The 72,089-nt window shown below is 38.4% G+C and overlaps 3 protein-coding genes and 1 pseudogene across 3 annotated transcripts; 1 reads left to right on the plus strand and 3 right to left on the minus strand.

Annotated features, from left to right (window-relative positions):
- Positions 1-8,913: 8,913 nt before the first annotated feature.
- Positions 8,914-20,262, minus strand: LOC128219137 (neuronal acetylcholine receptor subunit alpha-2-like). The gene is made up of 3 exons (XM_052926957.1): positions 19,414-20,262; positions 10,211-10,308; positions 8,914-9,712 (listed from the first exon to the last, which is right to left on the minus strand). The coding sequence occupies exons 1-3, from the start codon at positions 20,260-20,262 to the stop codon at positions 8,914-8,916; spliced, it is 1,746 nt and encodes a 581-aa protein (XP_052782917.1).
- Positions 20,263-20,672: 410 nt separating this feature from the next.
- LOC128219138 (bromodomain-containing protein DDB_G0280777-like) lies at positions 20,673-21,311 on the minus strand (annotated as a pseudogene).
- Positions 21,312-21,321: 10 nt separating this feature from the next.
- On the minus strand, positions 21,322-22,284 carry LOC128219139 (mucin-2-like; the record flags this gene model as incomplete). Its single annotated transcript, XM_052926958.1, has 1 exon — positions 21,322-22,284. A coding segment is annotated over exon 1 (963 nt), but the record flags the coding sequence as incomplete, so codon positions are not given.
- A 10,570-nt stretch (positions 22,285-32,854) lies between these two features.
- On the plus strand, positions 32,855-34,714 carry LOC128219140 (uncharacterized protein MCAP_0864-like). Its single transcript, XM_052926960.1, has one exon. It carries the CDS (start codon positions 32,855-32,857, stop codon positions 34,712-34,714), a length of 1,860 nt encoding a protein of 619 aa, XP_052782920.1.
- Positions 34,715-72,089: the final 37,375 nt, after the last annotated feature.

The following is a 72,089-nucleotide window of genomic DNA, read 5'->3' on the forward strand; positions in this document are numbered from 1 at the left end:
GAGGTAAATCTAAAGACATATTGCGTACATGACCGACGAGGTAAATCTAGAGATATATTGCGAACATGACCAAGGTAAATCTAGAGACATATTGAGTACATGACCGAGGTAAATCTAGAGACATATTGAGTTCATGACCGAGGTAAATCTAGAGACATATTGCGTACATGACCAAGGTAAATCTAGAGACATATTGCGAACATGACCAAGGTAAATCTAGAGACATATTGCGTACATGACCAATGTAAATCTAGAGACATATTGCGTACATGACAGTGGTAAATCTAGAGACATATTGCGTACATGACCGTGGTAAATCTAGAGACATATTGCGAACATGACCGAGGTAATTCTAGAGACATATTGCGTACATGACCGAGGCAAATCTAGAGACATATTGCGTACATGACAGAGGTAAATCTAGAGACATATTGCGTACATGACCAATGTAAATCTAGAGACATATTGCGTACATGACAGAGGTAAATCTAGAGACACATTGCGAACATGACCGTGGTAAATCTAGAGACATATTGCGTACATGACCGATGTAAATCTAGAGACATATTGCGTACATGACCGAGGTAAATCTAGAGAGGTATTGCGTACATGACCAATGTAAATCTAGAGACATATTGCGTACATGACCAATGTCTATCTAGAGACATATTGCGTACATGGCCAATGTAAATCTAGAGACATATTGCGTACATGACCAATGTAAATCTAGAGACATATTGCGTACATGACAGAGGTAATTCTAGAGACACATTGCGATCATGACCGTGGTAAATCTAGAGACATATTGCGTACATGAAAGAGGTAAATCTAGAGACATATTGAGTACATGACCGAGGTAAATCTAGAGACTTATTGCGTACATGACCAAGGTAAATCTAGAGACATATTGCGTACATGACCAAGGTTAATCTAGATAAATATTGCGTACATGACCAATGTAAATCTAGAGACATATTGCGTACATGACCGTGGTAAATCTAGAGACATATTGTGTACATGACCGTGGTAAATCTAGAGACATATTGCGAACATGACCGAGGTAATTCTAGAGACATATTGCGTACATGACCGAGGCAAATCTAGAGACATATTGCGTACATGACGGAGGTAAATCTAGAGACATATTGCGTACATGACCAAATTAAATCTAGAGACATTTTGCGTACATGACCGAGGTACACATATTGCGTACATGACCGAGGTAATTCTAGAGACATATTGCGTACATGGCCGAAGTAAATCTAGAGACATATTGCGCACATGACCGAGGTAAATCTAGAGACATATTGCGTACATGACCGACGAGGTAAATCTAGAGACATATTGCGAACATGACCAAGGTAAATCCAGAGACATATTGCGTACATGACCGAGGTAAATCTAGAGACATATTGAGTACATGACCGAGGTAAATCTAGAGACATATTGCGTACATGACCAAGGTAAATCTAGAGACATATTGCGTACATGACCAAGGTTAATCTAGAGACATATTGCGTACATGACCAATGTAAATCTAGAGACATATTGCGTACATGACCAATGTTTATCTAGAGACATATTGCGTACATGACCGTGGTAATTCTAGAGACATATTGCGAACATGACCGAGGTAATTCTAGAGACATATTGCGTACATGACCGAGGCAAATCTAGAGACATATTGCGTACATGACGGAGGTAAATCTAGAGACATATTGCGTACATGACCAATGTAAATCTAGAGACATATTGCGTACATGACAGAGGTAAATCTAGAGACATATTGCGAACATGACCGTGGTAAATCTAGAGCCATATTGTGTACATGACCGATGTAAGTCTAGAGACATATTGCGTACATGACAGAGGTAATTCTAGAGACATATTGCGTACATGACCGAGGTAAATCTAGAGACATATTGCGTACATGACCGATGTACATCTAGAGACATATTGCGTACATGACCGATGTAAATCTAGAGACATATTGCGTACATGACCGATGTAAATCTAGAGACATATTGCGTACATGACCGAAGTAAATCTAGAGACATATTGCGTACATGACCGATGTACATCTAGAGACATATTGCGAACATGACCAAGGTAAATCTAGAGACATATTGCGTACATGACCAAGGTAAATCTAGAGAATATTGCGAACATGACCGAGGTAAATCTAGAGAATATTGCGAACATGACCGAGGTAAATCTAGAGAATATTGCGAACATGACCGAGGTAAATCTAGAGACATATTGCGTACATGACCAAGGTAAATCTAGAGACATATTGCGTACATGACCGAGGTAAATCTAGAGACATATTGCGAACATGACCGAGGTAAATCTAGAGACATATTGCGTACATGACCAAGATAAACCTAGAGACATATTGCGTACATGACTGAGGTTAATCTAGAGACATATTGCGTACATGACCAAGGTAAATCTAGAGAATATTGCGAACATGACCGAGGTAAATCTAGAGAATATTGCGAACATGACCGAGGTAAATCTAGAGAATATTGCGAACATGACCGAGGTAAATCTTATGACATATTGCGTACATGACCAAGGTAAACCTAGAGACATATTGCGTACATGACCGAGGTAAATCTAGAGACATATTGCGAACATGACCGAGGTAAATCTAGAGACATATTGCGTACATGACCAAGGTAAACCTAGAGACATATTGCGTACATGACTGAGGGTTATCTAGAGACATATTGCGTACATGACCGAGGTAAATCTAGAGACATATTGCGAACATGACCAATGAAAATCTAGAGACATATTGCGTACATGACCAATGTAAATCTAGAGACATATTGCGTACATGACCAATGTCTATCTAGAGACATATTGCGAACATGACCAAATTAAATCTAGAGACATATTGCGAACATGACCGAATTAAATATAGAGACATATTGCGTACATGACCGAGGTACACATATTGCGTACATGACCGAGGTAATGCTAGAGACATATTGCGTACATTGCCGAGGTAAATCTAGAGACATATTGCGCACATGACCGAAGTAAATCTAAAGACATATTGCGTACATGACCGACGAGGTAAATCTAGAGATATATTGCGAACATTACCAAGGTAAATCTAGAGACATATTGAGTACATGACCGAGGTAAATCTAGAGACATATTGAGTTCATGACCGAGGTAAATCTAGAGACATATTGCGTACATGACCAAGGTAAATCTAGAGACATATTGAGTTCATGACCGAGGTAAATCTAGAGACATATTGCGTACATGACCAAGGTAAATCTAGAGACATATTGCGTACATGACCAAGGTAAATCTAGAGACATATTGCGTACATGACCAAGGTAAATCTAGAGACATATTGCGTACATGACCAATGTAAATCTAGAGACATATTGCGTACATGACCGTGGTAAATCTAGAGACATATTGCGTACATGACCGTGATAAATCTAGAGACATATTGCGAACATGACCGAGGTAATTCTAGAGACATATTGCGTACATGACCGAGACAAATCTAGAGATATATTGCGTACATGACAGAGGTAAATCTAGAGACATATTGCGTGCATGACCAATGTAAATCTAGAGACATATTGCGTACATGACAGAGGTAAATCTAGAGACACATTGCGAACATGACCGTGGTAAATCTAGAGACATATTGCGTACATGACCGATGTAAATCTAGAGACATATTGCGTACATGACCGAGGTAAATCTAGAGAGGTATTGCGTACATGACCAATGTAAATCTAGAGACATATTGCGTACATGACCAATGTCTATCTAGAGACATATTGCGTACATGACCAATGTAAATCTAGAGACATATTGCGTACATGACCAATGTAAATCTAGAGACATATTGCGTACATGACCAAGGTAAATCTAGAGACACATTGCGAACATGACCGTGGTAAATCTAGAGACATATTGCGTACATGACAGAGGTAAATCTAGAGACATATTGCCTACATGACCAATGTAAATCTAGAGACATATTGCGTACATGACAGAGGTAAATCTAGAGACACATTGCGAACATGACCAAGGTAAATCTAGAAACATATTGCGAACATGACCAATGTAAATCTAGAGACATATTGCGAACATGACCAAGTAAAATCTAGAGACATATTGCGTACATGGCCAATGTAAATCTAGCGACATATTGCGTACATGACCAATGTAAATCTATAGACATATTGCGTGCATGACCAATTGAAATATAGAGACATATTGCGTACATGACCAAGGTAAATCTAGAGACATACTGCGTACATGACCAAGTGGAATCTAGAGACATATTGCGTACATGACCAATGTAAATCTAGAGACATATTGCGTACATGACCAATTGAAACCTAGAGAGATATTGCGTACATGACCAAGGCAAATCTAGAGACGTATTTCAAACATGACCGAGGTAAATCTAGAGACATATTGCGTACATGACCAAGTAAAATCTAGAGACATATTGCGTACATGACCAATGTAAATCTAGAGACATATTGCGTACATGACCAATTGAAATCTAGAGACATATTGCGTACATGACCAAGGTAAATCTAGAGACATATTGCGTACATGACCAAGTGAAATCAAGAGGCATATTGCGTACATGACCAAGTGAAATCTAGAGATATATTGTGTACATGACCAATTGAAACCTAGAGACATATTGCGTACATGACCAATGCCTATCTAGAGACATATTGCGAACATGACCAAGGTAAATCTAGAGATACATTGCGTTCATGACCAATGCCTATCTAGAGACATTTTGCGTACATGACCAATGTCTATCTAGAGACATATTGCGTACATGACCAATGTAAATGTAGAGACATATTGCGAACATGACCAATGTCTATCTTGAGACATATTGCGTACATGGCCAATGTAAATCTAGAGACATATTGCGTACATCACCAATTGAAATCTAGAGACATATTGCGTACATGACCAAGGTAAATCTAGAGACATATTGCGTACATGACCAAGGTAAATCTAGAGACATACTGCGTACATGACCAAGTGGAATCTAGAGACATATTGCGTACATGACCAATGTCAATCTAGAGACATATTGCGTACATGACCAATTGAAACCTAGAGAGATATTGCGTACATGACCAAGGCAAATCTAGAGACATATTGCAAACATGACCGAGGTAAATCTAGAGACATATTGCGTACATGACCAAGTAAAATCTAGAGACATATTGCGTACATGACCAATGTAAATCTAGAGACATATTGCGTACATGACCAATGTAAATCTAGAGACATATTGCTTTCATGACCAATTGAAATCTAGAGACATATTGCGTACATGACCAAGGTAAATCTAGAGACATATTGCGTACATGACTAAGTGAAATCAAGAGACATATTGCGTACATGACCAAGTGAAATCTAGAGATATATTGTGTACATGACCAATTGAAACCTAGAGACATATTGCGTACATGACCAATGCCTATCTAGAGACATATTGCGTACATGACCAAGGTAAATCTAGAGATACATTGCGTTCATGACCAATGCCTATCTAGAGACATTTTTCGTACATGACCAATGTCTATCTAGAGACATATTGCGTACATGACCAATGTAAATGTAGAGACATATTGCGAACATGACCAATGTAAATGTAGAGACATATTGCGTACATGACCAATGTAAATGTAGAGACATATTGCGTACATGACCAATGTAAATGTAGAGACATATTGCGTACATGGCCAATGCCTATCTAGAGACATATTGCGTACATGGCCAATGTAAATCTAGAGACATATTGCGTACATGACCAATTGAAATCTAGAGACATATTGCATACATGACCAAGGTAAATCTAGAGACATATTGCGTACATGACCAAGTGAAATCAAGAGACATATTGCGTACATGACCAAGTGAAATCTAGAGATATATTGCGTACATGACCAATTGAAACCTAGAGACATATTGCGTACATGACCAATGCCTATCTAGAGACATATTGCGTACATGACCAAGGTAAATCTAGAGATACATTGCGTTCATGACCAATTGAAATCTAGAGACATATTGCGTACATGACCAATGCCTATCTAGAGACATATTGCGAACATGACCAATGTAAATCTAGAGACATATTGCGTTCATGACCAATGCCTATCTAGAGACATATTGCGTACATGACCGATGTAAATGTAGAGACATATTGTGAACATGACCAATGTCTATCTAGAGACATATTGTGAACATGACCAATGTCTATCTAGAGACATATTGTGAACATGACCAATGTCTATCTAGAGACATATTGCGTACATGGCCAATGTGAATCTAGAGATATATTGCGTACATGACCGAGGTAAATCTAGAGACATATTGCGTACATGACCAATGTAAATCTAGAGACATATTGCGTACATGACCAATGTCTATCTAGAGACATATTGCGTACATGGCCAATGTAAATCTAGAGACATATTGCGTACATGGCCGAGGTAAATCTAGAGACATATTGCGTACATGACCAACTGAAATCTAGAGACATATTGCGAACATGACCAAGGTAAATCTAGAGACATATTGCGTACATGGCCGAGGTAAATCTAGAGACATATTGCGTACATGACCAATTGAAGTCTAGAGACATATTGCGTACATGGCCGAGGTAAATCTAGAGACAAATTGCGTACATGGCAGAGGTAAATCTAGAGATATATTGCGTACATGGCCAATGTAAATCTAGAGACATATTGCGAACATGACCAAGGTAAATCTAGAGACATATTGCGTACATGACCAAGGTAAATCTAGAGACATATTGCGTACATGACCAATGTCTATCTAGAGACATATTGCGTACATGACCAATGTCTATCTAAAGAGTATGGTATGCGCATTGTATACATAAACGCAGTTATACTTATTATCTTAAACTTTCTTGTTGAATGCTGGTTATGCACGTGCCTGATGGCTATCAAAAGGCTTCCTTGTAGAAATTGTACAACAGCATTACTTACCATAGGTTATAATATTAGACAGCCATATGGTGGCATTATACTACCATGTGTCTACATATAGTGTTGGTTGGCATTAATAATTATATGTTCCGATGTTAGTCTTTAAATCTTTATGAGAAAAACACTGGTGCACTGAATTCCATACTTATTGACCTCGTGTATGGTTATGAGGACCGCATTGTGCAAAAATCAATTATCTCAGTGATAAAGCTTTAGAAAATCCCTCGATGAACTAGAACATCTAGCTCCGCCGCAAAGCTTTGAAAAATCCTCGACGTTATCGATTTTGGTAATCGGGCTCTTCTGCCTCAGTGGTCTGGCCCTGCCGCCAAGCTTCGGAAAATCCACTACGTCAATGATCTCAGTGAACCGGCCCTCCCGCCAAGCTTCGGAAAATCCACTTCGTCAATGATCTCAGTGAACCGGCCCTGCCGCCAAGCTTCGGAAAATCGACTTCGTCAAAGATCTCGGTGGTCCGGCCCTGCCGCCAAGCTTCGGAAAATCTACTTCGGTAATGATCTCAGTGAACCGGCCCTGCCGCCAAGCTTCGGAAAATCGACTTCGTCAAAGATCTCAGTGGTCCGGCCCTGCCGCCATGTTTCGGTAAATCCACTTCGTCAAAGATCTCGGTGGTCCGGCCCTGCCGCCAAGCTTCGGAAAATCTACTACGTCAATGATCTCAGTAGTCTGACCCTGCCGCCAAGCTTCGGAAAATCCACTACCGTAACGTCAATGATCACAATGGTCCGGCTCTGCCGCAAAGTTTTGGAACATCTACTTGTGATCTCAATGATCGAACTCTGCTGCAAAGCTTTGGAAACGGACACGGTTTCCTATGCAGTCATTTCTAAAACTCAAACTTAAGAGACTTTTCTGTATACCGATCGATGTAAGACGGTGTTTTTGGTCATGGTGTACGAGGCAATAACTTTTATTTAAGTTTTTCGCCAGTCATGCTAGAACACCCTAATGGACTTATGGGAATAATAACAAATGAATCGTTCCAAAGTCAACGGAAAGATTTATTGCTAAAATATCGCAAAACAGGCAAAGGTAGAGAATTACTACTGTGTCAACACAGGAAACTTAAGTTTAAATGTTATCTTTAAGTAGAATGACAAATTTGATATTCGAATATTCGGTAATTCTTTCCAACGAATATTGGAATATTCGATTACCAAAACAAATCTTTTCGAAGTTGTAGTAAACTATTTTTATCCTGAAAAGTATAAATGAATCAAAGTATAAATGAACCTAGTTTGATTTTAATAAAATACTACTTACATGTATACTAAAAAAAGCAATAAAGTGAGAGTGGTAAATATGTCCTTCTTACAAGTGGTCGTACTAGGAGGGTTATCTTTGCGTCTAAAGGACACCAGGACTAGTTTCTACACAGGAAGCAGACTCGAAAGTGATTCATATCAGCTAACACCTGTCTTCACAATCGACCTATACATAAGTTAGTAGCAACTGAACGTCAGTTATGTATATATATGTGCGTGAAGTTATCAGCACGGCGGCATAGGAGCTAGCTGCCAGTAGCAACAACTACAAGAGCAGCTTTTAAATGTTTTAAATGTCATTTTTTACTCATACAGATAAATTCTATAAAAATAACGGGAAAGCATACATGAATAAACTATTGATGTATTTAGTAAAAATATATAATCATATTCAAAGTTAAATAATCTAGCAGTTAGCTGCTCTTGCTGTTGTTCCTGCTGGCAGCAATCCGCTATGTTGCCATGCTGCACATTGTATATTTACTGTTATTGTTTTGTTAAAGGCGAGGCATAATTCTGCATAAAGGTTGAAACTACATAAAACAGCAAGTACATGTTGTCAGTGTAGATGGCAATTTTCGGTCGGTTTATGCAGCAGCCGTTGTGACAAAAGGCATGGACCTTGTCGTACCTTCCGGTTCCAGATTGAGGTCGGGGTCGTTAAAATTTAAGTTCCTTAGAAGAATCCCGAAGAAGATGCCGGTAACCACGGTGATCGTCACGAGGAAAGATCCGAACAGGAAGGTGTCCAGCTGCTCAAAGAATTTTTCCCACGTGTACATACACGTGTTCTCGGGGTTTCCAGCAGGATCCACTGGAACTACTTTGTTTCGATCAGCTGCACACCGGAACCAGTTGAGAGGACACTCTTTGTTACCGAAGGCGCTCGCCAGCTTCGCCTGAATGATCGTGTAGAAAACGGAAACGACACTGAGACAAAGCAGGACGATGATAAACACGACAAAGAGGGAAACTTCAACGGAATTGTGCGGTAACGTTTCGCTCATCATGGAAATATAGACGGAGTAGGCTAAGAATATCGTGATGGAGAACGAGCCCTTTTCACCAGAGTTGGATGGAATCAGGAACACACAAATGTTGAGGAACGCTAACATCATAAGAGGAGCTACTAACGTAAAGGTGGTGAAGTCAGCCCTTCGCCGCATCCGGAACTCGATGTCGATGTTGTAGTTGTTGTCACGGATATAGCGGGTCCTGCTGACGCCAACGATGATCCAGGAGGGATTTTCCGCGTATTCGCTCATGTCGACGTTCTGGTAATGGTCCAGATCTAATGTGTCCATCGTCTCGCCGGGAACGGAGTACGTCAACGTGCACGTCTGCTCGTCGAACGGATATAATCTGACGTTCACATTACACACAACTCTGAAATAAATATACATAAAAATCTATTTCAAAGCAAAATAAGGATGCATGCAATAAGGCCATTACAAAGTGATTCTGTGTTTAGCATTAGTTTCAATAGCCAAAACGAACTATCAAGTACATGTGTAAAAAACACCAAAAAAATACAATCATATTTATACCCTAAATTTGATTTTTGAGATGTACACAACAGGCGCTCAGAATAGCAATTTGGCAAAGTAAAACTTTAAAAGAAAGACATGATTTTAAGCAGGTTCATAACTTTCTAAAGTTAACCATACTGTGGTTAGTGTAATAATTCTAAGCTTGTGTCCTGATTATAAAATCTTTGTTTTCTTAACTTTAGTGTGTTGTTTTAAAAGCTGGCCCTTAACATAGAATATATATAAATAGATAATTTTGACTTCACAGCCATTAACATTTGTTCGACATAGTAAGCTTATATGCGACACAAAATAATGATCCAAATCTTGTTTTAGGAAATTATAAGCGCCATACGAGTATGTGGCCTCGGGAACCCACTGCACGTGACCTCTAAACGAGACGTAGATCCGGTCTGTCTCCGCCGCTCCAATCACGCCCTGTCCATCCACTGACTGAAACAAAACACACAAGGATAGGACTGATTTTAGCTCGACTATTCGAAGAATAGATGGGCTATACTACTCGCCCCAGCGTCGGCGTCGGTGTCGGCGTCGGCGTCCGGTTAAAGTTTTAGGGCAAGTTGGGAATTTCACTTATAAGTCCAATACCCTACATTCAATTGACTTAATACTTCACCCAGTTGTTCAGGACCATCACATGATGAGGTTAGATAACTCCATATTATTCTTTACACAGATTATGGCCCCTGATTGACTATGGAACTTAGGTTAAAGTTTTAGGGCAAGTTGGAATATATATTAAGAACTTCTATATCCTTTGTTTAATTGACTTAATACTTCACACAGTTGTTCAAGACCATCACATAATGAGGTTACATAACTCCATATTATCCTAAATACAAGTTATGGCTCCTGATTGACTTAGGTTAAAGTTTTAGGGCAGGTTAAAGTTTTAGGGCAAGTTGGGATTTTCACTTACTCCAATACCATTCATTCAATTGACTTAATACTTCACACAGATGTTCAGAGCCATCACATAATGAGGTTAGTTAAATATTATCTTTTATACAAATTATGGCCCCTGATTGACTATGGAACATAGGTTAAAGTTTTAGGGCAGGTTGGGATATTGTTTAATAACTTCTATACCCTTCATTCAATTGACTTAATACTTCACACTTCACAGGACCATCACTCAATGAGGTTACATAACTCCATATCCTTAATACAAGTTACGGCCCCTGATTGACTTAGGTTAAAGTTTTAGGCAAGTAAAAGTGAAGGGCAAGTTGGGATTTTAATAAAAACTTCTATACCGTTCATTAAATGCACTTAATAAAATTCAAAATTATTTATGACCATCTTACAACAAGAAACATAACTCGGTGTTAAGTCTAAATATAAATTATGGCCCTTGATTTTTTTTTTTAAATTTCCTTTTAAAAAAAAGGCATATTTGTATATTCTTAACCACATTTTCATCATGGGAAATCAAGTTATTTGAATGACTTGCGTCATTGTTTGGGCGGGCTGGTGGGAGGGCAGCATCAAAGGCACCTTATGTATCGATTAATTGTAGTTAGGTTTGACATAAAGAGACCAAACTTGGTATTATTACATCGTTATTGTATTCTATGTAAGTCAAAGCGGCGTAGTCGAGCGCGCTGTCTTACGACGGCTCTTGTTTTAAGTAACAGTTTGATAAGTACAACATTTCCTGTTCCAAGCATTGTAAAGCATTTCATAGGCAGTATATTCTTGGGGTTTTCCGTTAAAATAGAGAGAAATATTCAATATATACTGCTTAAAATTATAATGATAAACGTGAACTGTGTCAGACTCAATGGAGAATTTCACAATTATCATATAGCTCGTCACAAAATGAAACATTTTCTTTTGCAGTCCAAGCACAACTATCGTCACCATTATTCTCATAATAAATATGTTACGCCACGTTACGCCACATATAGCTCCTAACGTATTGATCTTCCCGATGAGGTCATCTTAGCTATTTAACGGGACATATAGCTCCTAACGTTTTTATCTCACCGAGGCGGTCATCTTAGCTATTAAACGGAACATATTGCTCCTAACGTACTGATCTCCCCGAGGAGGTCATCTTAGCTATTAAACGGAACATATTGCTCCTAACGTTTTTATCTCACCGAGGCAGGTCATTTTAGCTATTTAATGGGACATTGAGCTCCAAACGTATTTATGTCCCGAGGAGGTCATCTTAGCTATTTACTGGGACATATAGCTCCCAACGTATTGATCTCCCCGAGGAGGTCATCTTAGCTATTTAATGGGACATATAGCTCCCAACGTATTGATCTCCTCGAGGAGGTCATCTCAGCTATTTAACGGCACATATAGCTCCTAACGTATTTATCTCCCCGAGGAGGTCATCTTAGCTATTTAATGGGACATATAGCTTCCAAAGTATTGATCTCCCGAGGAGGTCATCTTAGCTATTTAACGGCACATGTAGATCTTATGTATTGATCGGTCCGAGGTCATCTTAGCTATTTAACGGTACATATAGCTCCCAATCTATTTATCTCCCCGAGGAGGTCATCATAGCTGTTAACGGCACATATAGCTCCTAACGTAATCATCTCCTCGAGGAGGTCATCTTAGCTGTTTTACGGCACATATAGCTCCTGACGTATTGATCTCCCCGAGGAGGTCATCTTAGCTATTTAACGGCACATATAGCTCCTAACGTAATCATCTCCTCGAAGAGGTCATCTTAGCTGTTCTATGTCGCATATAGCTCCTAACGTATTGAAATCCCCTATGAGGTCATCTTAGCTGTTTTACGGCACATATTGCACCTAACGTATTTATCTTTTCGAGGCGGTCAACTTAGCTATTTAACGGCACATATAGCTCCCAATGTATTTATCTCCTCGAGGAAGTCATCTTAGCTGTTTTATGTCGCATATAGCTCCTAACGTATTGATATCCCCTATGAGGTCAACTTAGCTATTTAAGGGCACATATAGCTCCTAACATATTTATCTCCTCGAGGAGGTCATCTTAGCTGTTTAACGGCACATATAGCTCCAAACATATTGATCTCCTTGAGGAGGTCTTCTTAGCTGTTTTACGGGACATATAGCTCCTAACGTATTTATCTCCTCGAGGAGGTCATCTTAGCTATTTAACGGCACATATAGCTCCTAATGTATTTATCTCCCCGAGGAGGTCATCTTAGCTATTTAACGGCACATATAGCTCCTAACGTATTGATCACCCCTATGAGGTCATCTTAGCTATTTAACGGCACATATAGCTCCTAACGCATTGATCTGCTCGAGGAGGTCATCTTAGATGTTTTACGGCACATATAGCTCCCAATGTATTTATCTCTTCAAGGAGATCATCTTAGCTGTATTATGGCAAATATAGCTCCTAACGTATTGATCTCCCCAAAGAGGTCATTATACCTTTTAATGGCACATATAGCTCCTAACTTGTTGATCTCCCCGAGGAGGTCATCTTAGCTATTTAACGGCACATATAGCTCATAACGTATTGATCTCTTTTATGAGTTCAACTTAGCTATTAAACGGCACATATAGCTCATAACGTATTGATCTCCTCGAGGAGGTCATATTAGCTGTTTTACGGCACATAGAGCTCCCAATGCATTTATCTCCTCGAGGAGGTCATCTTAGCTGTTTTATGTCGCATATAGCTCTTACGTATTGATATCCCCTATGAGGTAAAGTTAGCTATTTAAGGGCACATATAGCTCCTAAGGTATTTATCTCCTCGAAGAGGTCATCTTAGCTGTTTTACGGCACATATAGCTCCCAATTTATTTATCTCCTCGAGGAGGTCATCTTAGCTGTTTTAATGCACATATAGCTCCCAATGTATTTAAGTCCTCGAGGAGGTCATCTTAGCTGATTTACGGCACATATAGCTCCTAACGTATTGGTCTCACAGATGAGGTCATCTTAGCTATTGAACGGTACATATAGCTCCTAACCTACTGACTTGACCGAGAAGGTCATCTTAGCTATTTAACGGCACATATAGCTCCTAACCTATTGATCTCCCCGAGGAGGTCATCTTAGCTTTTTAACGGGACATATAGCTCCTTAAGTATTGATCTCCCCGAGGAGGTCATCTTAGCCTTTTAACGGCACATATAGCTCCTTACGTATTAATCTCCCCGAGGAGGTCATCTTAGCCTTTTAACGGCACATATAGCTCCTTACGTATTAATCTCCCCGAGGAGGTCATCTTAGCTATCTAACGGTATATATAGCTCCTAACGTATTGATCTCCCCTATGAGGTCATCTTAGCTATTTATCGGCACATATAGCTCCTAACGTATTGATCTCCCTGAGGGTGTCATCTAAGCTGTTAAACGACACGTATAGCCCCCAATGTATTTATCTCCCCGAAGAGGTCATCTTAGCTGTTTAACGGCACATATAGCTCCCAATGTATTTATCTCCACGAGGAGGTCATCTTAGCTGTTTAACGGAACATATAGCTCCTAACATACTGATCTCCCCGATGAGGTCATCTTAGCTATTTAACGGTATATATATAGCTCCTAACGTATTGATCTCCTCATGGAGATCATCTTAGCTATTCAACGGCACATATAGCTCCCAACGTATTTATCAACCCGAGGAGGTCATCTTAGCTATTTAACAGCACATATAGCTCCTAAAGTATTTATATCCCTGAGGAGGTCATCTTAGCTATTTAACGGCACATATAGCTCCCAATCTATTTATCTCCTCGAGGAGGTCATCTTAGCTGTTTAACGGCACATATAGCTCCTAACGTATTTATCTCCTCGAGGAGGTCATCTTAGCTATTTAATGGCATATATAGCTCCCATCGTATTTATCTCCCAGAGGAGGTCATCTTAGCTATTTAACGGCACATATAGCTCCTAACGTATTTATCTCCATGAGGAGGTCATCTTAGCTATTTAACGGCACACATAGCTCCTAACGTATTGATCTCCCCGAGGAGGTCAACTTAGCTATTTAACGGCACATATAGCTCCCAACGTTTTGATCTCCCTGAGGAAGTCAACTTAGCTATTTAACGGCACATAAAGCTCCAAACGTATTGATCTCCTCGAAGAAGTCACCTTAGCTATTTAACGGCACATATAGCTCCTAACATATTGGTCTCCTCTAGGAGGTCATCTTAACTATATAACGCACATGTAGCTCCTTACGTATTTATCTCCCCGAGGTCATCTTAGCTATTTAACGGGACATATAGCTGCTAACGCATTTATCTCCCCGAGAAGGTCATCATAGCTGTTAACGGCACATATAGCTCCTAACGTATTGATATCCCCAATGAGGTCATCTTAGCTATTTAACGGCATATATTGCTCCTAACCTATTGATCTCCCGAATGTCATTTTAGATGTTTACGGCACATATAGCTCCTAACGTATTTACCTCCTCGAGGCGGTCATCTTAGCTGTTTTACGGCACATATAGGTCCTAACGTATTTACCTCCTCGAGGCGGTCATCTTAGCTGTTTTACGGCACATATAGCTCCTAACGTATTTATCTCCTCGAGGCGGTCATCTTAGCTGTTTTACGGCACATATAGCTCCTAACGTATTTATCTCCGAAGGTCATTTTTGATGTTTTACGGCGCATATAGCTCCTAACGTATTGACCTCCACTCTGAGGTCATCTTAGCTATTTAACGGCACATATAGCTTCTAACGTATTTATCTCCTCGAGGCGGTCATCTTAGCTGTTTTACGGCACATATAGCTCCTAACGTATTTATCTCCTCGAGGCGGTCATCTTAGCTGTTTTACGGCACATATAGCTCCTAACGTATTTATCTCCTCAAGGAGGTCATCTTAGCTGTTTTACGGCACATATAGCTCACAATGTATTTATCTCCTCAAGGAGGTCATTTTAGCTGTTTTACGGCAAATATAGCTCCTAACGTATTGATCTCCTCAATAAGGTCATCTTCGCTGTTTTACGGCACATATAGCTCCTAACGTATTTATCTTCTCGAAGCGGTCATCTTAGCAGTTTTACGGCACATATAGCCCCTAACGTACTTAACTCCTCAAGGAGGTCAACTTAGCTGTTTTACGGCACATATAGCTTCTAACGTATTTATCTCCCCGAGGAGGTCATCATAGCTGTTAACGGCACATATAGCTCCTAACGTAATCATCTCCTCGAGGAGGTCGTCTTTGCTTTTTTTTCGGCACAAATAGCTCCTAACGTATTGATCTCCCCGAGGAGGTCATCTTAGCTAATTAACGGCACAAGTAGCTCCTTACGTATTGATCTCCCCGAGGAGGTAATCTTAGCTACTTAACGGCACATAAAGCTCCTTACGTATTGATCTCCCCGAGGAGATCATCTTAGCTATTTAACGGCACATATAGCTCCTAACGTATTGACCTCCCCGAGGAGGTCATCTTAGCTATTTAACGGCACATATAGCTCCCAACGTATGTATCTCCCCGAGGAGGTCATCATACCTGTTAATAGCACATATAGCTCCTAACGTAATCATCTCCCCGAGGAGGTCATCATAGCTATTTAACAGCACATATAGCTCCTAACGTATTGATCTCCCCAAAGAGGTCATTATACCTTTAATGGCACATATAGCTCCTAACGTATTTATCTCCTCGAAGCGGTCATCTTAGCAGTTTTACGGCACATATAGCCCCTAACGTACTTAACTCCTCAAGGAGGTCAACTTAGCTGTTAATAGCACATATAGCTCCTAACGTAATCATCTCCCCGAGGAGTTCATCATAGCTATTTAACAGCACATATAGCTCATAACATATTGATCTCCCCAAAGAGGTCATTATACCTTTTAATGGCACATATAGCTTCTAACGTAATCATCTCCCCGAGGAGGTCATCTTAGCTGTTTTACACCACATATAGCTCCTAACGTATTGATCTCCCCGAGGAGGTCATCTTAGCTATTTAACGGAACATATAGCTCTTAACGTATTGATCTCCTCTATGAGGTCATCTTAGCTATTTAACGTTACATATAGCTCCTAATGTATTGATCTCCCCGAGGTCATCTTAGATGTTTTACGGCACATGTAGCTCCTAACTTGTTTATCTTCTCAAGGAGGTCATCTTTGCTGTTTTACGGCAATATAGCTGTTAACGTATTTATCTCCTCGAGGAGGTCATCTTAGCTATTTAACGGCACATATAGCTCCTAACGTATTTATCTCACGAAGGAGGTCATCTTAGCTGTTAACGGCACATATAGCTCCTAACGTATTTATCTCCTCAAGGAGATCATCATAGCTGTTAACGGCACATATAGCTCCTAACGTATTGATCTCCTCAAGGAGGTCATCTTAGCTGTTTTACGGATTATATAGCTCCTAACGTATTGATATCCCCTATGAGGTCAAATTAGCTATTAACGGCACATATAGCTCCTAACGTATTGAACACCCCGAGGAGGTCATCTTAGCTATTTAACGGTACAAATAGCTCCTAACGTATTGATCATCCCGAGGAGGTCATCTTAGCTATTTATCGGCACATATAGCTTCTAACGTATTGATCTCCCCGAGGAGGTCATCTTAGCTATTTCACGGCATTCATATATCTCCTAACGTATTGATCTACCCGAGGAGGTCATCTTAGCTATTTAACGGCACATATAGCTCCTAACGTATTGATCATCCCGAGGCGGTCATCTTAGCTATTTAACGGCACATATAGCTCAAACGTATTGATCTCCCCGATGAGGTCATCTTAGCTATTTAACGGCACATATAGCATCTAGCGTATTCATCTCCCCGAGGAGGTCATCTTAGCTATTTAACGGCACATATAGCTCCTAGCGTATTGATCTCCCCGAGGAGGTCATCTTAGCTATTTAACGGCACATATAGCATCTAGCGTATTCATCTCCCCGAGGAGGTCATCTTAGCTATTCCCTAGCTATATCTTGAGCGTCCTGGTGAGGTTATTTTTAGATATGTTACACCGCTTATAGCTCTGCCCATGAGGTGATCTTAGCTATGATACCCCGCATAGAGCTCATAACTGATTGAGCTTCGTGAGGAGGTATCTTTACTATGCTACGCGGCATATCGAATAACGCATTGAGCATCCCGGTGAGGTTATTTTTAGATATGTTACACCGGTTATCGCTGTAAGTGCATTGAACTCCCCCATGAGGTGATCTTAGCTAAGATACGCCGCATAAAGTTCATAACGCATTGAGCTTCCCGAGTAGGATATCTTTACTTTGTTACGTCACTTATAACTCCGAACGCTGTGACCTTCCCGGAGAGCTGTATGTGTTAACGAAAGAAACACATTTAGCCATTGTCCCAGACGAGCTCAATGCGTCAGTATGCCCGATAGCCCTTCATTCAGCTCCCCTGTCACCAAATATTAAAGCTGCACTCTCACAGACATACTATTTTTACAACTTTTTTATTTTTTGTCTTGGAAAGCGCAAATTCTTCCGTAAATATCTGCAAACCAATGATATATGATTGCTGACAAAAATCAGATCGTAGATTTTCATATTTCCATTCGAAAAATAATGTTTTATGGCTAAAACCGTCATTAACGGTTTAAGAAAAATGCATAAAAATCATTTTTTTAACTTACATATTAAAGTATGCGATCTAATGTTTTGTCAACAGTCTTATATAACTGGTTTCCATGTATTTTGGCAAAAAATGGCTGGTTAAGACAAAAAAGTTGTGAGAGTGCAGCTTTAACTCCGACGAAATAAACGACATGCTATAGTTACTGCATATTTTACTCTATTAAGTTATCGTACTTGAAGTAATTAAAGGGAAACCATTTCTCTAATTTTAGACAAGGCGAACTTGACATTGAACCCAACAACCCCAAAAGCATTCATAAGCTACGTCATCACATTAACTATGTTCACAATGAGTTACATTTCTATACATCAATTATATCTAAAGTTATTTAGCTGAAACAAATTTGTTTTTTCATAATGATGATGGGGAGAAGTTGGACGATTCAACGTTAAATTTAGCTCATGATGTAGTTTAAAATGTGGCCCGAGATATAGGTATTCCGATTAACACGGATTTTCTTTGCGATTTAAATTAAATAGCGGAACATTTGAAACATTCAAAGACCAAGTGAATTCCACGTTTTACTACTGTTAAATTCACTGGTAGAGGTAGGGCTTGGTTGAAAAAATAGACAGACGGAAATATACTCTCAGATTCTATTTTTGCTGCATTCGTCAGGGTCGATCCACATAAAATTGATGATCAAAACAATTGAAAAATCCTCGTTTTTCAAATATACATAGAAATGCAAACATCAATACAGTACATGTATACCCGATAAGTATAGAGCTCTCGGTGAGCTCTCTTCGTCAAGACACCAAACATAGGGAGCTCTATGTAAAGGGATTTACTCGTGGCGTTACATCGTGTAAGTCGCACTGTTGCAGAAGTAAATAATTATATTTGATACTCCACCGGTCTTATTTGACCATAAAAGGTTGATTTGAATGTCATATTAACCCCCTTTTAATCTAGAAGTTCACTCAAGATATTGGACTGAAATAAGTTTACCTTCTTAAGGATCAAGTTTGGCGTCCATATCTGCCTGGATGGAACACGCATAGAGGTGGTATAGCTGTAGAAACGCGGCTTCCAGTTGATGTTGTGGTCAATCCAGCCGATCCTGATGTACCCCATAATAGAAAACTGCTGAAAGGTTGTATCGAAGTCAATCAGACTCAACGCCACAAATTTTGTATTCACATATATAGGCTGGGACTGGTTCTGTATTGGTCGAATTCGGGGGTCGTAGTCCTTTAACTTCTGATCATACAACTCTTTTTTATGTCGAAGTGAAGTGTCATCAGGTTTTTCAGTTGTTGTAGTGATAGTTGTTGTAGGCGATTCAGAAGACGAACTTGTTGGCTGTGATAGAGTCTTAGTTATTGATTCACTGGAAGATGCAGTTGGCGAAGACACAGTTGTCGATGTGGTCGACAGTGATTCTGTTGTTGATGCCGTCGTCGACGTTAAAGTTGTAGATGTATTCGGCGGTCGAGTTGCCACTGATGTTATCAGCCGTGCTGCATTTATAGTGAGGGTCAATGGTTTTGCAGTGGTTTCCGATGGCAACTTTAGTACAGTTGTAGTTAATGTCTGCAGTGGATCAGTTGTTGTCAGAGGTTGAACAATTGTAAATGTTGCTGGCAGAGAGTCAGTTGTAATTGTGTTTGGTGTTTGTGCAGTCGCTGTTGTCGTCGGCGTCGGAGCAGTCGTAGTTGTCATCGGCGTCGGAGGAGTCGTAATTAACATCAGCGTTGGAGCAGTCGTAGTTGTTATCGGTTGAGGAACAGTTGTAGTTGTTGTTGGCGGTGGAACAGTTGTAGTTGCCATCGGCGTTGGAGCAGACGTAGTTGTCATCGGTGGAGGAACAGTTGTAGTTGTTGTTGTTTGACGGGATGCAGTTGTTATTGTTGTTGGCGGTGGTGCAATAGTTGTAGTTGTTGTTGGCGGAGGAGCAGTTGTGATTATGTTCGGTGTTGGAACAGCTGAAGTTGTCGTCGGCAGTGCAACAATTGAAGTTGTTAACTGCAGTGGAACAGTTGTAGTTGTTGTTGACAGTGGAACAGTTGTAGTTGTTGTTTGTGGTGGAGCAGTTGTAGTTGTTGTTTGCGGTGGAGCAGTTGTGGTTGTTGTCGGCGGAGGAGCAGTTGAAGTTGTTGTTTGTGGTGGAGCAGTTGTAGTTGTTGTCGGCGGTGGAGCTGTTGTAGTTGTTGTTGGCGGTGGAGCAGTTGAAGTTGTTGTTTGTGGTGGAGCAGTTGTAGTTGTTGTCAGTGGTGAAGCAGTTGTAGTTGTTGTCGGCGGAGGAGCAGTTGTAATTGTTGTTGGCGGTTGAGCACTTGTAGTTGTTGTTGGCAGTGGAGCAGTTGTATTTGTTGTTGGCGGTTGAGCACTTGTAGTTGTTGTTGGCGGTGGAGCTGTTGTAGTTGTTGTTGGCGGTGGAGCAGTTGTAGTTGTTGTTGGCGGTTGAGCAGTTGTATTTGTTGTTGGCGGTTGAGCACTTGTAGTTGTTGTTGGCAGTGGAGCAGTTGTATTTGTTGTTGGCGGTTGAGCACTTGTAGTTGTTGTTGGCGGTGGAGCTGTTGTAGTTGTTGTTGGTGGCGGAGCACTTGTAGTTGTTGTTGGCGGTGGAGCAGTTGTAGTTGTTGTTGGCGGTTGAGCAGTTGAAGTTGTTGTTGGTGGCGGAGCAGTTGTAGCTGTTGTTGGCGGTGGAGCAGTTGTAGTTGTTGTTGCCCATGGAGCAGTTGTAGGTGTTATTGGCGATGAAGCAGTTGTAGTTGTTGTTGGCGGTGGAGCAGTTGTAGTTGTTGTTGGCGGTGGAGAAATTGTAGTTGTTGTTGGCGCCGAAGCAGTTGTAGTTGTTGTTAGCGGTGGTACTGTTGTAATTGTTGTTGGCGGTGGTACAGTTGAAGTTGTTTTTGGCGGTGGATCAGTTGTAGGTATTGTTGGCGGTGGATCAGTTGTAGTTGTTGTCAGCGGTTGATCAGTTGTAGGTGTTGTTGGCGGTGGTACAGTTGTAGTTGTTGTTGGCGGTTGATCAGTTGTAGATGTTGTTGGCGGTGGAGCAGTTGTAGCTGTTGTTGGCGCCGGAGCAGTTGTAGTTGTTGTTAGCGGTGGTACTGTTGTAATTGTTGTTGGCGGTGGTACAGTTGAAAATGTTATCGGCGGTGGATCAGTTGTAGGTGTTGTTGGCGGTGGAGCAGTTGTAGCTGTTGTTGGCGGTGGATCAGTTGTAGTTGTTGTTGGCGGTGGTGCAGTTGTGGTTGTTGTCGGTGGAGCAGTTGTTGTTGTTGTTGGCGGTGGAGCAGTTGTTGTTGTGGTTGGCGGTGGAGCTGTTGTAGGTGTTGCTGGCGGTGGAGCAGTTGTAGTTGTTGTTGGCGGTTGAGCAGTTGTAGTTATTGTTGGCGGTGGAGCAGTTGTAGTTGTTGCTGGCGTTGGAGCAGTTATAGTTGTTGTTGGCGGTGGAGCAGTTGTAGTTGTTGTCGGCGGAGGAACACTTGTAGTTGTTGTTGTGGGAGGAGCAGTTGTTGTTGTTGTTGGTGGAGCAGTTGTAGTTGTTGTTGGCGGTGGAGCAGTTGTAGTTGTCATCGGTGGCGGCGGATTTGGTGTAGATGTCGTCGGTGGCGGTGGTTTTGGTTTTGTTGTCGTTGGAGGCGGTTTTGGTTTTGTTGTCGTCGGTGGCGGTTTTGGTTTTGTTGTCGTCGTAGGCGGTTTGGGTTTTGTTGTCGTCGGCGGTGGAGGTCTTGTGGTTGTTTTACCATTTGGCTTCCCTCCTTTGTCACCACCGTTTCCGCCTTTGCCTTTGTCGTCATAATAATAATACTCCTCGAACATAATTCTGTAATTTGACCCGCTATAATACTCCTCTGTTGCAGCAAACATCGTTGCTGCTTCAGCATGTTCATTTGGTGATAAAACAAGGAACACCATTAACACACAAAAGCATTTCATTGGTAACTTTTGAGATATGTTTTATCAAATGAATATCTAAATGAATACTCCAGTTTTTTAAATGTCCTATTCGCCTGAATAATTACAATAAATAACGACGAAACATCATCCTTTATCGTTATTTGAAAGATTCATTATATATTATTTGTTTAATCAACATGAAATACACAAACATTAATACTATGAGTTTTTAATGGTGAACTCCTATTAGGAAAATAAGCTAGGTTTCCATCAAGAACAAAAGTAGCGAAAAAAGCTCCAAGGGTAAGACATTTGCATTTGAAATTATACCTTTTAAATATACTGAATCATTATTGAAAGTAAAAAACATTTATACAAAAAAATCCAGGCTCAGGTTCTCGAAGTCTAGATTGCCCTCGATTGACCCTAAGCAAACGACGGTTAAGCAACGATCTAATTGTGTTCATACCACTTTACTTATTTGAACTATAAACAATGTAATGAAAACTGTCAACTCAAATGGCCTTTTCTCTGAACAATTTCTAGTACTTATTTACTAGTTAAGCTCATTAGTTCACATATGATTGTAAGAATGTTTGTTTTTAAAGTTTCTTCTTTATTTGCCAATATACCCTTTATTTGCAGATTATTGAATTGGAATGAATTACATAATATTCAATCAATAATTCAAACCTGTATGGGTTTTTTATTAATTTTGAAATATTTAATCCATAAAACATTTTTATTGCAAGTATATATGATTAACCTAACAAATACTATATAAATCGGATCCTCGATAGAACAAAATAAGATTCAAAGGTAATCTGACCACTTTCCTTATAACACGATACCGTAGAGCTACAATGATATCTTTAGTTAAATTGATTTCCGGTGTACCATTAGATTTTGATCCCTTGAAAATTGACACCAAGGGTAATTTTTCAACGTTTAAAATTCACCCTGACAACATTTGGCTCTTTAATTATAATCAAAATAGTCGTTGAAAACTGATTCATTTTAATTATAATCAGTAATGATGTCCTCTTCCTTTGGTTACTCATTCACGAATCAATTCCGTAATACACTCTAACCGATACATAAAGTTAACTGGCAAAAAAAGCAACCATTGTAAAAAAGTAGTGAACTCCCTGCAGTGGAAATTGGACAGTAATTGATTTTTGAAAGAATGGTGGGGCAGGTGGATTTGAACAGGCACTTGAAGACTTTAGATGCCAAGAAATCCACGGAACTATTATTTACAGGACGCAATCCGATTTCAGAGGCACCATTGGTCCTTTTTATAGATATCAGAGGCGGGTCAAGGAATTGAAATTAGAGTGGACGTAACTTAGAGGCGCAACCTTTTGACATGCACCTCTCCCTCCCCGATAATAACATATCAATCACGCAATATATAACTTAGGCCTAAAATAAATCTAAAATAAAAATGTGTCTGTTTCCTGTAACATGCTGAAAAAAGATGGGTCGGTAGGTAGGGATTTTTTTGATTTTTTGATTTTTGATTTTTTTTTTAATTCTTGTATTAAAAATTAAAAATGTCAGAATGATCCAATATTTATGAAGAAGGAAGATATAGAAATATAAACCGAGAAGATAGAAAATGTAATAAATGTAATATGAATGTTGTAGAAAATGAATATCACTTTTTGTTAGTGTGTCCTCATTATTTGGATTTACGTACAAAATATATACCCAGGTATTATATTCACTGGCCTAATATGACCAAATTTAATAACTTGATGTCCTGTAATAATGATAAAATATTGAATAATATTGCTACTTATTTATCATTCGCTACGGATAGAAGAAATGCTACTTAGCATAATTAACATGTCTAAATACATTTCATGTATAGTTATAGTTCATACTTTTCTCCTTAAGATTAAATGTTGTAAAAATGATTTCATATTTATTTCATATCTATATTTCACTTTATTTTGTTGTCATTAATGCCATCTAGGATATTCTTTGTGTACTGGCAATGTTCTAATTGAATTTGCTAATAACAACGATTAACGCAGTTCTCCTTTCACTTTCATTAAAATTGACAGGAAGTTAGCGTGCACCTGTTTCCCGCGCATTTTAGACCATGTGTTACGAAAAATGTTTATTTATCTGTTAACTCATTAAAAACTCAAAATAATAGTTTTTTATTAATCGGAGATATAATAAAACAACTTAAAATAAATGAACAAAATATATCTAAGCATTGTTGTTTTTCAAAACCATCGAAAAAACGGAAGGTATCCGTTAATTTGCATAATGGGCGGAGCTAATATTACGTCATTGAGTTTGAGTGCTGCTAATTGACACGGTTACCAATCAGATTCCAGATTGATATTCACTTGTCACTTCGGGTGTTAATTGCTCTTGCGGATTAAACAAACATTCAGATCATGCATTGAGGCTCCTTTCAGATGATACCGACTCTCACACGGAAATTCTCCCGGGTCAAAACTGACGCATACTACAAATGTCAAACCGGAAAAGTTTATTACTATGCGCTGAGTTCGGTCACGACTAAATTATTTTTCGAATTTTGGGGCATAAAAAAATTGCGGTCGGCGGTAAAAAATACGGTAGGTCGGGTTACAGGAAACAGACCTATGTTTTAGGCCTTATATTTACACCAATAGTACAATATTTATTTCCAGAATCGTTAATAAAATACTTAATTCCATTAAAAAAAAATACAGTTATTTTATTCTCACTCATACTATTTATAGGAAACCCCGACCGACTTGCACACTTTATTGATACGAACAAAAATAGTCCAAAAATAAAATCATTTAAAAAAACAAAAACTTGAAACGCTTATAACAACAATACATTTGACAACTAAAAAATAAACTTTTAAATAGTTTTGTTTTGTTTAGCCTGCTGACATAAAACAAACAATAATACGCTATTTATATTCATACGCGATGTTTCGCGATCCATGGACTGAATGGAAGTTGTGGTGTAAATATTAACCGATTAGCAACACGATTGCACGATATTTTATATAATTATTACATTTAGAATACAACCTACATTTTTGCCAATGGTATTGCAGATAGACAAGTAGACTTAATCAGTAAGAATTTCAGCGTTCGCGCGTGTTTCACGGTCCGCCAACTTTCACTCATCCAATACACATTCCCTCCGTCAGATTTTGCGTTGTCAATGTATCAGCCAATGAGGTTGTATTCTAAGTCAGTTAGATGACCTGAAGTAAATTCTTAATGAATAATAAGGGCTCGTTCGCTTCGCTCACTCCGCCCATTATTATTCATTAAGAAAATCTGCGCATGCATGGTGGCGAACAGATGTCTTTCGAATATCTCAAAAAAGTATTCTCTAGACCTGAATGAAACATCTACAACTTATTTGATAGAAAAGGAACGAGTATAATTTTCAGTCGATCTACCCCTATTTGGCCAGTTTCTACACAAAGACTTATCTAGGATCGGCTTTTGAAAACAGCTGTCATTGTCTGACACTTGAATCCAGAACGAGGCTAGTAATGGCGGCCCCCATAGCTTGAAAAAAAGAGACATGAAAACACACGGAATTATCGTCTTTCTACTGTATATATGCCTACTAGAGAACTTGAAAACAACTTCTAAACACTGCAGGTACCAATTACGTGATCCTCAATAGAATGAGCATCCTTTGAACGTCTACATTAGTATTTATACATGTTTTAGCATTCCCCACCACTACATTCAAAATGCCCATCTCTTCAAATGCTAGGTACAAAGAAACAATATGAACACAAGGTACAATGCATTTGCGAAGAAGCAAATCGTTCCTTCTACAGAAGATTTTTTTCTCTCCAGAGTGGAATTGAGCCCAACCCAGGCCCGAGGAGACCAAAATTCCCTTTTGCGATCTGTACCAGAGCCTGCAAGACGAAGTACATAGCTTGTGATGATTGTGACCAGTGGCTACACAAGACCTGCATTGGGATTATCAGCGCAGAACTCAGTGCGCTTGGAAGGAGTGAGGATAACTGGACCTGCCAAAATGCTCCAAGCCAAAATACTCCAGCATACTCTACACCGTCCCAGATACTCCAGCAGATCATGAAGCAAACTTGTCAACTAACCCAACCTTATTTGACAGCATCTCTGACATCACACAGTCTACAAGAGCGAGTACAATGTCGGAACCTAATCTATCATCTTCCTTTGACAGCTTCAATACCAGTGGTGTCTTTCAGACATCATCACCTAAACCTAAACTATCATCAATGCAAATAGCAACAAAACAGGAAAGTTAAAGAACCTTAGAATCTTAAATATCAACTGTCAAAGCATTCGTCGGAAAGGGAAGCTGCTGGAAGCCATTATAGATGACACAGCTCCGGATATCACCATTTGCACTGAGACATGGCTTGATCGCGACATCAAGTCACCAGAATTACTACCCGTCCAGCTGGAGTATGACATCTTCCGTCGAGACCGACCGAACAGCCCACATGGCGGCGTTCTCATTATGTCCAAGAAACATCTCCAGCTTGGTAACATCACTACAAGCCAACACAACGAGTTGATCAGTGCCTCGTTCATCGCAGACAAGAAGAAGATCATAATTGCGGCGTTCTACAGACCACCAAACAAAGTAGAAGAAGATTACTTTTTATCTGTTAAAGAAGATTTTCTTACTCAAAGAGGAACATACTCATAATAGCTGGAGATTTCAACCTCCCAGACATAGATTGGAAAAACCTATCCATAGATGGAAATCAGTACCCTTCTAGGGTCAATTAATCATTCCTTGATATGATATCAGACAACAGCCTTGAGCAAATCGTAGATTGTCCCACGAGAAAACATAAAACCCTGGATATCATACTCACACCACACCCCAGCTTCAGACAACGATGCAAACCCATGCCCTCTATTGGCAACAGTGACGATTCCTCCATTGAAGATTCCTGGGCAAGATTAAAGAACACCATACATACAACCATTGAAAAACGGGTTCCTTCCAAAATGACAACATCACGACACACCATGGATGAACATCGAAATTAAAAGAACAATTAGAAAAAAAAACAACAGAGAGCATATAAAAAAGCGAGAAGATCAAACCAGAAACGGAACTTAGACAGGTACAAGAGATTACAAAAAGATGTGCAATACCAGATACGCAAGGTCAACAAGAAATTCCTTGTGGACACAGTCAGTCACGACTTCAAGGACAACTTCAAGAAGTTTTGAGCCTTCGTCAAAAGCAAGGGACAGGAAAGTACTGGTGTTGCACCTTTGAAAAACAAGGATGGTTTCCTCCAGAGCAGCAATGCAGCCAGAGCTAACATTCTTAACGATCAGTTTGTCTCTGCATTCACCCGCGAAAATACCACCGACATTCCAGACATGGGACAAAGCGGCATACCATCTATGCCGAACATTTCAGTTGACTGGAAGGGTGTACACAAGCTGCTGATGAACCTCAAGACCAAGAAAGCCACTGGTCCTGATGAGCTTCCAGCCATCATCCTGAAAGCAGCTGTTACAGAATTAGCCCCTGCCTTAGCAAAGCTGTCTTAGCTTTCGCACAACCTAGCATCTAACTATAGACCAGTGTCATTGACGTCCATAACGTGCAAACTCTTGGAGCACATGGAGTGCACAGCAATGTCATGCAGCACTTTGACGAGCACAACATTTTGAGCGACAACCAGCACGGTTTCCGTAAGCGACGCTCCTGTGAGACACAGCTCCTTACCACATTCCAACAAATCGCCTCAAACACTGCTAAAGGGAAGCAAGTAGATGTCATTCTATTGGACTTCGCCAAAGCCTTTGACAAAGTCCCCCATGTCCGCCTACTGCACAAGTTGGACCACTACGGTGTTAGAGGAAACGTCAAGAGATGGGTACAGTCATTCCTAAGTAACCGAAAACAACAAGTCGTTCTTAATGGTGTCAAGTCAGGAACAGCAGATGTACTATCCGGCGTTCCGCAAGGGAAGTCCTTGGTCCTCTGTTGTTTTTAGCCTTCATCAATGACCTCCCAGACGTGTTCAAATCATCATCATCTAAGTTATTTGCTAACGACAGTGCAGTCTTCAAGGTGATCGAGAAGACCATGATGTACAACTCCTCCAGAAAGTCATCGCGGCACTGGAAAAGTGGGAAGAAAAGTGGCAAATGAGCTTCAACCCCACTAAGTGTACTGTCATCAGAATCGCCCCTCGTTGTCGAAAAATCATAGACACCAAATACAGTCTCCATGGCCACACACTTGAAGTAGTTGACGCCAGCAAATACCTTGGAGTCAACATCACAAGCAAGGCCAACCGGACTCTAGGATTCCTACGTAGAAACCTCAGGGAATGCACGCCACCTGTCAAGGAAGCTTCATATAAGACCATGGTCCGCCCCTCACTTGAAAATGCAGCCACCGTCTGGAACCCACACCAGCAAAACCACATCAAAGCCATTGAGCAGGTCCAGCGTAGAGCAGCCCGCTTTGTCGTTAACGACTATTCTACAAAGACCCCAGGATGCGTCTCCAACATGATAAAAGACCTTAACTGGGAGTCCCTCGAACAGCGTCGAAAACACAGCCGGTTGTCCATGATGTACAAGATCCACAATCACACTGCGTGAATGGAACCTCTTACCTGCTAACACAGTATCTGGGCCCACCATGGATGCATTCAGGTTGCTCCTAGCGGAGTAACCTGACACTTCTTCACCAGACACGACACTGTATATTGTTTTTAAAATTTTAACATCTAAGACACTGCGCGAATTTTAACATTTGAGACACTGTGCGCTACCACCACGCCTAGTCTCGTTGAGCTACTTACGCTCTTTGAAGAGCCCGGCTCAGTATATGGAAGAAGAAGAAGAAGAAGAATGTACTTCATGTCATGTTACTATTACTTAAACAAGAGATGTTTGTCAAACATTATGCCCCCCCTGAGCGCCATGTTGTCAGGATTATATGGACAATTGAATGAAATATGCATGAACCGAAATGACAGCTGATTTGTTGCCGTTAAGGCAGTTTTAAGATTATGACCATTAAAGTGTGAGGATAGAGTGTGTTATGACCATGACCTTTGACTCTATTAACTCAAAATCCAGAGTCATCAGCTGGTCACCAGAAACCTAAATGTCAAAATTGAGGGCCATGGGTGCAGGCATTGTCAAGTTATCACTAAGACAACCTTTTATCATTCAAGGTCACTGTGACCTTGACGTTTGGCTAAATGACCGTAAAATCAATAGGGACCATCTTCTGGCCAGGCCCAACCTCCAAGTCAAGTTTGAGGGCCATGGGTGCAGGCATTGTCGAGTTATCACTCGGATAACCTTTTACTATTCCAGGTCACTGTGACCTTGACCGTTGGCCCAATGACCCCTAAAATCAATAGGGACCATCTTCTGGCCAGGCCCAACCTCCAAGTCAAGTTTGAGGGCCATGGGTGCAGGCATTGTTGAGTTATCACTCGGACAACCTTTTACCATTCCAGGTCACTGTGACCTTGACCTTTGGCCAGATGACCCCCAAAAACCATAGGGGTTATCTCCTGGTCAGGCCAATTCTACAAGTCAAGTTTGAGGCCCATGGGTGCAGGCATTGTCGAGTTATCACTCGGACAACCTTTTACCATTCAAGGTACATGTGACATTGGCCTTTGGTCCAATGACCCCCAAAAACAATAGGGGTCATCTACTGGTCAGGCCTAACCTCCAAGTCAAGTTTGAGGGCCATGGGTGCAGCCATTGTCAAGTTATCACTTGGACAACCTTTTACCATTCAAGTTCACTGTGACCTTGACCTTTGGCCTGATGACCCCCCAAAACATAAGGGGTCATGTACTGGTCAGGTCCAATCTCCAAGTCAATTTTGAGGGCCATGGGTGCAGGCATTGTCAAGTTATCACACGGAAAACCTCTAACCATTCAAGGTGACTGTGACCTTGACCTTTGGCCAGATGACCCCAAAAAACAATAGGGGTCATGTACTGGACAGGCCCAATCTCCAAGTCAAGTTTGAGGGCCATGGGTGCAGGCATTGTCAAGTTATCACACGGAAAACCTCTAACCATTCAAGGTGACTGTGACCTTGACCTTTGGCCAGATGACCCCCCAAAACAATAGGGGTCATGTACTTGTCAGGCCCAATCTCCAAGTCAAGTTTGGGGGCCATGGGTGCAGGCATTGTCAAGTTATCACACGGAAAACCTCTAACCATTCAAGGTGACTGTGACCTTGACCTTTGGCCCGATGACCCCCAAAAACAATAAGGGTCATCTACTGGTCAGGCCCAACCTCCAATTCAATTATGAGGGCCATGGGTGCAGGCATTGTCGAGTTATCACTCGGACAACCTTTTACCATTCAAGGTCACTGTGACCTTGACCTTTGGCCCGATGACCCCCAAAAACAATAGGGGTCATCTACTGGTCAGGCCCAACCTCCAATTCAATTATGCGGGCCATGGGTGCAGGCATTGTTGAGTTATCACTCGGACAACCTTTTACCATACAAGGTCACTGTGACCTTGACCTTTGGCCCGATGACCCCCAAAAACAATAGGGGTCATCTACTGGTCAGGCCCAACCTCCAATTCAATGATGCGGGCCATGGGTACAGGCATTGTTGAGTTATCACTCGGACAACCTTTTACCATTCAAGGTCACTGTGAACTTGACCTTTGACCTGATGAGCCACAAAAAACAATAGGGGTCAGCAACTTGTCAGGCCCAACCTCCAAGTCAAGTTTGAGGGCCATGGGTGCAGGCATTGTCATGTTATCACTCGGACAACCTTTTATCATTCAAGGTGACTGTGACCTTGACCTTCGGCCTGATGACCCCCCAAAACAATAAGGGTCATCTACTGCTCAGGCCCAATTTACATGTCAAGTTTGAGGGCCATGGTTGCAGGCATTGTCGAGTTATCACTCGGACAGGCTTTAAAATTATTTTGACATTAAAGGTCACTGTGACCTTGACCTTTGACCTGATGACCCCCAAAATCAATAGGGGTCATCTACTGGTCAGGCCCAACCTTCATGTGAAGTTTGATGACCATACGTCCAAGAATTGTTGAGTTATCACTCGGACAAGCTTTGGTGTACCGACGGACCGACCGACCGACCGACCGACATACCGACATGCCTGTGCAAAGCAATATACCCCTCTTCTTCGAAGGGTGGCATAATTATATCTTTGTGGTAAAATACGATTTAATTCATTAAACGGCATCACCATACTGTTAGAGTTGAGATTCAGCTGTTCCGATTCATTTGGTAACTGTGACATGTACTTTTTCATTTTCTCCCGACATTTTGCAGCAGCCAATTGTAACCACGCCCCCCCCCCCTCCCCCCAGGTCCGGTCCGGGGAATAGCGGGGACTTTGACTTTCGGTCCAGCTAAGCCCGGGTAAAATCCTCGTCCTGCGGGGACGAGCTGATGATTAAATCACCGCCAAATGCCCCAGCACCCCTGGGACCCTAGGTAGGCCCATATCCCGCTGTATTTGACGCGAAGACATAACCACCGTATTCCCCCGGCACTTCAGGGCCACCAGGAAGGTAAAAACACGGCCGATTTCCCCGGCTATCCCCGGTTTACCCCCGGATCTGGGAGGAGGGGCGTGGTTACCATGGACTGGTGCATTTCTAGGTTACCGTTTTTGTACCTTTTTCTATTTACAGATCTGAAAGGTCATCCTTTTGTCGCAGTGTCATTTTGATGCTTTATTGAAATAACGTTTATCGTAATCATTGAAATAAACATTGAATCGATTACTGAGTTTCATATCATCATTTGTCCCATCTGCAATTAAACTTGCTATGCATTCATGTACGCGTTAGATTATTATAGCTAGAGCGTAGATTACTTGTTAAGGTAGTTTATACCTCTAACAATGGTATCTCATTTAAACCATTATTTGCATGCAAGTTTTCCCAATAACAGTACCTATACACCTTAACTGTTTGCGGTTGGTCAAGCGTAGCGAGAGATCAACTCTGCAATTATTCGCTTGACCATTGTTTGACTATTGGATTAAAGGTACGTTATGCAACGTACGCTAGCTTTGATAGAGGGGAGGTAATAGTGTTCTGTGAGAGTTTGAAAGAGTAAAGGGAGGCTATAAATGTAAGTTATAGAGACGAAATATAGTCAATGTGATTGATAAGTTTGTGTCTGACATTTTATTTGTTATTTAGTTGTCCATATGATATTTAATAACGCTGTGTTTCACATGTGATATATTTACAGTACTTAATTGGTTTGTTATGTGTTTGTGTGTGTTTATATGTGCCATTTGTACGTTTTATAATTGTGCTTTGAATTATGTGATTGTGTGTTGTTTGTGTGAAATATCACCAGTGTTTTGTTGCAAAAGTGGAAGTGATTGGAGTGAAGTGTAGTGTTACATCATTGGTTATAGTGCTATTTATCTGTGTTAACAGTGGACAATGTACTAGTGCAAAAACATTACTATTGTGACTTACAAAGTTTTTTTTTTGAAAGTTAAATATAGGAAGGGATAGTTTTAAGAATGGCAGAAGGTGGACCTCTTTATAATTTACGGGACTCTACGAAGGAAGTACGTAGTGAAACGGATCGAATGGAGGAGGAGAGAATGCGAAGGAGACTAAGTGAACTTGAAGAGAGGAAGAGGAAAGAGTTAGAACTGAAACAGTTCACTGAACAGAGGGAGAAACTGATAATAGAAAGAACAGAGGCACATATGGACAATCATATCTATGAACCGGAGTTTAGGTCCATTGATAACCTGGATTTGTCAGCTGAAACTAGATTACTGGATCACAAGTTGGATACTCTTAAAGAAAGTGAACATGAACATATGCATAGAGGGTCATTGTTGAGATCACTCGAGAAAGAACCTCAACAAGGGTATGTGACTAGTAATGCAACGCCAAAGTCATTTCTTAATGAGTGTGCACAGGGAATTGAAAGCAGAAGACAGGGCTCTGATTCATCTTTAGCAAAATTGAATGAAAGTATTCGAAAACTTGAAATGGATGTATATTCGAAAGATCAGACAATTGGTTGCATGAAAACAGAACAGGAGAAAGACATGTATAGAGCAAGCACTCCCACTGTTGCCAGTAAAGCATTTACCTCTGAAAGGTATTTTGATAAATTACAAACTCTTGAAAATGAATTGCAAAGCAAGTTTTCAAAGCTTGACATATGGAGTGAAAAGCTCTCAAAGCAGGAGGTACAGTTACAAAGGAAAGAACGTTTGTTTGATGATATGATGAGAAGCTTTAAGGAAAGGGAGAACCAATTAATGGAGCAAGAAAAGTTGGCTGTCCAGGAACGAATTGTTCAGAAAAGGGAAATAGAAGAGTTAGAAATGAAAATTTTAAGACAAGAGTTGGCACTTAGAGAGGATCGTACATATGAAAGACCAAGCATAGAGTCTGAATATGATGTTGGTAGAGGGGAGTTGAAGGAGAATAGATTCGATAGGCAAAATGAACTCGGAAGGAGTGAGATAAATGGAGGTGCTGCACTTAACACAGTGGATCACATGAATCTGAATGTAAAGTTGAATTTGGCATCGTTCTCGGGCAAAGAACCTGTACCAAAGAACGAGTCCTCATTTGAAGAATTCAAGTTAGAATTTGAGAGTGTCAGACAAATTTATTCTGAGCAAGTTTTGAAACAGACTCTGAGAAAGACCTTGAAAGAACAGGCGAGGAAAACCATGCTTCATCTTGGCACCAAAGCAACAGTGAATGATATTATGAAGAGTTTGGAAGAGAACTTCGGTAACGTTGCTAGCGAAGACAGTATATTGTCTAGATTTCTTCTAGCAGAACAGAAGCAGGATGAATCTATTGTAGAGTGGGGGCTTAGGTTGGAGGACATATTACTTCAGGTGTGTCATAAATCCAAAATGGATGAGACGGAGAAAAGGTTAAAGTTGAAGAATAGATTTTGGAGAGGACTAAGAAGTGATGAGTTAAGACAATCAACAAGAGCTCACTTTGACAGCTCGATGTCTTACGAAGAATTGAAGAATAAAGTCAGGAGTGAAGAATATGAGATACGGCTAATGAAAGAGCGCACAGGCGTTAGGTCGAAGACTGGAAAGGTGAATGTAACAAGTGCTGAAATTCAAACCAAAGAGACGAATGATTTGATATCTAATTTGATGAAGAAGATAGAGAATTTAGATAGGAAATTTGAAGATATGAAGAAAGCACAAATTGGACCGGACATTGACAGGACATATGAGAATCGACAAGATCAGGGACGATACAGAGGGGCAAAGAGTAGAGGAAGAGGAAGAGGTGGTTATAGTAGAGGGAGAGGAGAAGTTGGTCAAAATAACCAGGAGTTTGAAAACAAAGTCATCGATGATCAGAAGAATTTAAACCAGTAAATGTCACCATTGAGGGTCAAATGGCTGGCAATTTTGAAAGTGATCCAAAGAGTTATGTGAAAGCACATCTGTTTGACAGGTTAATTGGACATTCTAATGAGTCTGAGATAGAGTTTAATGGTGTTTTGACAACTGCATTGATAGATAGTGGATCTATGATAACATTAGTAAGTGATGATTTTTATCAAAAGCTTAACCCTAAACCACCCATCCATGATTTAAGAGAGTTGAGTTTGAAAGGGGCAGATGGGAATGAAATACCTTATCTAGGTTATATCGAGGCTGACATAAGAATACCTCATGTGAACAATGGCAGTTTTGCAGTTCCAGTTTTAGTTGTAAACAACACTGATTACAACTTGACAGTGCCAGTTGTAATTGGCACTAACATGATTAGAATGTTAGGTGGTGAAAATGAAGAAAAGCTAACGGCGGTGTGGAAGTCAGCGTTTATGTCTGTATCAGCCAGCACTTCAGTGGGTACTGTTAAGAGTACCAATACCAGAAAGGTAGACGTTCAGCCCTTTCAAATTGTTACTATTTCGGGTTTTGTTAGGAAACAATCTGATAGTACGACTGCTGTCACTGAACAATCAGAAATAGCTTCTTCTAGAATAGGTGTTGGTCCACGTGTGGTTCAGTTACGTAGTTCAACCACGACTGATAAATACCTGTCAGAATTTTTAATATGTCAGCCAAACCAATTTCCATCCTGCCAAAGTCCGTTTTATGTGAATTGCAAGATGTCAAAGTATTACGACCTTGGTCACCATCCGAAGATTATTCAAAACAAAATGATAAAACTCAGAAGACCAAAGGAGATTTTTTACAGAAAATTAAAGTTAATTTGGATCATTTAGATACAGAAGAGAAAAGGCAAGTTGAAAATTTGTTGTGGAAATGGCAGGACGTGTTTTCACAGGGACCTCTTGACATCGGTAATACTGATCTGGTAAGACATTCGATTAGACTAGACAACACTGAGCCGTTTAAGGAGCCTTATAGAAGAGTACCACCTGGATTGATTGATGAAGTTCGGGAGCACCTTCAGGAGATGCTTTCTATGGGAGCAATCAGACCATCCAACAGTCCATTTAGCTCCAATGTTGTAATCGTACGGAAGAAGGATGGGACGATTCGCTTCTGTATCGACTATCGGAAGCTTAATTCTCGAACGCACAGAGATGCATATCCCCTTCCTCGGATAGATGACACTCTTCATCTTCTCGCAGGCTCCAGGTATTTCACCAAATTGGACTTGAAGGCAGGTTACTGGCAGGTGGAAATGGCAGAAGCTGACAAGGAGAAAACGGCATTCCAGGTCGGGAATTTAGGATTCTTTGAGGCAAATCGTATGCCATTCGGCCTTTGCAACGCACCAGCTACCTTCCAGAGATTAATGGAGCGTTGCATGGGGGCGATGAACCTCAAGGAATGCCTGATTTATCTTGACGATGTCATCATTTTCTCCTCAACATTTGATCAGCACCTCGAGCGTCTTGAAGCAGTCTTTCATCAGTTGAAATCCCACAACCTCAAGCTGAAGGCATCGAAGTGTGAATTCCTGCAAAAGGAAGTAACCTACCTCGGTCATGTGGTTTCCGGAGAAGGAATTAAAACAGATCCGTCCAAAACGGCAGCTGTAAGGGACTGGCCAATCCCTAAGACAATTAAGGAGGTACGTAGTTTCCTCGGGTTTGCTGGCTACTATCGGAAGTTCATTGGACATTTTGCATCGATAGTACGACCGTTAAACGATCTCTTAGTTGGAAACTCTGGCAAAACACAAAAGTCGAAGAAGCCCGTCTTCATTTGGGGAACTGCTCAGCAAACAGCGTTTGATAGCATCGTTGAGAAGCTGTCCTGTGCTCCAGTCTTGGCGTATGCGGACTACAGTAAGCCTTTCAAGGTCCACACAGACGCTTCATCAAGTGGCTTAGGTGCTGTTCTTTACCAGGAGTATTAAGGTGTTGACAGGGTTGTGGCATTCGCAAGCAGAAGTCTTAAAACCGCCGAACGGAACTATCATTCAAGTAAGCTTAAATTCCTGGCTCTTAAATGGGCAATCACTGACAAATTTCATGATTACTTGTATGGTATCCCGTTCGAGGTGTATACCGATAACAATCCGCTCACCTATGTTCAAACAACCGCCAAACTTGATGCCTGTGGTCAGCGATGGGTTGCAAATCTGGCAAACTATGATTTCATAATCAATTACCGTTCAGGCAAGTTGAACATTGAAGCTGATGCCTTGTCAAGACATCGTCCTGTAACGCCGACTGAGTCTGAGGAATCCCTCTCTGAGAGTTCACACACACTAACCGAAGATGTTATACAGGCTTTTCTACACGCGTATACAGCTACTCCTCGTGATTCATCCCCAGACACCGAGCTAGGGATAGAGGATGTTGATCTGTCATCGTCACAACTTCTCAAGTCCGCGGATTGGGCTAAAGGTCAGGATGCAGATTGTACACTTGCTCGAGTAAGGTCACTTGTCGCTCTCAATAAAACACTAGATAAGGATACTTACCTGCTTGAGACGCCGGAAGTTAGGAAATATCTTAGAGATTATGACCGTTTATTCCTTTAAGATGGTGTCTTGTATCATAGAGCGATACTGAAAGATGAGAATGTCAACCAAGTTGTCCTCCCACAGTCTGCACGTTTTACTATATTTAAGGCATTGCACGACGACCTTGGTCACCAGGGCCGTGATCGTACTATCAGTCTGGTTAAGGAGCGCTTTTTCTGGGTTGGAATGGACTCTTGCATCTCAAAGTGGATACGTGAATGTGACCGGTGTATCCGTCGGAAGACACCTCCCGCAGTGGCGACAGGATTGGTAAACATAGCTTCATCAACACCGATGGAACTCGTCTGCATTGATTTCTTGTCATTGGAAATGTCTAAAGGGGGATATGAGAACATTTTAGTTCTCACGGACCACTTTACGCGTTATGCACAGGCCATTCCTACACGCAACCAGACTGCTCGTACCACTGCACGTGTCCTGTTCGACAATTACTTTGTTTATTATGGATTCCCGGAAAAATTACACAGTGAGTTATACAGAGACTCTGCAGGATAGCTGGCATCAAGAGGACTCGCACCACTGCATATCACCCCCAAGGGAACGGACAGTGCGAGCGGTTTAATCAGACCCTGTTAAAATGCTTGGTACTTTGCAGAATGACCGGAAGACTGATTGGAAGTCAGCGATTCCCACCCTTGTCCATGCGTATAACTGCACCGCCCACGAATCGACGGGTTATTCACCATACCAGCTAATGTTTGGTCGCCGACCTCGTCTCGCGCTCGATGCTGTGCTTGGTCTTAAACATCAGCAGGTTAGTGGAGCTTGTCCATCTGATTATATGAAGCAGCTCGAATCTCGTCTTCGTGACGCCTATAAGATAGCTGGGAACACCGCTAAGCGTAGTGGACAACGGGGCGAAGCACTTTTATGACCGGCGTGTCCGCGAGTCCAAGATTTTGGAAGGTGACAGGGTTCTGGTGAAAAATCTTGGTCTTAAGGGGAAACACAAACTAGCTGACGTCTGGAATGAGCATGTCTATATTGTTGCTGATCAACCAGATTCCACTATCCCTGTATTTCATGTTAAACGGGAAGATGGAAAGGGGGACATGAAAACACTGCATCGCAACAACTTACTTCCGATGCGACACCTCCCTGTGGCTGGTTTGACAACATCTGATAGCAACACAGATGCATCTGATGTATTTCAACCTTTTTCGCAGGTGGAGGATACAGATGTTAGGTCCAGTTCAGACACGGATACCTCTGTATTGAACTCATCTTCGACGAAGATATACAGACCGCCGCATAAAAGAGGACCCGGAGAGACAGGTATCCTACCTCGTCGTTCGAAGCGACAACGACAGTCTCCCGCATGGCAGAGAAAAGGCGAATTTGTGCTTGTTTAGTGTGTATATCACTTTAGTGTTGTGCAACATTATACTGGATGATAGTATGTGTTTGATATGATGTGTTGATGGTATTTTCTTGAATTGTTTTGTCATTATTGTGTACATGCTTTAAGCTACTTGTAGTATATTTAATGGATGTTTGAGCATTCGACTTTCGGGTGTTGTATTCGAGAGTTATTGGTTTTTGAATAAAGGGTGATAAAATATTGTTGGTCTGGATTTTGCTAATCTGGTTGATGTTGTAACTGAGCGGACATATTTGTAAGAGGTGACATTAAAAATGTTTTCTAAGTGGTAATGTTCTTATCTGGACTTGACATGTTTTAGCATTGTCGAGGACGACAATTTTCTGAAGGAGGGAAATATGTCGCAGTGTCATTTTGATGCTTTATTGAAATAACGTTTATTGTAATCATTGAAATAAACATTGAATCGATTACTGAGTTTCATATCATCATTTGTCCCATCTGCAATTAAACTTGCTATGCATTCATGTACGCGTTAGATTATTATAGCTAGAGCGTAGATTACTTGTTAAGGTAGTTTATACCTCTAACAATGGTATCTCATTTAAACCATTATTTGCATGCAAGTTTACCCAATAACAGTACCTATACACCTTAACTGTTTGCGGTTGGTCAAGCGTAGCGAGAGATCAACTCTGCCATTATTCGCTTGACCATTGCTTGACTAGCATGATTTACAATATATAGTTTACATATATATTGCAGGTACGTTATATCATTTGTTCTACCATTTCATCATTTCACAATTATTGAACGATTTGTGTTTCATGACTTTATATGATATTATATCTATTTGTATTGCCGTCGACAGAATAGTGTATTTATGTATTGGCCATTATTCGCTTGACCATTGCTTGACTAGCATGATTTACAATATATAGTTTACATATATATTGCAGTCTTCCCGTCTTCTATGAACCCTAAAAAGCCATCCGGCAACACTTTTAAGTGAAATCCATGCATAATTAACTGAAATTCGAACATTAGAGAAATTATTCCATTCATTGTTTGTTTTTATCTAACTTGTTAAGTCGTTCAACCTGTTGTTGATGTTGGTGGTGGTGGTGTTGGTGGTGATTGTGACAGTAGTAGTAAGTAGTAAGTTTAAGCATATTTCATATATGTCTTAGTTGTAACTTCCCACCAAATTATTAATTTTATTTTTGGTCGAAAGATTATTTATATTACGGATACAAGCTAGGACGCCTTCCAGGTGTCATAAAACCAATACGCTGTCTTTATGTAAACAGACAAAGGGCGGGGGTGGGGGGCATGTTATTAGGTTTTCGCCGAAATGTTTTATTTACATAGATGTGACAAAGTACTAAAAAGAGTGTTTACCTTCGCGATGATTTTTTTCCGTTTGGGAATGTTCTCCTTATATATTTGGAGGCCGAACAAATATAGTGGTTTACTGTTTGTTTTAGTGCTAGAACGCAATACATTTCATCGAGTGAGAGCCAAAAGAGATAATTCGTGAAATTATCTTGGCGTTCACAAGGGGTGAACTTTATTTCGACTTAACACTGTAACATGCCTCTTTTCTGTTATATTGAAAGCCTGAAAAAGGATATAAAATAACTGACCTTTGATAGATATGCGAGGGCGGGCTTATATTTCAAATCTGTGAAAAATGTCAAATGGTTATTTTCACCGTTTGGAACAGTTAAATATCATTTGTATTTCACTTATAAATCTGTTTAAACCACCGGCATAATGAACCGTTAGGTTACTGTTATTTCTAATGTTTGTGATCTCTGGAGAGCGTTACTGATTTGCCTGATTTACAAGCAAGCATTGGTTTCAATTTCCCGGAATTATATATATAATCATTCATACCAGTAACATTTTGATGACGTTCTAGACAAGACTTTCCTGGATAAGCCTAACAATGTATTTCTTAAAAGTAACGTATTCGAATGATGTATATTATCAAAATTATTATATATTATATATATCATAATTGCAAGTGCTTGATTTTGCATTTCCACAATGTCTTATTTAAAACCGACAAGCATTTGTTCTTGCTTGCTTTGCTCTTATTTTGTTTTCATTGTAAATTTGTATTGTATAAGGCCAAATTTCGCTTTCCCAAAAGTATTCATAAAGGTATATATAGGGTAGGTCACTAAAATCATCCAAGTTTACTTTTTATTTCAATAAAGGAGAAAAAAGTCATCAACTACTCCCACAATGCACCATTTAAACTAGAAATTATTAAAGTTTTCAGGTGGTGTAACCCCACAACCCTCCCATCATTTTTAACCAATTAAATTTTGGTTCTGAGGGAGGGGTGCACGTTAACAGGTTATGCCCCTAAGGTACGCCCCCTCTAACTTCACATCTTGGATCTGCACCTGCTGATTATCCTTCTCACCCTCACACTTCAAAACATCGCCATTGAATGGTCTTCTGGTTAACATTATCTAGAGTTTTCTATTAGCTATCTTTCCAAATCAAAAAGCTATAAAAAGGAAGAAAAAATGTGATTTTGGAATAAAAATGATGGCAATAAAGAAATTAAGATCGGGTGAAAATAATGCCTAACTACAAAACTATTTTAATTCATTTTCAGAAAAAACAAGCAGTGAGCTGATACTAATCATACTTCATTTAAGTTGATTTCTTGTGCAATAACATGTACATTGAATGCGTTCTTATCACTTTCTTTCAGACTTTGAGGACCTTTGTGATGATGATGATGATGATTTGTCTTAGATAACAAAGAAGCGGAGTTGAACGCGAGAACATACTTTATGTATACCGTTATTCTCAGTCATCACCACGATTAGTACAATAATTATACCGCAGCAAACAAAGTATGAGCCACTTTACGATGTTTGTTCCCACTTTCCGAGCCGCTTATTTTCACACTTACAAATTATCACCAATTATCTCTTCGCACTTCAAACTTACCTGTATTTTCTATACTGTTCAACAAAAAAATGAACTACACACAAAAAACTTGTTCTTGCAGTATAGATGGATTTCACTAAGACCATGGCTGACTGAACAGCTCATGAATTATTTAGTGGGGGCAAGAACGCTCTGCTGCTGATAAGCCCCCAGTAGTAAATTCAATACATTGGTGCTTGTATGGTTAGTTTATACATGTTTTCTGTAAGTAAAATTGGTAAAATGGTTAATAGATTATGTGTTGTTGGGTGTGCAAATAGACAGAACAAAGAAAAGGGAATATCTTTGCACAGATTTCCTAAATACCCATTGAGTAGACACATTGAATACATGTTTAGGCTGTTGCAGACAATACAGAAAAAAAATATTCTTAAGTAACATATGACAATATAGATAACACCAAGGTGACATTTTTTACAGGTATATCCCATATTTTTGTGGATATATACTCAGATAGAACCCTATGTACTTAAAGTTGCACTCTCTCTCTCCCAAATAAGATTTAACACAATTATTATAAATGTTTTGATATACCAAAAAAAAGATAAATACATGTCGAAAACAATGGTTCTTATGAAGGATACAGAGTTGAATTTGAAAGAAAGGTGCAGAAAACACGGGATTTTTACCTAATTAGACAAAAGTAGATCGCAGTGAATTTTTTAGCACTCACCAATCATTTAATATTTTTGCGTTTTCAGATATTAAATACACAGTTACAATCTTGTTATCAGTTATGAATGTTTTTCATAAATGCATCATTTAGTAAGAAGTTAAAGGTTAATCACTCAAAATTTATGTTTGTTATACATGTGCATGTATTGATTTTGAATCAGAGTTTCACTTTAAAAAAAGACTGGCAAGACTTTCACTTAAAGACCACCTCTTGATTGTCTTAATGAAACTTGGATTAGGTCTTTCAAACAAAGACATATCATATAGCTTTACACTTTTGGGAGCAACAGTTCCTCGAATTTGGAACACATGGGTACCAAGTTAAGCTAAATATTTGAAACAATTAATTGTTTGGCCAGAGAGGGAGGTGGCACAATCAAATATACCTGAGGCATTTGAACCTGGTTACAACAAAGTGATTTCAATAATCTATTATTTTGTATTTTTTATTGAAAGCCCGCATACTCTTACAACAAGAGCACAAACATGGAGCAACTACAAACATAACAATACACTACAATAAAATATTTGATATCTATATATCGCCGTCGGGACGGGTGGACGTGTGTCGGACAAGCAAATAACTTTGGAATCAGGATATATGTCCATCCTTTTGCCTGGTGCTGAATAGTTGACAGATAGGGGGGGGGGTCCTTGTTGCCGAGGAAATGGCATTCTCCAGCACTGTACTAAGAATTCATTCATTCACCGGGCAAAACACAACTTTCTGGCAATTCCGTCCAGAAAATTGTCACATGTGAGAATACATGTTGAGCGTGTCATAGAGAGAATGAGGAAGTTTCTTATACTGGACTCAAGTATTCCTTACTTTATTGAATGACATTTCGATGCCTTCCGAATCATTACATAGAACTAGGCGTTTACATCTAACAAGAAACGCAAAGCAAATATTTGTGGTCTTAATTGTTTATTTTATGTTTATCGCTATAAACTGCCAAAATTACAAAAACAAATTATTTTCACTCTTTTTTGTTTATATACTGTATGAAAATACAAATACTGAAAATAGTTCAAGTTTGACTTAATTATCTTTATTATCCCTGGAATAATATCTGACACAAACACTTCCAGTAGTTTTATTGTTTAATCTTTCAAGAAAGTCATTGTCTCTCTGAACATGAACTGCTAAACTGTTTGTTTTACTCCCTAATACTTGCAGTTATTTTGTAAGGATCAGATAAAGTTCCTACTCCAACAGAACATATATTGCTACATTACTGGAGGATAATTTCCTTGCATAATCTGATAAATCAAGTTGTTTAAATAACTCAAACCATTACGTTTTATCATGTAAACTAGACCATTGAACTATATTGTACTATATATATTAACCTGGAGGGGTTTATCAGCAATGTTTTGCCCCCTGCTAGTACACGTGGTCAGTTAATGATATGCAGAATCTATTTTTAGGTTATCTGAAATCCATCTATACTATTATTTCACTGTTTTTTATTACGGATAAATGGTTTCACTCTGTTTAAAATGCATATTTGATGTAGAATACAACTATAAAGTTGTCATTTGTTTGCAATGCATATCTATAAAAACAAACATTATTTCTTAATTGTGTATAGATTAAATATAAATTGTCAAAAATAATAATTAATAATTATTTTGGAAACAATACTGATGAGTCCTACTTAATGCAATTAAGAAATTCCTCGTAATCAACAGTCTGAAACTCCGAAGAACGAAACTAACTGTAAGTCATTGTTTAACGTAGTATAAAAAGAGGGTCAGTTTCCTCAGCATTCATAATCCACCTAAAATGGCAAACGCGCTAGGAAATATACTAAGAATAGCAGAGGAGGCCAGACTCAACATTCAACGTTAATGCATTTCTAGTTTATATATATGTGTGTGTCTTGATAATAAAATCTGATATTCGATGTTTTCAATGTAATGAATAAAGCCCTCCATTGCTCATCTATCCTCCAACTACACGGGGTTGTCTATGAACTATGAGCTGGAATTTAAAAATGTTATTCGAGACTATGCTTCACAAATTTTTAATTTGGTATTATTAAATTCATTTGAATAAATCAGACAAACCATACAACAACTTATTGTTTATTATGAAACAAAACGAAACAACACCAGCAATGCGATTGTCCATAACATGTCAATATACATATCTATAATAAAAAGATAATCAGAGTGGCGTAAATGGTCATGTGAATTGTGACGTAAAATCCCGGCGCCAGTTGAACAAGTTATGTGTATCGAAAGAGAATCTTTTTCGCCTTCATACATGTTCAGTAAAACAAACAGACGTCCCTGACTTGACACATGTTTTGAATGGGCAAAAAACACCACGCGATTTTCTGCCACATGCCAGTCAAAACCCGAAGAATATCAATCACTTCATCCGATTTGGATGAAAATGAGTTTAGGATGTGGACGACACTTTAATCGCATTTAAATCTTAATGTTTTTGTTTCTGAGCCCCTCCCCCAAATGAAAATAGCAACCATAATAGGGAAAATCGCTAGACGGGGATATCTTTGAGTAAGCCTTGCCTTTCCCATGATTCTGGCCAGCGGGCGCATGCCCAGTGCCCCCGGAAGTAAATTCTTAATCCTAGTCCGTTTCCCCCGGCGCTATCTGTATATAACTCTGCGTCGTCGTTTGTTAGTCAGAATTGGTCATGGAATACTGAAACGCCGTTGAACTTTCTAAAGAAATTGAGCCATAATTTTAAGTCTAGCTTAAAGGACCTTTTTTAACGGATGTGATGGAAAGTCTTGGTTAGACCGCATGTTCAGTTAATCAGTCTCCTGCAGAAGGGGCGCCCTAACGGTATCGCGCGGCAACAGAATTGAGGGACCCGATCAGTGATTGCATTACTTTCAGAGTAGTTGATTGTTTGGCCATGATATTTTGGATATTCCCCACTATTTTTGCGATCTTTTCCGTAGGTACTAGTACTACCATTTCCCTTGTGTCAAGTTCGAGACCTAGGAAAACTAAGACCTCAGTAGGGCCCTCGTTTTTTCATGGGCAAAGGGAACGTTTAATTCCTGCATTAATTCTACGAACCACTGGAGTAGGGCGTAAGCCACTGTTGAGTCTTTGTCCCTGCCTAGGAAATCATCTAGATAGTGTATTAGCATTCCTGAGTCTGATTTGATTGTTACGCAAAATTTCAGGAAAGTTGAAAAACGCTCAAAAGTCGCACATCTGATTGAAGCACCAAAAGGAAGGATTTGTCAATGAAATACTTGTCATTAAATTTATAGCCGAGGAGTTCAAAGTCCTCCGGTCGTATCGGTAGCAATTTAAATGCGTTTTTTATGTCGACTTTTAAAATCTTACAATTCCTGCTCAAGATTTGTATCATTTTGACAGCCTCGTCGAAACTTGTATATTGTACGGATGCGTTTTTTCGGATCGATGTGATCATTTACTGAGGAGCCGGCAGGGTAGGATAGGTGGTGTATCAATCTAAACTCGTTTGGCTCTTTCTTTGGTACCAAGCCTATGGGTAAAACTACAAGATTATTAAATGGTTTAACAACAAAAGGACCCGCTACTCTGCCGGCCATAATTTCTTTATTAATTTTATCGATAACAATATCTGGCTGTTCTCTGGCCGATTTAAGATTAGTGGCTTCCCTATCCAGGCGTGGGCCCTGGTATTGCAGACTAGGAAATGACTGGACGCGCTGTGGTACGCGGTTGGATAGTGCACATACCGGACCTTGGCCGCAGGAAGAGCAAATGTGCCGAAACCTACAGTTAGGCTACGTGCAGTTGCCTATATCGAAAAAATTGGCCGCGGCCGGCATTAACATTCATCGCCACCATAAGTCCGTGCTAATATGTGCCCGTGATGAGGGTTCTAACGCCTGCCGTAGCCTAAACTGTTCGTCGTAGCTGCGCCACGCCAGCCCGCCCTGGCGTCCCGCGCATTCCCTATCATCCACATGTATTGCAATAGCTCGGACGCTTTAGATGGATTGGCCTGAATGTATATGGACATGTATAAAATAAAAGCATCGGTCCATTTCTCGATCGTACCGATTCTGTCCCTACATTCCCTCGGCCTAGAGAGCAATTGGCCTTCCGCCGTCAACTGTAAAGTTGCTCCCGAACAGAAATCAGTAAGCTCGAGCGAACCTTTCAGTAGCAAAGCCAAATTTACGAATTCTCCCCTCCTGATCTGACTTCTAATCAGGTCGGGGACGTGAGCTGCTACGTCGTCGGGGGCTAACCTAATTGGACTACCCCACCACCGGAGCGCTAGGCAGATGTGTTATGGGGGCAGGCAGGAGAGGGACGGTTGAAGACGCTGCTACAAGTTCGGGGAAATCCCCGCTACCACACCACACCCTATGTTTAAAGATTGGTTTGTGTCTAACACATTTGATCTTTGAAGAATCTCTTTAAAGTCAACAACATTTTTGTTACCTTCCACTACGTCAATGATCACGGTGGTCCGGCTCTGCCGCCAAGCTTCGGAAAATTCACTACGTCAATGATCACAGTGGTCCGGCTCTTCCGCCATGCTTCGGAAAATGTACTACGTCAATGATCACAGTGGTTCGGCTCTGCCGCCAAGCTTCGGAAAATTCACTACGTTAATGATCACAGTGATACAGCCCTGCCGCCAAGCTTCGGAAAATCCACTACGTCAATGATCTCAGTGATCTGGCTCTGCCGCCAATCTTCGGAAAATCCACTACGTCAATGATCACAGTGGTCCGGCTCTGCCACCAAGCTTCGGAACATCTACTAGTGATCTCGGTGATCGAACTCTGCTGCAAAGCTTTTGAAACGGACACGGTTCCCTATGCAGTCAATTTTAAAACTCAAAGTTAAGAGTCGTTTCCGTATACCGATCGATGTAAGACGGTGTTTTTGGTCATGGTGTACGAGGCAATAACTTTTATTTAAGTTTTTCGCCAGTCATGCTAGAACGCCTTAATGGATTTATGGGAATAATAACAAATGAATCGTTCTAAATTCAACGGAAAGATTTATTGCTAAAATGTCGCAAAACAGGCAAAGGTAAAGTATAACTACTGTGCCAACAAAGGAAACATAAGTTTAAATGTTATCTTTAAGTAGCATTTTTTTCTAGAGATGCAAACGAATGGCAAATTTGATATTCGAATATTTGGTAATTATTATTTCCATCGAATATTGGGTTATATGATTACCAAAACAAACCTTTTCAAAGTTCTAGTAAACTATTTGTATCCTCTATTTTTTTTCAAAGTATAAATGAATCAAAGTTTAAATGAATCTAGTTTGACTTTAATAAAAATACTACATATACTAAAAAAGCAAAACAGTGAGAGTGGTAAATATGTCCTTCTTCTTACAAGAGGTCGTACTAGGGGGATGTTATCTTTACGTCTTAAGGACACAAGTACTTTCTACCCAGTCGGCAAACGCGAAAGAGATTCATATCAGCTAACACCTGTCTTCACAATCCACCTATACATATAAATAAGTAGCAACTGATCGTCAGTTATATGTATATATATATATATATATATATATATATATATATATACAAATTCAACATTTGGGACATTTTGCCTATTTGAACAACCTTTGGAAGACATTATCATTACATGCTATATATCCTATAATAATATATCCTTTGCATATTCCTTCATAAAATATGCATAATTAAATGTAGTAAAGCATAATTAATGATGTTTTTTTCCCAAAATACTAGCCATCGAGAATATACAATTTTTGACTGTCGCCTAAAGGTAAAGCGCCGGATGTTCATGAAAAAGTACAACCTTTGGAGAAGTACCCCAAATGTTGTACTGTATATGTCGCCGAAAGGTTCAATATTATATATAATGTAATTTGACTACTTAACTCAGCCGGTAGAGTGGTCTGAATGTTTCGCGGCAGACCCCGTTCGAATGTTTTAGTCCTACTGACAACGTTAAGATGCCAGTTCGGTAACCATGATTTATGTAGCCATCTCCTCAATCCTTTCATTATATTGTCAAATTATTATTTCTTGCATTTTATTTGCTGTGTTCATAACAATATATGAAGCTAATTTTAATTTAAAGTCGGGCTAGGTTGTGATCTTACTCTCACACTAAGACGAAGATTGATGAATCTTAATAAACAATACAACACAATATATGCCATTATTAATAATAAACCACATACATGTTGTTTGTCCAATGACATGCTCTATTGCCGTTTTCATCATTGCATTACTCTTGTAAAAAAGCAGCATTGTTTGCACTTATGACTGGGTTGCTGAATTGCTTCAACCACCAGTTGGTGTGTAAGCTTCTTTAAACTCGCACTCGGGCCTTGCCCATTCAACGAGTGCTCTGGTAAGAGTGTTAGTTATCTAAAATAATTCAAGAATGGTGCACAGACAGAATAAAACCTTGGTTTGAGCCAATCTAATTCTTTGACGTGCCGCAAAATATAGAACTGTCACACGGGACCCCGATTAACGTCCATCCCGGAAGATGATTAGTATATAAGTGTTGCGGTTGGGAATAGAAACTGCTGTCCCTGGATTGACTAGTGTGACACAAGACCACGGTACCACCCGGAAAACGTTGACAATCTATTAAACGTGTATTTCGGTATTTTCTTCCTATATATGGCGATACCGATGAGCAATGCGATGGTTGTCGGAATAAATCCTCCGGCGGGATTATGTATGCCAAAAACGTGCCCTGGTATCCAAACGCGTAGTTAGCAGCTAACCTATTTCATTTTCGTGAGCTGGAAGAACATCAATACTTATGAAACGGGTATAAAAATTACAAGTTATTATGACTATATGCAAAATGCAGCATGAATGACTCATTTAATAATAGTTTAATACAAAAGTTGAAATTGTTGTGTATGATGTCCACATCCTGTTATGCCAATGCCAAAACAATTGTCTGATTGAGGGTCAGACATCGATGGCCCTATACTTGGAGGAAGAATTGACGATTGGATTTTAAATATGTCTCTGGTGTAATGTTGTCTGCGATTGCATACGTTTTCTTCTCAGACTTAAACAGACGTGTCGTTGCAAACCCACTGTTCCTATATTTTAAACAAAAATAGAAACCACTCTTTGCTAATATCTACCGTTATGGCATTCCTTAAAACACCTAGTGCACGTGCGTTTTTCAAAATCATTTCAGAACTGAAAAAAGAGTGAAATCTATATACATTGTTAATTTATTATGTTTTCAATTTGAAAAAAAAACTGAAATGCTATGAATATATGTAAGTTTCACTTGTATATGTTTGATTGTTAAACCAATCGAAATAATTATGTGAGGCTTTTTTACCAAGAAAATAATGACTGCAAAACAAATCAGTAACGTATTATTTCACTTGAGAAACAACCACCAGAAACCATACAGTAAAATTACACTAAGAAAAATGATTTGTTTTAATGAATGTAGTGCAGTTAATCTCTAAAAAAATATTTAAAGGTGCACTTGACAATTATTCTTAAATATTTGATACGGTATAAAAGCGGTTACAGCAGGCGAGAAAATGCACAATATAAGATTATAAGTATCTCCCATGGCCGAGAGTGTAAAATAGGTTCATTCCGACCCGAGCGTAGAGTGTTTTGCGGAAACGAGGTTTACCGAGTTTCCGCAAAACACCCTGCGCGGGGTCGGGATGAACCTATCTTACACGAGCGGCTATGGTAGATGCTTTTTCTCCCACCTCAGTTAATCAAAATTAAGTAACAATGTATTTTTTGCTGGAACTCTTTTGTGCTTAGTGAAAATAATTGCGTATGAATATGCGATAGCACGTGGTTGTCATGGATATGCGCGCAATGATCCAGTTAATGTAAATAGTCAAATCGGTCTTTTTAAATAGTTCTAAGGAGAATGAAGCATTTTTCTTGAATGGTGCTTGAAAACTGTTTTATGGTGACATTTGAAGCGAGAAATAATTAATTAGCGTTCTAAATATTACCATAAGACAAGATTTCCTTGATGCTACTGACGACAGTCTTCAACAAGGGAGGTAATTACAATGTTGTGACCATTAAAAAGGAGTTCTATACGGGCATTTTATCTTCGCCCGTGGGCAAGATAAGAATATCTAACATGGTTAAATTATTGGATCTACTTATCTGAGGTGGGAGAAAAGAAGGTACAACACTCGCCCCAGGCGGTAGGTCCTGACGCGAGGCCAAGACTGTCTGTACATCATCTTTCCGCGTATCTATACCCCATTTAAACACAGCGACACACGAACATTCCCTAGATTGAATATCAAATTGATATTGCCACTAACCGTTTTTTTCTTGAATCCATCGTGTATGCGGTCGAACAACTTCTTCCTTGTGTCGATCACTTTGTGGTTAATAAAGGTGATATGGTGCCCCTCTTTCCCATTTCTAACCTACGCCCCTTAGAAGGGGTTTACATACTTTAATTAAGTAGAATTGTATTTTAAACATTGGCATAACACATGTAAATGGGGGGTAGACGATGTATAACAAATATAAGATATTTTGAACGTTTGCGATTCAAAGATTCATTTAAATATGTATCAAAATGAATCTAGGAACAATTTAATTTATTCAAAAATGGTTCTTATATAGTTTTCCCATCAATTTATAGAAATTATTTCAATTACAAATCGAACTTCAGTTTTCCAGACATACTCATTCGTTTCACGATGTCCCTCCCAGAGGAGTCCGACTGCAAATATTAATTGTTCAGATATTAAGAATGTGTTCATTGGTTGCACAACACCTAGTTTAGTTTAAACTCTTTTTACTAATTTGTGGGATTATATTGTTCCTGAAACAATTCTTAGTCAGTAAAATCTTTAAAATTGGTTATTTTGTTTTGTATTCGAATAACAAGGGACCACATAAATCCGCTGGCGACTTTTGGACACCAAATAACTGGGGGTTGACGTTTTCACTTAAACCCAGGTTATGGTTACACCATAGAAGTCGAGACAACCGTTGAAGTATAAAAAAACACGAAAAGAATGAGGTCACAGGAGCGAATTTTATACAGGATAATGAGGCCTAAATTGAAATTGATTCGACTTTTTTTTATTGAAATCCCTGTAACGGAAAAAGATTTATCACAAGTTTAGAAAAGTCCTCGGTACACACAGAACATAATGCTTGACAAACCTATTGACTATTTGACATACGATTTTGTTTTATTTTGACTGACGAAGAGGTGTATCACTGTTATATTATTGAAAGGCATTTACTGCATGTTTTAAAGACTAATTAACACATAACAAACACTTTGCAAACACGTCAGTAAATGTAAAGTTGTGTTTATGTAAGGTTTATTCGTGTTTCTTAACATGACTTTTACCTCAATTATACACCAATGATATATCTAAATCAATACGTTGAATAAATAACTGAGTCGGAAATAAAAACGTATGTTTTATAATCATCAAGGTTTAATCGAAATCCTTATTTAATTTACATGGAAAAGAGCTTTCATATGAAATACGTTTAAGCGACATACAATATACATGGATTTTTATTACTTCTCAGGAAGGATCGCTTAAGATCATATCGTTCTTTACATGAAGCTTACAAAGGCCATTTTTCCTGCAACAAAATAGAGGGAAGAACAGAACAATAACACTAACATAATTTTACGGAATATTTACATTTGTTTGAATTGTATTCATAATCTTTTTAAGTTCTTAACCAGACGACTTACACTGAGCAGAGATTATCGGTTGAAAATTCAAAACAATTTGTACTTTTGGGACATATAAATTTGCATAGGTCCTTAAGTACGAATGTCCTGAAAATCTTGTGACAAGCATATCATCAACTTTTATGTATTTACTTCAATCTTTGATTTCGCATAACTTGACGTAAGAACGTGAAGGATTCTGTATTTAAGACACAACCGTTTCATTCATTGGTAGGTATATTGTCCTTAAGTCTATAATAAATTCATATAGTGTACTAGATGCCATTTTTCTAAATCGAACAACTTATAAAATATTCAGTGGTTCACATATATTTTACTGTTTGAAATTATGAAATAAAACGAAAAGGACTTTATGGACTTATGCATGGCATAAAGAACGATATATTAATCAGCTTTTAACACTACCGAGCCGGTAAACAAACACTTATTATTACAATTATTTTGATGATCTATTATCCACGTTGTGGTGACAAAAAATATTTTTCTTTCTGTTTTCGTTTTTACATGAAAGGATGAGGTATTTCAGAGTATGATTTTACAAATCGGTCTAGCCATAAACAATTAAATACATGTCACCACAAAAACATAACGTCAAATGAACAAACGCATCAAGAAAAAAAATATCGGAAAAAATGTATATATTATAAACAATTTTTCAATTCTTCTCATTTAAAGCTTGTACACAACCATTGTACTAATAGAAGTCCAGAATGATACATGGTATATGCTATGCAAGTTGATGGTAAGCTTCGGGTTCAAGTACATTGTAGGTTTTTGACCCACGCCTAATTCATTCAATAAAAACTATTCAAATATAGAAAATAAATTATATCCAGTGAAAAAGAGCATACATTGAACTAGGGGCGACATGTTTATGTCTAGATAGTCAAGTATGGGTGATAATTACCTCGTACTTGAATACTTAATTAGAAAACAATCGAACGCGGGCCGTTTGAAAAACAAAAACAAACAAAAAACAAACAAAAACAACATAAATATGTAGATAAACATTTGAAAAAACAACTAGAAAAATAAATTAATACAAAATGTCAACATATTCTTTGGTATTGAAGAAGTTTTAGAATTCAGATAGTAGTGAGGCAACTGGGAATTCAACAACAAAGAGGTCAGTTCACATTGTTATATATGTATGCACACTGGACGAAACGTCCTGATCTCAGAACACTCTCTTGCCAATGAACTGTCCGCGAGTCTTACTCATCCTTTAAAAATATCAAAGTTACCGTACTCTAGCTTTTACATTTTTAAGACACGCATGCTATCCAATTTCTAAATTACAACAAGTCAAGACCAATGAAAAAACTCATTTGGCAAATTTCCCACAAACAAATGGGATTAACCCACCCCCTTGGCCTCAGAAATATGTTTCAGTCACACTTGGGGCTGTGACGGAGTCAAGCAATAACGCAGCCTCTATGGGGTGCGGGGAGACCTTTATAAACTCAACAACGGCAATAATACACGCCAAGTGGCGACATGTCAAGCCCGCTAATAAGCTTCAGACAAAGTCAGAATATTTTCCATGTTATTGCAACACAGACATACATGGAGTTCAACAGTAAGACGAAAACTATTTATATTTAGTATGATCTATTATTTGGTAACGTTCAACTTGGAAAATTAAAAACAAAATCGAACATCTCAAATTATTGTGTACTTAATTAATTAATGTTTCAATAGTACTGTTTCAAATGTTGACCTCTCAGTGTTACCTTCAGGCCTGGCTGATGTGTGTGCTACGTCGCCTTATAATTGTGAAACTGTTTTGAAAATCGTACTATGTATGATCAATACAGCCAGGACAATGTTTTCTCAGGATCGATTGATGTACTTACGTTTTGTTGAAAATCCTTGTATACATGGTAAAGTTTCAACCCGGACTAAGTTCAGTCAAAATAAGTTATATCAACAGTATTCATTTTGATATTTAACTTGTATTGTGTCCTTGACATTTGACGTACAAATCATTGCTGTGCGTTCATACCGCTTGTAGGCTCGTACTTAGGCGGGATTCCGATCGTTCAATCCTCATAAACAGACAGAAAAAAGGTACATACATTATCACTACGAAATCGTGGCTTAATAAAATCAATCTTTATTAACAGAACAGAATAGACCATTCCGAAACAACAGTTTTTCTTAAAATCCGCTTTTCTACGATCATCATAATTATCAAATCACTATTGAACCCATGGACAAATCCCGCCAAATATGAGATACTGCGATGACCGTGATAGTATGCAACTGACTGGTATGTTTTGCCTATTAACCGAAAACAGTAATCTAATATCTACAGCGTGCTTAAAAGATAAAAGAGACATTTAGAAACGTTTAAAATTATAAACATATATATATGTTATAGCACCATTACTGATGATAACATTTTACTGAAAATAATTCAGCTATGCCATATTCTAACATGACACATACTACTCTTACTGACAATATATTTTTCGATCCCTAAACTTTACTGTTAGGCAGAGATAAAATATAAATGTCATGCGTAGGCAATTAAAAAGGCAATTTACTTCTATGTCCTTTTATGTTAAAATGTGTTTACACCTCAGAGGAATAATGAACCCACAAAAACAAAAACAACCAAAAGTAAATAAAAAGCAAAAAAACAAAAACAAATGCGATAACATTAAATGTAAAAACCTGTATGCAAAACTATATTCTTTTTTTAACACAGTTACTTTTCGGTAAAATTTTCTGATCCTAAACAAAACTTTACTTTTAGGCAGAGGTAAAATATTCATGTCATGCGTAGGCAATTAAAAAGGCAATTTACTTCTATGTCCTTTAATAATAACAAATGCGATAACAGTAAATATAAAAACCCGTATGCAGAACTGTATTCTTTTCAAACACAGTAAATTTTGTCATCTGGTAAAATAATTTCATGTCTCCCAAAGGTTGTTGCGATGTTACCCAAAGGTCGGATTGTGTTAAACGTTTCGAACACTATATTAAATCATTTTCTTGCTCGACATATGCTACGGGTAACCAATGTCGCATGTGTCAGGTTCAAACATGCAATTTGCATTTTTGTAATGTTATACGAAGTTACAAGAATATGACCTCACCCTACATTTTGTGGTCCAAGTAGGCTTATAACAGGTCAAAACAAGTCCTGAATTGTGCACAACGTGACCCCGGTTTCTGCTTGATGCCCTTATAAATACATATTAGGGACATAATATGCACGAAGTGAACAGATAAGGATGTTGCATAATTTGTCGCCCTAGTAAACGTATAAGCTAGAATTGCTAGTTCTTAGCTGAATATATAGCTATCTCCGCCTACTGGTTATTGTCCTAATAGGCACATGAGAGGGAAATTCCAGTCCGAGCTGAACATTTACTGCTTCCGCCCACTGGTTGTCGCCCTAATAGGCACATCAGAGGAAATTTCCAGTCCTAGACGAAAACCTTTATGTTTATAATAATATATCATTTGATTACGAACAACTTTGAAAAGCAAACAAATCGAACCTCTTAATTTATTATGTACTTAGTTAATGAATGTATCAACAGTATTATTTAACTGTTGACCTCTGAGTGTTACCTTAGGACCTGGCTGATGTGTGCACCACGTCCCCTCATAATGATGAACCTTCATGGCAAAGCCGTTTTGAAAATCCTATTATGAAATATCAAAATACAGCCAGGACAATGGTCGGTCAGGATGGATGGATGTACTCACGTTTTGTTGAAACTCATAGAATGCATTGTTCATCCCGGACTAGCTTCAGTCTAAATAAGTTCTATCAACAGTGTTAGTTTTGATATTTAACCTGCAAGTGTGTCCTAGACATTTGACGAACACATCTGTGTTTATGCGCTAAGGGCTTTATGGTGATCCTTTATACTTGTTTAAGATACAGTTCGGGTGGAAGCACTTACAAACCTTTACCCACTCAGTGATCTTTTTCAATATCATTATTTAACATAACACAAACGCTGAGGTACCAGTCATTCAATATGTATGCGTTTCAAGCCTTTGGATATACGGTTACAATCCTGTTATCAGTCATTAATATTTTCCGTAAATGCATTAATTAGTGAGTTGTTAAATATTATTCTCTCAATATTCATCTTTGTTATACATGTGTATTGATTGAATTTGAATGAGAGTGTCACTTTTAGGAAAAAGAACTATTGCTGTGCGTTCATACGGTATGTAGGTTCGTATGTAGGCGCGCGCCCGATTTTTCAAACTGCATAAACCGACAGAAAAAAGGTACATACATTATCACTAAGAAATTGTTGCGTAATAAAACCTATCTGTATTAGTTAGACCATTCAAAAGCAACAGTTCTTCAAATCCGCTATTCTACGATCATCGTTATTATCAAATCACTATTGAACTCTCAGACGAACCCGCCAAATATGAGATTCGGCGATGACCGTGATATTATGCAACTGACTAGTATGTTTTGCCTCTACAGCGCGCTTAAAAGACGAGAGAGACATTTAGAAACGTTTAAAATTATAAGCATAAGTATGTGTTGTGGCACCATTACTGATAATAACATTTTACTGAAAATAGTTCATGTATGCCATATTCTAGCATGACACATACTACTCTTACTGACCATAACTTTTCTAAACCCTAAATAATACTTGTCCTTGAGGCCTAGGTAAAATGTTTATGTCATTGCTATGCAGCAAAAAAATAAATGTGCATCTTTGTCCTTTTATATAAAAATTGTGTTTACACTCATCAGAACATTGGATCTACAAAAATAATAAATTGGATAACATGAAATTCAAAATCAAATTATTATTAAATCTAATACCGTTTGGATTACAATCGATTAAATCGTCTGGTAACATACTTTTTGTCTTCAAAATGTTGCAACGATGTAACCCAAAGGTCGGATTGCCAAACCATTTCGGACACTTTTTTAAAAGCATTTTCTAGAAAGATTATTGTTGTTCTTCACATATTACTGACCAAAAATGTCGCGTATATCATGCTCAAAGTGCTTGTTGGGGTGGGAGTAGAAGGGAAGGGCGATTTTGTACATGTGATATATGCCTTTCTTGTTAGAATGTTCATTATTCAGTTATAGAATTCACATTGTATACTAATACATAATAGCCTTACTCGGTAACTCGATTTTATCTAAAGTGACAACAGAGTGACCTCATCCAACTGTTTGTGGTACAAGTACCCAGAATAGGGACACACTAGTCCTGAACTTCAAGTGACATCCGCATTATGGTATTAAAAATCATGATATAGACATGCTTGTTCTGAATTAAACATATAGTGTCTATCGGCATGCCATGGTGGGCTAGTAGGCATAAGGGGGCTACACTGATACGCAATTGTACATTACGTGTCATCGCCTTAGTAAGCACACAATATGAACATACCAGGCATGAACTGAAACTATATTGACCTCATCCTACATTTGGTCGCTCTGATATACATACTTAAGCGATAAATAAGTCATGTAAGGAGCATCATGTGACATTTGCCGACTGGTTGTCGTCAAAATAAGCACATATAAGGGTCAAATCGGACCTAAGCCTCACACAGTGGCCTCTTCCTTCTTGTTGTCACTCCAGAAGATACCCTTTTAACCAGGCATGATATGCCTTTAATCACATTTATATTTAAGATTGTTTCTTGAAACAAAATATATAAACGTTATTTCGGTTTTAATGTTGTTTAAAGAATGATTTAAATTGTTGTTCATTTATGCTGTATGTATGTATGTATTCGCGCCACCGATCGTTCAAACTGCATTAATGAACAGAAATCGCATATCACTAAGATGTCGTGACGTCACAAAATCTATGTTTATAAACTTATTATACCATAAAGAAACACATTGTCTCATGAAATCCGCTCATCATTATCAAATAACTTTTTAATCCTTGGACAAAAAGTAGCAATATTGTCAGGGCTATTGTGTTACAGCTGTAATCTCACGGTATTAACTTACATTAAATGCAGAAGCCCGGTAACCTCAAACTCTAAATGTTGTTATAAGGTTATGTTCGTATTGTCCTGATTTTTCTATCCTGTGATAGATCCCCTCGGAGATGGGATTCTGCGATGAACGTGATATTATGCAACCGACTAGTATTTTTTGCTTATTTCAGCGATACAATTTAGTAATCAATACTGCGCTTCAATGACGAGTGAGATATTTGAATTCGCTTCTAGTTATACACTTAATTATGTAAATATAATAGCATTATAACGGATGGTAGAGGTTTAATGAACATAACTTCATTGGCATATTATAGCATGGTACATTCTACTGTTACTGACAATGCATTTTCTGATCCTAAACAATACTTTACTTTTAGGCAGAGGTAAAATATTCATGTCATGGGTAGGCAATTAAAAAGGCAATTTAATTCTATGTCCTTTAATAATAACAAATGCGATAACAGTAAATATAAAAACCCGTATGCAGAACTGTATTCTTTTCAAACACAGTAAATTTCGGGCAAAAGAAAATTTTGTAATCTGGTAAAATAATTACATGTCTCCCAAAGGTCGCAGCGATGTTACCCAAAGGTCGGATTGTGTTAAACATTTCGGACACTATATAAAGTCATTTTCTTGAAAGGTCACTGTTGCTCTTCATATGTTATGAGGAATAAATGTCGCAAGTGTCAGGTTCAACGCGGGGAAAGGGCAACTACTTCAATTTCAAACATGCAATTTATTCATTTTTTTGTTAGAATGTTTATTATATAGTGATAAAAATACCCGTGTATAACAATACATGACAGCCTAAAGCGTACAGTCGATATTATTTATAATGTTATGTGACAAGAATGCGACCTCATCCTACAGTTTGTGGTCCAGTTGGCACCTAACAGGTCAAATCAAGTCCTAAGTTGTGCATTAAGTCACTCCGGTTTCTGGTTGATGCCATAATATATACCTAATAGGGAAAATAATGTCCCGAACAGTACATTTAATGTACTTTGCCATGACAACGCGGCAAAGTAGTCAAAATATGGGGACAAACTGGTACTCAGCTGCACACAAAGTGTCATTGCCCAATAGGCACATACTAGGAACATACGAGATATGACTTTAGGCTATTTATGTGATGTTCAAAGTTGGGGAGCGGTAAATATTTATTTTTTATGTATGCAAAATATTCCTCTTTCGTTAGAATGTTAATTAAACAATAATGCCTACTTGTGCGACAACCAGTAGGCGTAGGCCACTATTTCCTGTTCAGGACTTCAGTGTCGCGTTTAAGTGCATTCTAGGACGGTAACAAGAAATCAAAGATCGCTTTATGTTCATTTCAGGATTTATATGTCTTTGTTATATTTTTACAGGGACTTGATTTACATTATGAATGCATGCATGTGCTTTAATTTTTATTTACATAAATTTTAAATAAAACAAGTATAATCACAAGTTATTTGTTATTAATTAAACACTGTTTTGACATAATTATATACTGAACTATCATTCAACTAACATTCATAACGGTGTTAAGGTGTTGCACATTTTCACGACTTTATGTTTTATGTCACCAATAAATCGCGCATGCTGTTTTGACTATAAATTGTTTGTTCGACATACCGTTAATCCTTATCCCGACTTAGGATTAACGGTGTTTAATGTGTATAGTATATTGACATCGGCTTACGGATTATTGCCCTAGTAGAAACAAACCCGAGACATGCTAGTACAAATCTGAATTGAACTGAACATAAATGGATATACGCCATGACTGGCAGCAAAGAATTCTCATAAAACGGACATAGTAAACATCCATTAAACATTAAGTGTTGTAGGCGATCTATATCATTCGAGTTTTAAGAACTATGTTTGGGAAAAATACAAGAATATGAGGATAATGGGGATATATAGTACATGTGGAAAATAAAAATATTGGAAATATATTGTCATAAAGTTATTAAAAACTATCGAGTATACTGGCGAGGAGGAAACAAGTCAATGATTATGAAAAAGTGTAGAAATCTAACTGCTATGCGATTTTGGTCAAAAGAAACGCGTCAGTTAGAAACTAGCAATATATGTCTGAAGATCTCAGCAAGTTGATACCAAATTCTGCAAAAACAGTGATATCTTGCCACCGACTTGTAAAGTATGCCTATATGAGCAAACAAGTAATCTTAATAATTATTACAATACGCTTCAAAAAAGTGATACGTTTGGAATCGTTCCAAATTATCCAAATAAATATGTATTTCTTGTAGCACCATAACTTATGACAAAATTCTAATTACCATTACTTATTTGATATATATTCTAGCATGGCAAATACTACTTTTACTAACCTATTAGGCTGAGGTTAATATTCATTTAATTTTTAGGTGATTATCATCTCCATCCTTTAATACCATTAGTGTATCCACATTTCATCAGAGCATTGCTTCTACATAAAATATATTATATTAGAATTTATATATATTGGATTACACAAAATGTAATGAACCATATGCCAAATTATGTTTTATCAAACACCATACTTTTTGGGCAACATGCTATTTAACCATCTAATAACAAGTACAAGTTTCCCAAAGGTTGCACCCATGTAACCCAAAGGTCGGATTTGTTTAAATATTCCGTAGACGATTTACAATCTTTTTCTAGAAAGGTCACGGTTGCTCTACTGCTCTACACACGACAATTTCACATATACCATGTTGAAAGTTGATGGGGGGTCGACACTCTAGTTTCCTTTTACAGTTGCCTGAACTTACAAAATAGTGACCTCCACCTACTAATTGTGGTCCGCGTATCCACAAAATAGTACTAGCACCCACTGGCCGATGCCCTAGTAGACGCATGAGACGTACCTGTCCTGAATTGAACATAATGTGACATCCACGATGACTTTATGCCCTAGTGGGTTCATAAAAGGAACAAACAGAGCAAATTCAGCTGTTCATATAGTGCCATCCGCATACAAATTGTCACCCTAGTACGCACAAAATATGAACATGATATTCGTGAACTGATTGTTTATGACCTCCGCCTACTGGGCATCACCCTGTTACGCACATGCTAGCGTTAAATGCAATAAGAATTAATATGAACCAACTGGTCTAAGGCCGGACATACATTGACATCCAGGTACTGGTTGATGGGCAGACAACTGATAGAGACAAATTTGTTTCAAAATGGGTCTATTGTGACGTCCGCCATTCCTCGTCGCACTATTATGCACATAATTGAGTCAAACGGTAACATATATTGACAATCTGTCAACTGGTTGTCATCAAAGTAAGCACATAATAAGAACCTACCGTACATGAACTTAATTTTATTGACCTCCGGCTGTTGTCCAAGTTAACACATATAACACATATAAGGATATAACAGTCATGAATTCAAGTTATGACCTCCACGTACTGGTTTTTGTCCTATTAAACAAATGATATCCATTTGCTATTGGTTTTGGCCCTGGTAGTCTCATGATACCGACATACTAAGTATGAGCCAAAAACAGAGTGATATCAGCCTACTGACATCGCCTACTATTTATCTGCCTTGTCGGCACATAATAGGGATCTACTGAGCCATATCGGAACACATGGTGACCTCCACCAACTGGTTGTAATCCTACCAGCTGCATTGTAGGGACAAACTAGACATACTGTAATCATATAGTGAACTGCGCCTACTGCTTGTCGCCATAGTAGGCGAAAGAAAACGACATACTAGTCCTGTCTAAAATAAGTGACCTCCGCCTACTGGTTGTTGCACTAACTGGCACAAAATAGGAAAATACTTCGATTAAAGAAACCAAAAAGCTGAGACTTTCGCCAACCGGTTTTCATCTTCGTAGACGCAAAATAGCGACCGAATAGACATGATAGTGATCGCCCCTACTGTTTTTTCAATAGAAAGCAAATAATAGGGACGGACTATTTCGAGACTATAAGGCAAATTATAGAAAGATCATAGACGTGAAACCGAACCGAACTGGACATAGTTAGTTTTGCCTACATTTCGTTGCACTTGTAAGCACTAAAAACGATATACGAGCTGCACACATACTTCTGCATAAAACATTTCAACATAACTTTTTTGGTTTAGTATAGCATGACACGTACTACTGTTACTGACCACAGATTTTCTGAGACCTTAACAATATTTTTAGGCTAAATATTCATGTCATGTCTAGGAAGTTAAATATCAGATATACCTTTATGTCCAGTTATATAAAAATGCATTTACACAGCATTAGAACAATGAATTTACAACGACAAAAATATAAAACACAATAAAATAAGAAATGCGATAACATTACATGTAAAAACTCGTATGCAAAACTATATTCTTTTTGAACACAAAACTTACTTTCGGAAAACAGAAGATTTGACCATCTGGTAACATCATTTCATGTCTTTCAAAAGTTGCAACAATATTACCAAAAGATCGGATTTGTTTATAATATATTTTAGACATTATACAAAAATCACATAAATAACCAGCCTATGCTGAACACAAAATGATCTCCCTACTGGTTGATACCCGAGATGGCATATATCTTAAACCGCAGCATACTACTTGTCGCCCGAGTAGGAACATAATAGCGGCATTCTATCCCTGAATAGAAGACCAGAAGACCTCAGCCAACTAGTTGTCGAAATTTTGGGATCATAAAAGGGACATTTCAGTCTTGGGACAAAACATGTAGGAGTCTTTACCTGAAAAATCATTCCCTGAGCCTGAGGAGAGTATATAATGACCTCATACTTCTGATTGTTGCCATAGTTTACTCATTATAGAGAGTTACTAGACGTGAACTGGGCATAAAGTGACATCAAACTACTGGTTATCGCACTAATAGACACATAATTGTGACGTACTTGACCTAAAGTGAATATGCAGTAACCTCCGCATGTCCTAGTGCCCTAGTGGGCATAAATAAGGTCATCATTCAAGCTCAAACATTAGCAGGCCATACTGCTTAATACGCAAGTATCTTTATCATTGGAATATACTGGGCCTGAGTAAGCGTATAATAGCTTGCACGTACCGATTGTCGCCCTCATGTGCACATTTAGTGAATCAGCCTACTAGTAGTCTCTCTGTTCGGCACAAATAAAGACATACCAGACCTGATTTGATCGCATAAATATTGACCGCCGCCTACTGGTTGTCGCCCAGGTAGGGATTCAATAAGGACATATTATGAGTCCTGAACTGAACAAAGAATGATATCCGCCTAATTTTACCGTTCTAGAAGACACAGTATATGGATATACTTGGCTTGAACTAAACAAATTGTTGAGAAGAAATATAGTTGGAACATACTAGGTTGAACTGATTATACAGTGTCATCCTGGTTATGCCTGACGCCCTTGCATATGCATAAAAGAGACTTACTAGTCCTAAACTGAATGTATAGTGACTTCCGGTATGACCTTGGACCATAGCTTATACTCATTCGGAGCTCCTCGGCCATTTTTTATCCTAATTTACACATATAAGTGAAATACTAGACATGAACTGACAAATACAACCTTTGGGTAACATCGTTGCGACCTTTGGGAGACATTGAAAATTTTCACCAGAAGGTCATTTCTTCTTCTCGCTAATAGTCAATGCGCGTTTAATAATAATAATATATTATTGTTAACGTATTTTTATGTAACATGTTTTATTATCCCAGTTGTTATTTGATAAATATATTTGAGTTTTGTTTTGTTTTTGAACCAACGTTCTGATGAAGTGGCTACACGCGTTTTGATTCGGACGGAGAATTGATTTTTGCTTTTTTTAATTTGCTAGATATCACACCTTATTAATTCTTTACTTAGGACTTTTAAATAAGGCATCGTTTATTGTTACAAACAAATATGAATAGCATGGTACTTCAAATTAAATTTCTTTGACGCGTACCAAATAAGACGTTTTCAAATACATATACAATCGAAATCCGTTGTCTCGATATATCAGGGACTGGCCATAATACTTCAAACCTCGCGAATATTGAGCCAAGCGATATTGCGTATTGTATGTGTATATTTATACGTTAAAGAAAGACTTGTTAACCTCGTTTGTTGTTTGTTACGTTATCTTCTAAAGACTAATTATTACCGTGTGCATATCGTACAGTTCACAATATGACAAATTTGATCATATGAAATAATTTGATTTTTTTAAAAATTTATTTACGCAATAAAATTATATAAACCCATCCATAGAAAACATAAACAACTAATCTTGATACTAAGTTAGTAGGAATACGTGTGAATAGCTTAGGTTGTACCGAGTCCTCTCAAGATTGCTCAACATTTGACAGTTGTATTAATTCTTCCATTTGGAGAAACCTTCAGCGCAATAATTTTATCTGAAGACGCCTGATTAAAACACAATCAGATTTATACCTGTACTGACATTACTATTAAAACGCACATTAGATGAGTCTGGACATACATAAATGTGACATAATGCAAATGTTACGAAAGTTGAATTGGAGATGTTAATCCAACGTGTTTATGATCAATGCGTACTTTGTTGGTTTCAAAATGTTAATAATAGTAAAAAGCTAGAAACGTATGTACTTATGAAAATAAGTGTTGTATGTGAGCCCAATCTTAACTATATTAATATAATCAAACATAGAATAGCATGTATCAATCTATTAAACTAACACAGTGGGCGATTTGTTAAACACTAAATCCTCGTGCACGTTCTTATCAATGAGATATTTATGTCAAATTTGTTCTTATACATGTATTCAACAATATTCAAACCCTATATTTTCATCAGGCATGTTATTTACAAACTTAGATAATTGTGTAAATGGAAAAGTTAATGATAACTTAGATTTATCTGGTTCATTTTTAGATATTTAACAACATAATTTTCTTATGATTAATATTTACATTTGTGTTTGTATATACATTACTTGTTCACCGTCTTTAAATTGTATTATGTATAATAGCAATGACATTTTTATGTTTATGCTAATAAAACTTAAACTTGACTCTGACATACTTTTAACGTCTGTATTCGTACCAGCTAAGACAGAAATTAAAGTGAAAGCATGTTTGCTCAAACTGTTAAACCATTTAAATATGATAATGATTATAATACCAATCAAGCAAAATTAATCGATCAGCGCCTCGGCTTAGCCAAGCGAACAAATCAAGGTGTGAAAACTGACATCGAGTAATACAAACAAAACAAAATGTTTACTGTTTACTAGAGACCGCAAAATGACATCGAGCGTTGAGAAATATTTAACCTCAAAATACCAAGCTAACCGATCGAATTTAATATGAACATATTGAAAAAAACAAACACTTTAAACCTTGTTCGAGCCAACGAGGATATCGAACCTTGCGATACCAAGACACCGAGTTTCGACTGTAATCGAATATGAATTCATTTGCATCAGTGGCCAATCTGCCGAGATGAAAACCTATCATATTTATCATTTCGTCACTTCAAATTGCACTTAAGTTTGGGTCGCAATTTTTACACCTTACTTAATATATTGTTTAACGCTATGCGTCTAGAATTTTATATTCACTCGCGTTACCACGCGCCAAGAAGGCAAGTATCTTAAACCATAGTTTATTGGTTGTCGCCAGAGTAGGAACATAATAGCGACATTCTATGCCTGAATAGAAGACAGGGAGACCTCAGCCAACTGGTTGTCGAAATTTTGGAATCATAAAAAGACATTTTCAGTCTTGAACAAAACTTGTACGAGTCTTTACCTTAAAAAACCTTGATAAACAGTGGTCTTCACCATGTCACGGCGCCGTATTAAAACACCCTGAGTCTGAGCAGAGAATATAATGACCTCATACTTCTGAGTATTGCCATAGTTTACTCATTATAGGTAGTAACTAGACGTGAACTGGGCATAAAGTGACCTCAGACTACTTGTTTTCGCACTAGTAGAAACATAATTGAGACGTCCTTGACCTAAAGTGATTATGCAGTGACCTCCGCATGCCCTAGCGGGCATTAATAAGGTCATCAACCAGGCTCAAATGTCGCAGGCCATCCTTATAATTGGAACATACTGGGCCTGAGTAAACGTATAATAGCTTGCACGTACCGATTGTCGCCCTCATGTGCACATTTAGTGAATCAGCCTACTGGTAGTCTCTCTATTCGGCACAAATAAAGACATACCAGACCTGATTTGATCGCATAAATATTGACCGCCGCCTACTGGTTGTCGCCCAGGTAGGGATTCAATAAGGACATATTATGAGTCCTGAACTGAACAAAGAATGATATCCGCCTAATTTTACCGTTCTAGAAGACACAGTATATGGATATACTTGGCTTGAACTAAACAAATTGTTGAGAAGAAATATAGTTGGAACATACTAGGTTGAACTGATCATACAGTGTCATCCTGGTTATGCCTGACGCCCTTGCATATGCATAAAAGAGACTTACTAGTCCTAAACTGAATGTAAAGTGACTTCCGGCATGACCTTGGACCATAGCTTATGCTCATTCGGAGCTCCTCGGCCATTTTTTTCAAAAACAACCTCGGATGTATTTGGACGGTTTACATACTAAAAAAGAGGTACGTTTACGTCCGCTGCAAGTAGATCGCGTAGTGATTTTATTTAGAAGTTAAACTTTATGACTTTACTCTTGGAAATCTTAATTATGTTTGCAATAATATACTTCAATGACAATCAGTTTAAACTTAGATCAGTAAACACAATTCTAAAACACTACATTTCTAAATGATTTAATTAAAAAAACCGAACTACTTTAACTGATGTACCGAAAACATCCGAGGTTGTTTTCAATAAAAATGGCCGAGGAGTTCCGAATGAGCTTATACAAAGCTTAATCTGAACAAATGGTGACCGCCGCCTACTGGCTGTTGTCCTAGTTTACACATATAAGGGAAAAACTAGACATGAACTGACACATACAACCTTTGGGTAACATCGTTGCGACCTTTGGGAGACATTGAAAATTTTCACCAGAAGGTCATTTCTTCTTCTCGCTAATAGTCAATGCGCGTTTAATAATAATAATATATTATTGTTAACGTATTTTTATGTAACATGTTTTATTATCCCAGTTGTTATTTGATAAATATATTTGAGTTTTGTTTTGTTTTTGAACCAACGTTCTGATGAAGTGGCTACACGCGTTTTGATTCGGACGGAGAATTGATTTTTGCTTTTTTTAATTTGCTAGATATCACACCTTATTAATTCTTTACTTAGGACTTTTATATAAGGCATCGTTTATTGTTACAAACAAATATGAATAGCATGGTACTTCAAATTAAATTTCTTTGACGCGTACCAAATAAGACGTTTTCAAATACATATACAATCGAAATCCGTTGTCTCGATATATCAGGGACTGGCCATAATACTTCAAACCTCGCGAATATTGAGCCAAGCGATATTGCGTATTGTATGTGTATATTTATACGTTAAAGAAAGACTTGTTAACCTCGTTTGTTGTTTGCTACGTTATCTCCTAAAGACTAATTATTACCGTGTGCATATCGTACAGTTCACAATATGACAACTTTGATCATTTGAAATAATTTGATTTTTTTTTAAATTATTTACGCAATAAAATTATATAAACCCATCCATAGAAAACATAAACAACTAATCTTGATACTAAGTTAGTAGGAATACGTGTGAATAGCTTAGGTTGTACCGAGTCCTCTCAAGATTGCTCAACATTTGACAGTTGTATTAATTTTCCATTTGGAGAAACCTTCAGCGCAATAATTTTATCTGAAGACGCCTGATTAAAACACAATCAGATTTATACCTGTACTGACATTACTGTTAAAACGCATATAAGATGAGTTTGGACATACATAAATGTGACATAATGCAAATGTTACGAAAGTTGAATTGGAGATGTTAATCCAACGTGTTTATGATCAATGCGTACTTTGTTGGTTTCAAAATGTTAATAATAGTAAAAAGCTAGAAACGTATGTACTTATGAAAATAAGTGTTGTATGTGAGCCCAATCTTAACTATATTAATATAATCAAACATAGAATAGCATGTATCAATCTATTAAACTAACACAGTGGGCGATTTGTTAAACACGAAATCCTCGTGCACGTTCTTATTAATGAGATATTTATGTCAAATTTGTTCTTATACATGTATTCAACAATATTCAAACCCTAATTTTCATCAGGCATGTTATTTACAAACTTAGATAATTGTGTAAATGGAAAAGTTCATGATAACTTAGATTTATCTGGTTCATTTTTTAGATATTTAAAACATAATTTTCTTATGATTAATATTTACATTTGTGTTTGTATATACATTACTTGTTCACCGTCTTTAGATTGTATTATGTATAATAGCAATGACATTTTTATGTTTATGCTAATAAAACTTAAACTTGACTCTGACATACTTTTAACGTCTGTATTCGTACCAGCTAAAGACAGAAATTAAAGTGAAAGCATGTTTGCTCAAACTGTTAAACCATTTAAATATGATAATGATTATAATACCAATCAAGCAAAATTAATCGATCAGCGCCTCGGCTTAGCCATGCGAACAAATCAAGGTGTGAAAACTGACATCGAGTAATAAAAACAAAACAAAATGTTTACTGTTTACTAGAGACCGCAAAATGACATCGAGCGTTGAGAAATATTTAACCTCAAAATACCAAGCTAACCGATCGAATTTTATATGAACATATTGAAAAAAACAAACACTTTAAACCTTGTTCGAGCCAACGAGGATATCGAACCTTGCGATACCGAGACACCGAGTTTCGACTGTAATCGAATATGAATTCATTGGCATCAGTGGCCGATCTGCCGAGATGAAAACCTATCATATTTATCATTTTGTCACTTCCGATTGCACTTAAGTTTGGGTCGCAATTTTTACACCTTACTTAATATATTGTTTAACGCTATGCGTCTAGAATATTTTATATTCACTCGCGTTACCACGCGCCAAGAAGGCAAGTATCTTAAACCATAGTATATTGGTTGTCGCCAGAGTAGGAACATAATAGCGACATTCTATGCCTGAATAGAAGACAGGGAGACCTCAGCCAACTGGTTGTCGAAATTTTGGAATCATAAAAAGACATTTTCAGTCTTGAACAAAACTTGTACGAGTCTTTACCTTAAAAAACCTTGATAAACAGTGGTCTTCACCATGTCACGGCGCCGTATTAAAACACCCTGAGTCTGAGCAGAGAATATAATGACCTCATACTTCTGAGTATTGCCATAGTTTACTCATTATAGGTAGTAACTAGACGTGAACTGGGCATAAAGTGACCTCAGACTACTTGTTTTCGCACTAGTAGAAACATAATTGAGACGTCCTTGACCTAAAGTGATTATGCAGTGACCTCCGCATGACCTAGTGCCCTAGCGGGCATTAATAAGGTCATCAACCAGGCTCAAATGTCGCAGGCCATCTTTATTATTGGAACATACTGGGCCTGAGTAAACGTATAATAGCTTGCACGTACCGATTAACGCCCTCATGTGCACATTTAGTGAATCAGCCTACTGGTAGTCTCTCTGTTTGGCACAAATAAAGACATACCAGACCTGATTTGATCGCATAAATATTGACCGCCGCCTACTGGTTGTCGCCCAGGTAGGGATTCAAATAGGACATATTATGATCCTGAACTGAACAAAGAATGATATCCGCCTAATTTTACCGTTCTAGAAGACACAGTATATGGATATACTTGGCTTGAACTAAACAAATTGTTGAGAAGAAATATAGTTGGAACATACTAGGTTGAACTGATTATACAGTGTCATCCTGGTTATGCCTGACGCCCTTGCATATGCATAAAAGAGACTTACTAGTCCTAAACTGAATGTATAGTGACTTTATGACTTTACTCTTGGAAATCTTAATTATGTTTGCAATTATATACTTCAATGACAATCAGTTTAAACTTAGATCAGTAAACACAATTCTAAAACACTACATTTCTAAAATGATTTAATTAAAAAAATACGAACTACTTTAACTGATGTACCGACAAACATCCGAGGTTGTTTTCAATAAAAATGGCCGAGGAGTTCCGAATGAGCTTATACTAAGCTTAATCTGAACAAATGGTGACCGCCGCCTACTGGTTGTTGTCCTAATTTACACATATAAGGGAAATACTAGACATGAACTGACACATACAACCTTTGGGTAACATCGTTGCGACCTTTGGGAGACATTGAAAATTTTCACCAGAAGGTCATTTCTTCTTCTCGCTAATAGACAATGCGCGTTTAATAATAATATATTATTGTTAACGTATTTTTATGTAACATGTTTTATTATCCCAGTTGTTATTTGATAAATGTATTTGAGTTTTGTTTTGTTTTTGAACCAGCGTTCTGATGAAGTGGCTACACGCGTTTTGATTCGGACGGAGAATTGATTTTTGCTTTTTTTAATTTGCTAGATATCACACCTTATTAATTCTTTACTTAGGACTTTTATATAAGGCATCGTTTATTGTTACAAACAAATATGAATAGCATGGTACTTCAAATTAAATTTCTTTGACGCGTACCAAATAAGACGTTTTCAAATACATATACAATCGAAATCCGTTGTCTCGATATATCAGGGACTGGCCATAATACTTCGAGCCTCGCGAATACCAAGCTAACCGATCGAATTTTATATGAACATATTGAAAAAAACAAACACTTTAAACCTTGGTCGAGCCAACGAGGATATCGAACCTTGCGATACCGAGACACCGAGTTTCGACTGTAATCGAATATGAATTCATTGGCATCAGTGGCCAATCTGCCGAGATGAAAACCTATCATATTTATCATTTTGTCACTTCCGATTGCACTTAAGTTTGGGTCGCAATTTTTACACCTTACTTAATATATTGTTTAACGCTATGCGTCTAGAATTTTTATATTCACTCGCGTTACCACGCGCCAAGAAGGCAAGTATCTTAAACCATAGCATATTGGTTGTCGCCAGAGTAGGAACATAATAGCGACATTCTATGCCTGAATAGAAGACAGGGAGACCTCAGCCAACTGGTTGTCGAAATTTTGGAATCATAAAAAGACATTTTCAGTCTTGAACAAAACTTGTACGAGTCTTTACCTTAAAAAACCTTGATAAACAGTGGTCTTCACCATGTCACGGCGCCGTATTAAAACACCCTGAGTCTGAGCAGAGAATATAATGACCTCATACTTCTGAGTATTGCCATAGTTTACTCATTATAGGGAGTAACTAGACGTGAACTGGGCATAAAGTGACCTCAGACTACTTGTTTTCGCACTAGTAGAAACATAATTGAGACGTCCTTGACCTAAAGTGATTATGCAGTGACCTCCGCATGACCTAGTGCCCTAGCGGGCATTAATAAGGTCATCAACCAGGCTCAAATGTCGCAGGTCATCTTTATTATTGGAACATACTGGGCCTGAGTAAACGTATAATAGCTTGCACGTACCGATTAACGCCCTCATGTGCACATTTAGTGAATCAGCCTACTGGTAGTCTCTCTGTTTGGCACAAATAAAGACATACCAGACCTGATTTGATCGCATAAATATTGACCGCCGCCTACTGGTTGTCGCCCAGGTAGGGATTCAATAAGGACATATTATGAGTCCTGAACTGAACAAAGAATGATATCCGCCTAATTTTACCGTTCTAGAAGACACAGTATATGGATATACTTGGCTTGAACTAAACAAATTGTTGAGAAGAAATATAGTTGGAACATACTAGGTTGAACTGATCATACAGTGTCATCCTGGTTATGCCTGACGCCCTTGCATATGCATAAAAGAGACTTACTAGTCCTAAACTGAATGTATAGTGACTTCCGGCATGACCTTGGACCATAGCTTATACTCATTCGGAGCTCCTCGGCCATTTTTTTCAAAAACAACCTCGGATGTATTTGGACGGTTTACATACTAAAAAAGAGGTACGTTTACGTCCGCTGCAAGTAGATCGCGTAGTGATTTTATTTAGTAGTTAAACTTTATGACTTTACTCATGGAAATCTTAATTACGTTTGCAATAATATACTTCAATGACAATCAGTTTAAACTTAGATCAGTAAACACAATTCTAAAACACTACATTTCTAAAATGA

Source organism: Mya arenaria, chromosome 15 (genome assembly GCF_026914265.1).
Source record: "Mya arenaria isolate MELC-2E11 chromosome 15, ASM2691426v1".
In the NCBI taxonomy this organism is placed as follows: Eukaryota; Metazoa; Mollusca; class Bivalvia; order Myida; family Myidae; genus Mya; species Mya arenaria.

Bases quoted from the DNA above. Each gene is read 5' to 3' on its own strand.
- LOC128219140 (XM_052926960.1), top strand. From the start codon at position 32,855: ATGGCAGAAGGTGGACCTCTTTATAATTTACGGGACTCTACGAAGGAA.
- LOC128219137 (XM_052926957.1), bottom strand. From the start codon at position 20,262: ATGACAACTACGTCTGCTCCAACGCCGATGGCAACTACAACTGTTCCA. The intron at 10,309-19,413 runs GTAAACTTATTT...GTTTTGTTTCAG, and splicing joins CAAACTTGATCCTTAAGAAG to TCAGTGGATGGACAGGGCGT. The intron at 9,713-10,210 runs GTATGGCGCTTA...TATTTATTTCAG, and splicing joins GTTCCCGAGGCCACATACTC to AGTTGTGTGTAATGTGAACG.